At 36.5% G+C, this 72,089-nt stretch overlaps 5 protein-coding genes and 1 pseudogene across 6 annotated transcripts; 3 read left to right on the forward strand and 3 right to left on the reverse strand.

The window, feature by feature from the left end:
- Nucleotides 1–1,537: 1,537 nt before the first annotated feature.
- LOC110685654 (EPIDERMAL PATTERNING FACTOR-like protein 2) lies at nt 1,538–2,433 on the reverse strand. Its single transcript, XM_021862186.1, has 3 exons — nt 2,091–2,433; nt 1,954–2,009; nt 1,538–1,858 (listed from the first exon to the last, which is right to left on the reverse strand). The coding sequence occupies exons 1-3, from the start codon at nt 2,131–2,133 to the stop codon at nt 1,661–1,663; spliced, it is 297 nt and encodes a 98-aa protein (XP_021717878.1). The 5' UTR covers nt 2,134–2,433; the 3' UTR covers nt 1,538–1,660.
- A 7,641-nt stretch (nt 2,434–10,074) lies between these two features.
- LOC110686163 (ubiquitin-conjugating enzyme E2 2-like) lies at nt 10,075–12,556 on the forward strand. The gene is made up of 6 exons (XM_021862753.1): nt 10,075–10,517; nt 10,601–10,685; nt 10,879–10,971; nt 11,814–11,902; nt 12,037–12,122; nt 12,233–12,556. Exons 1-6 carry the CDS (start codon nt 10,446–10,448, stop codon nt 12,273–12,275), a joined length of 468 nt encoding a protein of 155 aa, XP_021718445.1. The 5' UTR covers nt 10,075–10,445; the 3' UTR covers nt 12,276–12,556.
- Nucleotides 12,557–13,100: 544 nt separating this feature from the next.
- On the reverse strand, nt 13,101–15,450 carry LOC110686162 (berberine bridge enzyme-like 7). The gene has a single exon (XM_021862752.1). It carries the CDS (start codon nt 15,210–15,212, stop codon nt 13,587–13,589), a length of 1,626 nt encoding a protein of 541 aa, XP_021718444.1. The 5' UTR covers nt 15,213–15,450; the 3' UTR covers nt 13,101–13,586.
- Nucleotides 15,451–20,225: 4,775 nt separating this feature from the next.
- Nucleotides 20,226–22,739, forward strand: LOC110686164 (probable xyloglucan endotransglucosylase/hydrolase protein 6). 2 transcript variants are annotated; one of them, XM_021862756.1, is made up of 5 exons: nt 20,226–20,520; nt 21,053–21,153; nt 21,317–21,513; nt 22,131–22,212; nt 22,616–22,739. In XM_021862756.1, exons 1-4 carry the CDS (start codon nt 20,340–20,342, stop codon nt 22,186–22,188), a joined length of 537 nt encoding a protein of 178 aa, XP_021718448.1. In that variant the 5' UTR covers nt 20,226–20,339; the 3' UTR covers nt 22,189–22,212; nt 22,616–22,739. The 2 variants fall into 2 exon arrangements, with proteins under 2 accessions (XP_021718448.1, XP_021718447.1); XM_021862755.1 differs by lacking the exons at nt 22,131–22,212; nt 22,616–22,739 and adding an exon at nt 21,610–22,075.
- Nucleotides 22,740–29,524: 6,785 nt separating this feature from the next.
- LOC110686165 lies at nt 29,525–42,919 on the forward strand (annotated as a pseudogene).
- A 23,305-nt stretch (nt 42,920–66,224) lies between these two features.
- Nucleotides 66,225–68,283, reverse strand: LOC110686166 (probable xyloglucan endotransglucosylase/hydrolase protein 6). The gene is made up of 4 exons (XM_021862757.1): nt 67,742–68,283; nt 67,473–67,573; nt 67,021–67,217; nt 66,225–66,843 (listed from the first exon to the last, which is right to left on the reverse strand). The coding sequence occupies exons 1-4, from the start codon at nt 67,920–67,922 to the stop codon at nt 66,450–66,452; spliced, it is 873 nt and encodes a 290-aa protein (XP_021718449.1). The 5' UTR covers nt 67,923–68,283; the 3' UTR covers nt 66,225–66,449.
- Nucleotides 68,284–72,089: the final 3,806 nt, after the last annotated feature.

Below are 72,089 nucleotides of genomic sequence, written 5' to 3' on the forward strand. Positions count from 1 at the left end.
AATATGGAGTATTTGAATAAGCATATTCGTAATACATACAATACGTTACAATTGAAGCTTGCTTGGCACTTTGATAAAAATATAACTCGCTTTGCATAAACTAAAAACTAGTTCAACTTAAAATTGAGATCAACTTATAGAAACTCATCTAAACATCTCCCTAAAAAATCCTAATTTACTCAAACCTCTAACCCTAATCAAATTATGAAAAAATTGTCCAGATTGATTGACTCGAATTTAACACGATCACCTATTTACCAGCATAATATTGTTGAGGTGATAATTATACATTGAATATCTAATTTTCTTTTTCTTTTTTTTTTTTTTTTTTTTTTATTAACCTCGCCGTTTGTTTCTCTCCGGGCACTTTTGTTAGTGATATTCTGAATTATACACAGTAGTTGCAGTAAATAATTAGATAGTGTGACTTGATTTTACAGAAAAAATGGAAGTATAGAAATAAGTAAAAGACGTTACATGTTAACTCAGGTGTTCTGTCATTTCATGAGCTTCTTGAATGATTGATCTTATTTCTCTCCTTTTTACCTTTTTTTTAAAAATATTTTTTTTCTACAATTAGTTCGTCAATCTAATAATTACTGTATTTTTCTCCAAAATAAGGAGAGAAGAGAGAACCTTCAAGCTTCAACCTAGTACAGGTAAGACTGTAATGCAGTCTATAGACCCTAGAAAACGCAAAAATGAATGAATGATTTATCAACTTTTCATGAAAATTTTCCTATGTAACATCAAAATCAATATTTTTGTGATTTTATTCAAATGATATCTCCTTTTTTATTGACATAATATTTGGTTTTCAATCTCAACTTCAATTCTATAATATCCCTGATTTATGAAATAAAATTTACAGTTTGACTGTTTGAGTATTGATAACAATAAATTACATTGTCCAAATTTTGATATTCTTGAAAAATTATAATACATCCAAATTACAAGTTTTGAGATTGAAGAATTACAAGTTTACAACCCGGGTTAAACTAGTGCGTGCGGCCAGCTTTTTTGATGAGCTAAGCAATTGATCGAATTGGACTAAGTATCCATATCACATAACCTTTGTGGAAAACTGGAAATTGATTTCCCTAAACTAAAATTTGACTGACACTCCTCTATATTACTTACTTCGTATTTGATACCCCTACATTATACATATTTGAATCGCCTATAGACATAATGTCAAGTACTCATATTACTTTAGATGGTCTACAAGTTATTACCCTCAGCAGTAGCATTAGTTTGACCTTCATAAACTAGTAGCCCACATTATCGGACTTAATTGGGACAATTAGTAGTCCCAAATTAATTAAAGAGAAGAGGGAATATTACTAAATTACTTCATACTTCAACATGTAAGTCTAATGAACTACTCTACCTATCATCAATTGTTGATCGAATGTAGCCTTACTAAAATTTTCAGGCATGAATTTGTATACAGACATGATACATTCCAAAATCCCCAATGAAGGCTGATCACAATAGTAACCAAAAGCTTTATAAATTATAATAGGATAATAGTTATAATGTTATCCATTTAATTACATACATATATACCATACTTTTATAAGTTTATACTTTTATGGTAACAAAAAATAAGACAGATAAAGCTACTAAAAAAATCAACAAAGTTACAACTAGTAAGTAATTAAGGATTGAAGACAGAGTTGCCACATTTGCATTTCCAAGTGATAGGTTTATACTCAATATTGGAGACCGAAATAGAAATGGTAGTTGGCACTTGAACTGCTTCACAATGCCCGCACGATTTGCACCTTCCTTCGCATCTTGGTGGCCTTGATCCTATCTCTCGCCCTCGTAATGCCGCCGCCTCTTCATTTGATCTCTACTAGTTTGTACAACATTGAAATTAACATCCAAACTAGTCTAATTTTTGAAATGAAGAGTATAATAATTGAAGCTTCCAAGTGTAATTCTTACCTGGGGAAGACTAGAGATTGAGTTGTCGTCATTTGTTACCGTGAGAAGCATTCTACCTGTACAATGGAAATACATTAGTCACGTTGATGATATAACTTGAACTAGTAACGTGACAATTATCCAGACGGGGTATGTACCTTCAATAGTCGTCGAGAAAATTATTGACAAACGGCCAACCATTCCTTAAGAGAGGAAGAAATAAAGAACGCTTGAAGAAGGCTAAAATTAAGGACAATTTTTGAGCACTTTTGGAAACTGGAAAAAAGAGGGATATTTATAGGAAGAAGTAAACATGTGAAATGTTGTTAATCAGTGCCAAAATTTGATGGTTTTTGGGGGAGGAGAGAGAAAGAAGAAGAAAATATGATGATAGTCTGAAAAATGTAGCCTAAGAGAAAGAGGATATAAGTAGAAACAAGTAATGTAAAAATGATCAAAAATAGGAATAGTACAAACTGATGCTAAAAACGACTACACAAAATAAAGATTTATTCTCAACTGCTAAAATCCACCTTACCAAAAGTTGGGAGAGATACTACACATCAGTACATCACACATTACACATCCTACTCACTAATCTTGCTAATGGTTTAATTATGGGAATGTAAATTTGTAAAATACTCCGTACTAATTTAATTTCCCAAATAGACAAGATTATTTTCCAATATATTCAAGAGGATTAAGATTGGAATTGGTTTTTTTGAATTAATAATGTTTTAGCATTAAAGAAGGAAAATATTCAAAACAATTGAGACTAGAGAGATAAAAAAGTAATTATTTCTATTTTTCTTTTAACTCCAACTAGACACATATGTAACATATGGACTATGGAGTATCATTTTAAAATTAAAGATCCATGTTCATTTTGAGTTAGTGTAATCGTCAAACCTGATTCTTATTAATTATATTTCAATGTTATGAGAATAGAAATGGTTCTTTCTCATTCAATATTGATACTGTAATGACATTGATTTTTAATTTGCAAATTGTAAATATTTATACTAATAATAACAATTTCATTTGTGAGAACAAGTTGACGGAGATCTCATCTTAATATATACTTCATTCATATGCCATATCTCTATATTTTTGTTAAGTATACTTCACTTTCAACCAATTTCAACACTTCACCCCTCATAAAGTCATTGAAAGCCTCTCAAAGACTTTTTTTTTTTTTTTTTGGACAACGGTCCAAAAAGAAGGCTAGCTCTCAACTGACTCAAAAGTGCAACGAGAAAATTTACACCTTTTAACCAAACTAGAACAAGGACTAAAAAGGGGATTGGGGTTACAGACGCTATGAACTGCTTGGCAATGCAAATAAGAGGGTTGAGGATATCCATCGCAAGTTGTTCCAAACTTGTTCCCTTGCGTTTCTTGATCCTGCTAAAACGACTAAAATACCTTTTACCTTTCTTATTTTTCACCTTTAACCTGATTGGCCTTCCATGTTTTCTTGACGTGGAAGAAATCATGAAGGTAGTGGGTGGTGGAGAGGATTGTACATGGTTGGGTTTAGCAGTCATGGGGTCTTCGTCATTAGAACCTACGAATTCCACTTCATCAATATCAGTGGTAGTTAAATCTCTCGCAGGTATCTCGTTCCCCTCCTCGATATTCGAACCCTCATTGTTGCTAGAAGTTAGGTTAGTAGGTAATGATCATCTAATTTCTCAACGGTAGTGCTGTTGGGCTTGGGAAGTCCAGCAACGTGGCTGACCTCGGCGGAGTCCAGGGATCGTTTGGCCTTTTTCTCTTGGCCCTTTTTGTTGCAACACCTCTTTTTTAGACCCACCATCCTAGTGAGCGTGATTAAGGTATCAGGAACTTTGGATTCCTTTGCCTTATGGGATTCAGAATGCCTATTGTAGGTGGTCTTTTCCTTCACGTTTACAGTCATCCATGATACAGCAGAATGTTTGAAAAAACTCAAGGTTTTCCCTTGACAATGATCCGAAAAAAAGACAACTCGGAAATCTTAAGGGACAGATTCCTTCTTGATCTGTTGTGGCACACATGGAATTTTCTCGGTCCCTTGTCCGTAGCATGTCTAGAATCCTGGTTGTTTGGAGAGCTAGTAGCATCATCATCCCATTTTTCCAAAGGGGTAAGATCATTGGGTGTAGTGATGAGGCTCACCATCATCTCATTAGCAACGTCCATTGGTGGGTAGGGCCGTAATATCACTCTAAGCATCGCTACTAGGCAACCTAATAGAGTGTAGACTGATAGAGGGATTGCTGATCTTCCCCTTTTTGTTGAAGATGGTGTGGGACAAGTTGGATTCCTCAGTGCCCCTCTTTCCCTCTTTCCCTTGAACTTCCTAGCTTTTCTTCTCAACCCCTCCACCTTCTCCATTTCGCGAAGGATGTCCTGATTTTTAGGCTCAGTCTTAGCTGCTTTGCCAAGATCTTCATGGGCCTCTTCGAGTTGATAAAGCCTGATTTCAGCTAAAGCCCTTCTGTCAAGGGCTTTAGTATTGTTACCATCAAACATAATGCCTAATGAGCATAACTCCTTAGTTTGTTCGAAATCACGGACTTTTAGGGCTCAAGCTGCAAGGTTTAAATCAAGGGATATGGCAAGGTTCCATAGAAAGACACAATCATCTTCATCTCTTAGCAGACAAAGGCACAAAAGTTTCAGTCCTCTATCATACTTAGCCCCAGAAAGAACTACTTCACTTTTCTTGAAGTAAGAATTGCCCTCTTCCTTCAATTCTTTTGCTTAATTAAAATGTTTTGGTGGCAATTATTTTTGGCAAAGTTGACAATGTTTTCGTCAAAATCATCGTTTTAGTGGGTAAGCATAAGGGCACTAAGTAATTTGCGACAGTCCATAATGAGACTTCTAAAGGCGAGAAAAGAGTTGATTAACAAAGCACAACGAAAAACATAAACACTTCCAAGTAAGAAACAAACCCTCGTAGGGCCAACAACAAAGGTCACAAAGTTCAGGTTGCGAGCAGGGCTAGCGCAACCCAGACACTACTGCAAACCCACACTAAAAACAATCAGTCGTCGCAAAAGCCGAGGATGAAATTTCCGTCAAGTGGTGACCGGAACCCGCCACTAAACACAGGGAAACTAGCGGAAAAACAAAAGGGCAGCCACCCACCTTGACCCCCAGCGTGAAGAAAGCCGGCAGGTCACGGCTGAAGGATGCGGAGCCAAGCAGGGCCGTCGTAGATCTGAGCACCCTCACTTACAGGTGCTCCTTCGAGCTACGGGGACAAGGGTTGCTTTGTTTAAGGCAGTGATTGAGGACCTCGCAATCTAGTATTGCCAGGGAGAAAGAGGCTCGTCGGCGATTGAGAGGGGAAGCCGCCTACATCGATTGCCGGCAGCCCGCCTGAGAAAGCAGAGGAGAAGCTAGTTTTATAAAATTAGGGGCTTGCAAATGGTATTGGGATTTTGGAGCTCGCACGTGGAGCGCGTTCTTTTGTCTGTGATATAAGACTCAAAATATGTGATATACAAAGTATTACTTATACAGTTATACTTGTATATTTTTTCCAAGTGAAGGAGTATCCATCATTCCATTCCATCCTAGTGTCTTAGTAGGAACCATAATTTTCAAGACTAGACTTTAGAATTTATCACACGAGCCACAAAATTCTATGGGCTACAAAAACCATGTGCTCAAAATTCAAAAATGCATTTCTTAGAATACATAAGTACATAACAAGGGAATGATACATTTGAATATTTGATATTGCACTAGTTATCATTGCATCAAGTAGACATGTAGTGGGAATTTAGAAATTCCATCCACATTCTATATATGTTGAATAAAAAAAGTTACATCTAAATTATAACTTGGCATAAAATTAAGATTTAGGTGAAGAGGATTTATAATTAAAAGAACTTTTTATGAGTCATGAATCTCATGATATATGTAGTTTTTTGGGGTACATATACAATTCTTATAAGTATTTTATCTTTTCTAATATGGTATTAATTTAAAAATGTATGACAATTTACTCGTAAATAAGTGTAACTAATGTTATATTGCATTTGTCTTTTTCATTTTAAACTCCTTATGTATAACCACTACTAGAAATAGGCCGATTTCCGACGGACCATTTCCGACGGACATGTTTTTCCGTCGTAAATTCCGACAGATTTGTATTCCGTCGGAAATTTACGACGGATTTCCTACGGAATATAAATCCGTTGGAATATATGGGCTTTCCGACGGAATATTCCGTCGGAAACTAAACGATTCGACGGAAATAAAATCCGTCGGAACTTTCCGGCGGATTATTACGTCGGAACATTAAGTTTCCAACGGAAATAAAATCCATCGGAAAGTAATTAAATAATAATAAAAAAAAACCAAACCTAAAAAACCCTAAAAAACCGGTTATTATACAAACTCATTTCCGCCTCTTTTTTCTTCTATTCCCTTTCTCTCTCCTCTCTTCTTCTTTCCTCTCAGATTCTCACTCTACTCCTCTGTTCCTCTTCATTCTCTTCTCCTCCCCTTTTCTCTCCTCTTCTCAATCTAAATTCCTCTCATTTCCTCTTCTCTTCTCCAACCTTTCACTCTCCTCTTCGATCTCTTCTCCTCTTTCACTCTCCTCTTCAATCTCCTAGCCACCATCAATGAATACCGAAGATCATCGTCAACACCGAGATCAACAACAACCACCAACACCGCACAACAACGGCGCAACAAAAGCCTCTGTCGCAACAACACGGTTTATTATCTTAGATTGTAGATCTAGCCTTTTTTTCCTTTTAAATTCTGATTTTAGTTAATTATTGATGTCATTGTAATGTTAATGTATAAATTTTGTTAAATAATTGTATAATTATATATTTCTTTTAATTAATTTGGATAATTTTCGTTGTTTTTTTTTATGTAATTTTCGTTTTTTTTTTTTGGAATTTTTTTCTTTTTTGTTAAATTCTAGTGGTGGTTTCGATTATTGCATGCTATTTTTCGGTTTTATTGTGTTAATTTCCGTATTTTTGGGCTCATTTGTTTTTTTTGGGGTTAATTTTTGATTTTTTTGTGGTTAAATTTTGGTGAGGTGGTGTCGGTGGTGGTGTGTGGGTGGTTTCGGTGGTGGTGCGTGGGTGGTTTCGGTGGTGGTGCGTGGGTGGTTTCGGTGGTTGTGCGTTGTTGGTTAATCTGGGTTAGGCTTCGGTGGTGGTGGGTGGTGGCTAAGGGTTAAGGAGGAGGGTAGTGGTGGATGAGTAAGGGTAAGGGGTAGGTGTGGCGGTGGGTGGATGAGGATGGTTAGGGCTGGTGGGGTGGGGCCTATTTTTTTTTATTTGTTTTTGCAGGGGTTTCTGACGGAATTTCCGTCGTCGGAAATTTCCTACGGACTTTCCGGTACCGGAAAACCTCATCCGATGACAAAAATCCGTCGGAAATTCCGTCGGAACAGCGTTTTCCGACGAAAATAGCCGTTTTTCCTACAAAGGGTCTTCCGACAACACGTTCCGACGGAAATTCCGTCAGAACAGTGTTTTTCGACGGAATTTAGGGTGTTTCCGACGGAATTTTTCCGTCGCAAATGACCTGTTTTCTAGTAGTGAACCCTAAGGACTATGAATATCATAACCCAAATTAGATTCATTACGTTCAACATGACGTCGTTCTTTAGGTTCACAATAATATTAAATGTCATACAAGTTTTAATAAAGGTTATTATGTTAAAATTAGAGTCACTATGTTCAAAATACAGTCAATTGCACGCATCTAGACCTTAGATCCACAATAAATTAATGCATTGTTTATGAGAGTTTTCGTGTATATACCCATATACTTCCTCCGTGTTTATATAAATAAAACGTTTTCCTTTTCCGACCGTGTTTAAATAAATGAAATGTTTTTTTTTTGTTTTTTAAGTATATTCTCTCTATTTTTTTTTAATAATATTCTCTCTAATTTTTAATAACATTCTACTAACTAATAGTCCCTACAAACTTTTTCTCAAAAAAAATAAAAAAATAGTCCCTACAAAACCCATTACTCTCTTCTCACCCTTCAACTTATACCCCATTATCTATTACTCCCTCCGTCCCTTTATTTTTGCCCCATTGCCATTTTTGGGTTCAAACTTTGAAAACTTTGACTATAAATTACCATCAATCTATAAAAGATAATTTAGTCATGAGTGGTCTTGTTAAATTCGTCTCATTATATATTCTATTAATATCACGTTTTTATAATTTTTACGGTTATGGAAATAAAGATATACTCCCTCCGTATTTTAATAAGTGTTGCACTTTGACTGACACATAGTTTTAGGCAATTTAATTGATTTAAATAAAATAAGAGGTAAGTGGGGTAGTTGAAGTATTAAAAAATTGTAAAAGAAAGATATGGGGTTAATAATTTACTCGTATAAAAAAGTAATGAATGTGAGAGGAAAAAAATAATAAAAATAGTAGTACTGGGGACCATGAGAGGAGAGATATATAATATTTAAATGTAGTTTTTTGCTAAAAAAAGAAGTGTAACGCTTATTAAAACACGGCCGCATTTGATAAGTGTAACACTTATTAAAACACCTAGGGAGTGTTTTAATACGCATTTTGGAGACTGTGCCTAGTCAAATGGGGCAAAAAAATAGGGACATAGGGATAATTTTAGGGGCCGTTTGGTTGGGGGTATTCATCAAAGGGAATGGGAATCAATTGTCTTGATTCCCTTTGTTGTTGTTTGTTTGGCATTTTTTCCCATTCCCTTTACCTTCTCCATTACCCCAAATCCTTCCAACTTCATTCCCCACCCCCCCAGGTTTTTCCATTCCCTTTCCTTCGCCACCACAACACCACCACATTCAAACCAGCCACCACCATCCTACCCTATCCCCACCACCCAGCCACCATCGTCGCACCTCCACCATCCCTCGCTGGAGCTCCCCCGTCCCTCGCCGGAGATCCCCTCCCCCGAAAAACTCCCCCACTCCCGCAAAAACCCTGCACTCCGTGAACTCCACCACCTAATCCCGCTCTCCTTGAACTCCACCACTGCCTCCAAGACATCGCCGTCGCTTCCTTGTCCAAGCCAACGCTCGTGAGCTCGGCGCTGCTCTCACGTGCACCACCTACTGGGTGTCGTCATCCGAACCAAAACCCTGACCACCATGAAATTTCGAAACCCCGGCCACTCTCAAACCCCAAAACAACCACCAAATCCCCGAACCACCAACAACCCCAAACCCCTCTTCTCCGTGAGCTCGCCGCTAGGTTGGGTGGCCAGATTTCAAAAGTTGGGTGGTTGGGTTGCTGGGGTAAGGGGGAAGGTTGGATTACTAAAATAAATTTGTGTAGTGGTGGTGGTGGTGATGTGGTGGATCTGATTCCCTTTACTTTTTAAAACAAACAACACACTAAATTTGAGGGAATTTCATTTCATTCTATTCCATTCCCTTTGTTCATTCCATTCCGTTTACCCCATGCAAACCAGACGACCCCTTAATAAATTCAACTAATCTTCCTAAAATTCTGTGAAAGTTAAAACATTTCATCCTATATACTCCCTCCGTCCCAATATATAGTTCATGTTTGTGTTTTATCACGGTATTTAAGAAATATGAGGAGAAAGTGGATAAAGTACATTAATATAAGTGAAAAGTATAATTATAGATAAAAGTTAAAAGAAAAAAGTGGAAAAAAAAGGTACAAAGCATGTGCATAATTCAAGGATAATTTAGGAAATACAATGAATAAAGTTAAAAAAAAATGAGGGTATAATAATCTTTACATACTATCTAAAAATAGAAACAGGAACAACATTTTAGGTCTCTAAAATAGGAAAACAGAAACTATAATATGGGACGGAGGGAGTATAAAGTGAAAGACGGTGTAGTTTTTTTATTTTTATTTTTTTATTAAAAAAAAACATGAGAGGGGTATTTTGGGAAAGTGAAATTTATCACCCAAAACCCCCAATATTTTTTTTTGAGGGAAGAAAATATTATTATTTAGCCTACATGATATCAACATATTTTTTTTATTATATTTTATTAACAATTATCAAATCCACTAATATTTTTATTTAATTAGAATTAAGGAGATTATGGTAAATAAAAAAAAAACAGAAAATCAAGTTTAATAAATTACTTATATTGCGCACGTTTGTCTCTTAGCTCGTAATAAAACAAACGTTACAAAACCACCTTTGACATTCGTCGCAGAAGAGAAGGTGGAATTTTGGAAGACGAGGAGAGAGAAAAAGAGGAACTTCAAAGAAAATCACTCTCTTTCTTTGATTCCTTCTCTTCTTCTTCTCCTTTTGAAACCCATCAATTCCATTGATTCTCTTCTTCCATTTTCAATCTTATCCTTTTTTTTTTTTTTTTTTTTTTTTTCAAAATTTCCATCTTTTCCCCTTTATTTCCTTGTCACATTCCCTCATTTTCTTCAAACAAATTGCATTAGATCTCAATCCAACAAACACCCAAATAAAGTCAAGTCAATTGAGAGAGACTGAAGTTGTTCATTCATTCTTTCACTAAAAAAAATCCATTAATGGCATCTTCTTCTTCATCTCAGCTTCGCCTCATGTCCGATCTCAAATCTATCATCAATGAACCTCCTGAAGTAATTCACTTAATTTCAATCAAAAAATCAATCAAATCTTAAGAATTGAATTCATGGGGTTAATTTTGAGTTGATTTTTACAGGGTTGTAGTGCAAGTCCTATGTCAGATGACAATCTGTTTGTTTGGAGTGCCACCATTTTTGGGCCTGATGAAACTCCATGGGAAGGTATTTTACATCTTCATTTTTGTTTTTTTATTTTATTTTATTTTATTTTACAGTATTTTATTTTATTTTATTTTGTTTATATATATCTAGATTCGAACCCCAGATCTGGGTTACATTTTTGTTAATTTTCTCATTGATTATGGGAAATTTCTGGTTTTTTGGTTGATCTTTGTTATACAAGTATAATTTGCAGGTGGAGTTTTTAGTTTAAGGTTGACATTTACTGATAATTACCCAGAAAAGCCTCCTCGAGTTCGTTTTACTTCTGATATATTTCATCCTAATGGTAATAATTTACTTCTCTTTTAATTTTCTTGTTTTTGGTTTGTAATTTGCAAGTTAATTTTTGATATTGCATTATTACGTTACTAACTTTTAACATTTCCTTCATCCCTGATATAAAAGTTTTCTTCATGTCAAGGATTTTATGTTTGTCTTCAATATCAATTATCAATGGACTATTGCTTGTACCTTTTAGATATTACTCTAATACGGAGTACTTGTATTATATAAGGTGGTATAGAGGAATAAGTGAATGCTACTCAATTACTCTTCCATAAAACTTTGATGATGAAAATAAATGGGTTCTGCAATGTGCATTGGTTTTTTAAAGTAACTTGTGATAAGTTAAAGATTAATTTAGGGTGAAAAAAAAGCAAGTGTAATGGACTTAAAGGGAATAGAAGCTTAAGATGTTAATTGTGCTTACTAATATCTAAAAAGGATAGCCATAGCTGAAAAATTATTTCTAATCTGGTCATGGCAACAAAATTCAGCTAATATGATTTTCCCTGAAGTATTGCTGCTGCTTTCATTTTGCTTAGGATTGTGTTCAAGTGAACATTATGTAGTGACGGATCATTCTTACAGGCAATGGGATTATATTCCGGGTTCTCAATGCTTGTTTGTCAATTAAGTCTTTAGACCTCAGCTCTTCATGCTATGCACTGCATTAGGCTCTTTTTGCTATCTAGCGGTTGATTTCTCATTGTAGCTATATTTGCAAGTCATGTCCACTGCTATGGGTGTATGAAGTAATTATGATTTTTTTTCTTATAAATCGCTTGTTGATGGACTTCTTCACTTAATAACCAACTGATTGTGCTGAAACAACTTTCTGGAATGCAGTTTATCATGACGGAACTTTGTGCATGGATATCATCCAAGAAGCTTGGTCGCCCTGCCATAATGTAGCTACAATCTTAACATCTATCCAGGTACACTAGCTATTGTCTTGATTTTTACTTAGTCTTGCTTCTATGATTTGCTGTTTATTGCTTGGAGAACGATGTAAATGTATTGTTGAATAACTAACTATAAAAATGGCAATTTATACCTATTTGTTCTACAGTCCCTTTTAACTGACCCCAATCCTTCAAGTCCTGCAAATCCTGAGGCTGCTCAACTCTTCCAGCACGACAGCCAGGCTTATAACAAGTTTGTAACCTCAATCATATTCCCTTCTCTCACTTGAAATCCCTCTGACAGTTATTAGCTGAATTTACATGGTTTAGTCAACTGACTCTAGATTATGGGATCTTAAACAGGAGGGTTCGTAGATGTGCTCGTAAATCCACTGAGTTTTCCTGAGGCAAAGGATATTTGTTAAACTACATTGTCTTTTGACGGAATCTTGACTAAAGCTCTGTGACCGTCATATCATGTGTATCTCAACGACATGCCTTGACATGTTTGTTCCTATCCAAGTTTCTGGAATAGTTGCACAATCCTGTCAATAACACACCATAATCTATTTTTCCTGCTTGTATCATCTGTTCAATTCATTTCAAAGATGCTAGTTGTAAAACAAGCATACTACTGTAAGTTGGTTATACTGAAATAGTGAAAATTCAACAGAACTTCAGAATTTATATTTGCGGTCTCTTTAAATATTATGGGTGGAAGGTTGTGTTTTTATTGTGGAGTTTTTAATCAATTGAATTTCAGCGGGTAAGCAGGACTGAGCACAATCAACCAGGCCTGGCAAGATTTTACCCAATTTGAAATTGGCCCCAAAACTTAAGGTTTCAAACCTTAAATAACAGCTTCTAACCAACCTCTGAAATGATGGGTCAAACCAAAGGTTAATTTTTAGTTGACTCTTTGAGTCAAAACATTAAAAAATCATTATTCTATAAAGTATAAACCAATTCTTATGGAGTTTAGTGTCCATCTAAGATACAAGTATTAGAAAATGTTTTTTTTTTTATTTTTTTTTTTTTATTTTTAATGTACTATTCTATAAACCAATTCTTAAGGAGTAATTGTATATACGTAGTACATGTTTTTGTAATTTGAAACACGCATCACGTTACAAACCCTGGAGTCTTGAAACTATTTCCCCTCATATTTACCTTTTGAGTCTTGAAACTATTTCCCCTCGTATTTACCTTTTGATTACGCTCACTTTTTTTTTTTTTTTTTTTCCCATAAGATTAATAAGTATTTCTGCTAATATTTTCTCATTTTAGCATACCTAATATTTTACATTTTTTTTCTTTTTTGTAATTTAATGAATTATATGCATTTAAAAATAAAAAAAAATAAAAAAAAAAAAAAAAAAAAAACCCAAAATAGAAGTAATTTGTGCTCTCATACTGTGGAATCAACCTGTTGCTGAAAGTTATGGGTGTTTAAAATCAAGATGACCATATACAAGTGTATTGTTTTCATGTTTACCAACAACTAACAAGCTTGGTAAAAAACATTACAATTTTATTGATAATGAGAACCAAACAAAAGAATACGAAAAATGGCATTTGTTACATGCAAGTATTGTGTACATATGTATAATTTGTGTTCAGTTAAGAACTAATTTAAACATGAATTGTTAGTTGGTTACACTATTATTAGTCAAACGGCTATTTGTAGCTGTTCCCCTTTGATCAGATCCATGTTTCTTCAAGTAAGGTTCAGAATGGGTGGAATACTTTGTTCATCCCTGAAGAAATTCAGAGGATCTACCTTAAGTTTCACCTTCAATAGCCTTTGAAAGTTGCCTCCATGGTACTTGCTTCCGAATTCAGCTCTAGTTTTCGCAAACCTACCAGTATTAGTCCCTAAATCGAGATCTCTATAGTTGTAGAATGCCTCCCTGGGAGAATTCGAAACATAAGGAGTCATGAACTTATACAGCCTTCTTGATAGTTCTATGTGGTGTTCCTCTGCTTCTTTCCCTTCTTCGTACCATTTAAAGTCATACTCGATCTTGAATAAGTTCCCTGCTCTATGATAAAACACGATTTCATTAGCTAGGATCTCACTCATTCTCCCACCATAAGGGTTCCATTCCATTACCAGTCCATCCATGTTTAGCAATTCTTTCCACATAAGCTCTAACCCTTCCTGCGGTATTGGTTTCGTGACATAGTCTGATTTTACTTTCCTAGATAGCCTTTCATATTCCCTACTAAGAAGGATTTCAGTGGAGGTTCCACTGGGAAATTCATCCCAAAAAAGAGTAGAGTTAATCCATGGCATTTCCTGGCAATCCTTAGCTGATATTCCTAACTCAGGAAAGCTCTTCGTTAACAGGTCTTGAAGTTCCTTGGATTCTCCAAGAAACAAGGCAATGAATGTAAATGCCAATCTGTTTGAGCCTTCTTTTTGATCCTTGATCACGGACACTCGAGCTCTTAAGAAGAGATCTTTGGGTAGATTTGGTGCCACCTCTTGCCACCGGTACATAGTTCTTGAGGCACCTTGCTCAAGAGACCGTGCCACTTGAAAGACAGTCACAACAGGAGGAACACGAACAAGTTGTACTTTGAATGCAAGGATTACCCCAAATGAAGCTGCACCACCTCCTCGAAGAGCCCAAAACATATCTTCCCCCATAGCCTCTCTATCAAGAACCATGCCATTGGCATTCACAACTGTTGCATCAATTACATGATCAGTAGAAAGCCCATATTTTCTCATCAAGTTTCCGTACCCTCCACCAGACAAGTGCCCTGCAACCCCAACTGTAGGACACACCCCTCCCGGGAAGGCATATATGGAACTCTTTTCGGCGATCTTGTAGTAGACTTCACCTAGCTGTGCCCCTGCCTCCACCCATGCAGTCTCCTCCTCTAAGTTTACATTAATAGCTCGTAAGTTAAACATGTCAAGGACGACAAAGGGAACATTTGAAGTGAAGGAGAGGCCTTCCATATCATGGCCACCACTCCGAATTCTCATTTCAAAGAAATGAGTTTTACAACACTGGATAGTTGCAACAATGTTAGACACATGCTTTGGTGTGACAATAAAGGATGGCTTTCGTATTTCAGGTTTCAGGAACCGGATGTTTCGAGCATATTCTTGAAGCACGGATGTAAATGACGAATTGTGTTGGCTGTATGTAACTTGTGATGTTGGATACCGAGGATTAGATTGGAGGTCAAGACACTCGGTAAAAAGGGCTTCGTTACCTAATGCAGCAAATGATGAAGTTGGTAACAACAATAATAAAAATGCTGATTGCACCAGGAAAAACATCAGTCTAGCAATTCTACCAGCTTGAAAGAGGCTGAAGTTGTTCATTGTTAGTTAATTAATCACAAATTTACAACAAATCAGCTTGTTTACTTCAAATATCATCATCTGCTGGCTTTATATACTGCTTCTATGGCAGTCATTCCAACATTTTGTGTGGTTAATTAATCTTGTTATAAACATGTAATGGTCAGACGGCGTAGTTATACCAAAAACGTATAACTGATTTGTCTTACATGCGTTATGTGATTTATATTACTTGCATTAGCAACTACTATATTAGTGACTATTTAACATCCCAAGAAAATTTTATGGCAGCTAGTAATATAAGACAGAACAACCTAAAATCTGTTGGTATTGAACGAAGGTTGATAACCTAATTAAACTGCTAGCTTAGATAAGTCCCTTCCAAACCTAAATTTAACTTGAGTTCACCCTCTAAAATCTCGGCCACAAGTACTTACAAGCTGCCTTTTTTTTTTTTTTATTATTATTATTATTTTTGAAGATAAGACACAGGGGAAATTAAGTACGTTTTCTCACAGACCGTAGCATGTTGCTTATTTGTGTATATGAAGTACATAGTAGTTTGTAGAAGAGAGAAAAAAGAAGGTAGATCTTGTGAGACACATGAAATATGAAAGGTATGAGAAAACGACTTATTAAGTATACAACCTACACTCATTGCATTAACACTGTAACACATTAACACACACTGCACTTGCGAACGTGTGAGGTACAAGTGCCTAAAAAGGACATAAACTAAATCCAGTTTGAGGATTACATGCAAACATTTTTTAAGTCTGTCATCATCTACGGTACATCACCCATTAGTGGCATGATTCGATAACCGGCCATAAAATATATATGCATGTAAAAATAAGGCCAAAGGGAAGAAAACACATCTTCTTGCCACAAAATCAAGCAAGACACCAACCCCCCCTTAAAACTACCGTCACAAATAATACTATGCTATGCTTATTTCATCTTTAAAAAAAATCACACAACACTTGCCATTGAAACAAGAAACCAATCCCCAATTCCCCAAGCAAATAAATTTATTTTTTGATAAGCTCAAATGATTCAAAGATATGTAAAAAATTAAATTAATTAATAAAAATAAGAGACATGATGTGACACATTCAGAAACTCTAATTTTAAATTATTTAGATATTACTGCTTTTTTACGGCTATTTCACCAAATGCCATTGAGTAATTTCGAAATTCACCAAATGCCATCGAACTTTTCAAAATTCATCAAATGCCACTGAGTTTTAGTATAATATCACCGAGTGCCATTAATGACTGACAGCCGTTAGTTGACCCCACCACTTGCCACGTGTCACCTTCTGATTGGTCCTTTTTTAAAAAAAAACCCAAAACCACCATTTGCTGCCACCAGCCCACCCTAACCTTCACCACCACTGCCCAGCCCGACGACCATCCCTCGCCGGACCGCTGCGTCCCCGTTTTCCCCACTACCTCACCCCTCTCTCCCCCACGCCGGTAAACAGCCGCAGCTCCTCTCCCATTCCCCAAACGCACATCCACCTCCCTGCACTCCCACCTCGCAACCACAATTCGCGCAACAAACAACAGCTCCACTCTACCCAACCCCACGCAACAGTAGCACAACCAACAACAGCTTCTCATTCGACGCGGGGAAGGGAAAATCTGCCGGAATTTGAACCCTCAACCCACTGCGCGTCGCAGTGGTCTGCTAAATCGATTTACTTTGAAATTGAAACCTAGACCCTTAAACCAATTTACTTCGAAATTGGAGCAGCCAAAACGAAGAAGGGGAAGGGAAGGGGGCGTTTTACGGGGCGAGGGAAAGGAGGGAGAGGGGTTTTAGAGGCAAGGAAGGAAGTTTTCAGAAATTGGTGGTTATTGGTGAGATGGGGAGCTAGGCAGTGGTGTTTAGAGGCGACAGGGCGGCTGGTTGCATTGGAAATTTCGGGGTGGTGGAGGAAGGGGGTGGGGTTTCGCAGGTTAGGGGTTTGGCTAGGGCCGGTGGCGCGACGGAGAAAGGGGAGGGGAAGGGTGGGGGTCCGCCGGCCACCGGCGAGCCTTCCGGTGCTGGCTTCGGGGGCAGGGGGATGGCTGGGCTGGTGGCAGCAAATGGTGGTTTTGGGTTTTCTTTTTTTCTTTTTTTTTTAAGTTTTTAAATATTTTTGGTTTTTTTTTTTAAAAAAAGGACCAATCAGAAGGTGACACGTGGCAAGTGGTGGGGTCAACTAACGGATGTCAGTCATTAATGACACTCGGTGATATTATACTAAAACTCAGTGGCATTTGATGAATTTTGAAAAGTTCGATGGCATTTGGTGAATTTCAAAATTACTCAGGGGCATTTGGTAAAATAGTCGTTTTTTATAAACTCACTCATTTTGTACTTTTACCTTGTTTACATATTCCATTTGTTCATCTTTAGTTTTGTGATTTATTTGATCGAAAGAGAAAACAATCATGTGAAATTTTGTTATGAGTAATTTGGGGTAGACTGTTGAGGGAGTACATCATGTTGTTTTGATTGGACGATGTGTTTGTGTTTCTTAAATTTAAATTTATTGAAATATTATAGTGGTCGATTGAAATATACTAACATAATGATTTAATAATTATTCGATTATAAAACCTTCCAATTATTATTGAGAAAATATGATATATCCTTTAGGCGTTAATCGAGGTTTTAGTATATATTGGATCATTGAAGGTGGAGGGGTTGCACCAAGCTAAGCATACGGAAAGCATGCATCTTTTTTCTTACAGAGTTTTCATACTTTGAGGCAGAAAATCCCTTGTGGTTGTAAAAAGGTCATGCCGAGAAGGTTGAGAGCATGGACGAAGCTTAGTTGAGGCCTAAGGGGCCATAGGCCATGACCCCTTTAGTGTTTAGCCTTACTAGTGCTTCGCCCTACTCACACTTAGCTTATTGAAGTAGCTAGCATGGATGCATATTAGACCGGCCCCTTCCTCAATCGCGCTTATTAGACTGGTCCCCCTCCTCAGTCAAGTCTAGCTTTGCCCATGGTCGAGAGTCACACCTGTTGTTTGTGAGAATTGAACATTGTGGCTTCTTATTATCCATTAAAATGTAATGTATTTATGCCTTTAATTATGTATATTAATTTATTGCATGTATTGAAATGTATTCACAAAAAAAGGGAGAAAATGTAGGGTTTGCAACACCATCCATTCATCATCAATACAAATATAGAATAGTGCAAAAGTCAAAACGTGTAAACTAAAAAAAACGAACGAAGTATAAGTTATACAACAATATACTTGTTTGAGTGGGCTTTATAGTCTTCAAGTGATATGCTTAAAGGATTTTTCTACCTCTCAACTTATGTACCTCCTATTTATTTTCTCCTTGACTTTCAAATTTCTCGATAATATTTGGTTTGGTCTTTCTAATCACTTTAATTATTATCAATTACTCTAACAATGTCATTGCATGCCATTAAAAGAATAGCCTTAATCTAAAGTCCTCACATTTCTAAAACTGCCGACACTCGTGCAATTTGCAAAATTGCAACCTTTATAATGTGTTACTATTCTACGAAGCCCACTAGAGTGACTACTATTATTATATATGATGTGCCCCATTGCATGTGTATCTGTCGCCTTGTAGAGCTGGTTCATGACTTTGGCCAGTTGCCATTTAATTTGAAAATTATCTTAAACTTTGCAACCTAATTATAATACTTAATTTTCATTTCTCATCCAATGACATATACTATGTATTATAAACCTCATTTTCATCTTTGAATCACATGAATGAATATGTATAAATGAAAAGTTACAAAAGAAAGCAACCAAAGCAAGAAAATAATGAAGTAGTAGTAATTTTTATCACAAAGTACGCAATTTGAATCGATCCATATTATAGTGGTTGAGAGTATGAGCTAAGAAGCGACATACTTTTCAAGCATCAACATCATACTTAGTTTTTCACATAATTAAATGAATGAAGAACTTGATAACTATTAAGAGGCTATTTGGTGTAATGTCAATGAGATAAGGATAATGAAATAAAGCAATAAAATATTGAGAAATTGAAGAAATTAAATCAGAATCAACATAAGAGGGATGTATGCAGGCCCATGATGGGTTGCCGTTAGCTGGATCAGCCTGGATGAAACGAAAGGCCGGGCTTATTAGTTCATTATTATAGTTTCCGTTCGTCTTAATTTGTTAGCCCCATATTAAATTTTAGATTGTCTTTTAAAAATTGTCTCATTTCTTTAGACAATAACGTATTCTCACCATTTAGCCCACTTGCATCCACTCGTAAAAAGTGAAAAAGACTATGATACCGACTTGCAAAATTTTGCTCCAAGCCTTAATAAAGTAACATTTTGTCCCTAATGCCTTAGTGCCCTATCTCCCTTTTGATAAGGTATGAATTGAAATTAATTGGGTGGGTTATAATAATTAAACATTTAAACAACTAACACAACCTATTTTAATAATGGGGACCAAGACCAAGGGCAAACATTTAAAGTCGCACTAAAAAAAAAAACCAAATAGAGACTAATGGAGTTTTGTGAATTTAAATCAAAGGTGAAACAACGATAAACTTCAAATTATTCATGTGTAAAAAGGTTTTATGGTAAGCTAAGGCAACCGACAGGGTACATTGCTTCGTCTTGTTAATTGAAATATTAAAGAAACGATTGTCAGCACTCCATACTTTTCCTTTCTAACAAGCCTTAATAGAAAGAATTTTAAACATGAGGCAAACATTCAAGGACGACAAAGGGAGTATTAGATTATCGAGTTTCGTTTCTTGACATGGAGTGTTACCTAAGAGAATCGCCATGACATTTTCTTTTTACTATCCTACTAGTACATACTATTGTACTAGCAAGGTTATTAGTTGGGGACATTTTCCCATATGTAGGACTCTATCTGAAAGTATTGGGACAATATTGATACTTATGTTAGATTTCATAATTAAGATAACTACAGTGTATGTAGTACATTAGTACAATAGTACTTCAAATTTCCCCTCTACTAATTTCCTATTGGTTGCAAGTGCACTAGCGATCCTCAATATATATAGAACATCACTTGTATAAATTAATATCCATGTTAAATTTGTGGTACTAGAATAACAATTTGTTTATTTTATCTATTTATTTTTCTTCTAATTTCATAAAGGTAATAATGAGCATGGTTTTTATAAGAAATGTTGCTCTAGTTTCTCTCATTTTATTGTTTCACGGTCTTGCAATATATGCAAGGCCAGCAACATTTCAACAAGACTTCAAAGTTACATGGGCTGACTCTCATTTGAAGCTTGTTGAAGGATGCAGGGCCATTCAGCTTATTCTTGATAGAAATTCAGGTAACGTAATCATATATACATAACAACTAAAGCTAATTTAATCCATCATATTAATTGATTTTGAAATGAGACGACCTACAGAGTTTAAGTTATGTTGTCTATATTCTCTCCCTTTATGCAAGCTTGACTTATTATCTCCAAGTCCGAAATGTGGCCTAATATTAAATTCGAGTATTGCTTATATATATGCATGCATGTATGAAGACATCTTTTGGTGTTAGGCTCTCTAAGATAGCATTGATAGATGGTGGATATGATACTTATAAGGTTAGTGTCTCTGTCTAGCTAGGACAAGCATACGCACCAAAAAATATAACCTATACTCCCTATAAATACTATGTATAATACCTTAGTGTCTGTGGACTACTTCCATATAAATATATACGAGTAATTGGTTTTAAGATGAAACTTTACAAAAAGATTATGTTACTTTACTTATGTACATGCGTCAGCCCCCCCCCCCCCCCCCAACTATCTTACGAACTCAGAATCTTAAAAACTTCTTATGTTGGCTTAAATCTTATAAATATAGGATGTGGATTTGCATCCAAGTACAAATACATGTATGGACGAATTAGCATGAAGATCAAGCTTGTAGCTGGTGACTCTGCAGGAACTGTGACTGCATTTTACGTGAGTTGCCTACACTACAACTCCAACTTATTTGAAAATGAAAAAAAAATGTTTAATATACTTTTCCTCAAAAAAATTAAAAAATGTACTTATACTTTAACTTATCTCATACATTGTATAATTTGTATATAATGGAAGATAAATTTTTTAAAACCATTGTTAGATGAATTCGGACACGGACACCATACGTGACGAGTTGGATTTCGAGTTCTTAGGAAATCGAACAGGACACCCTTACACGGTTCAAACAAACATATTTGCTCATGGTAAGGGAAACAGAGAACAAAGGGTTAATCTTTGGTTTGATCCTTCTGCTGATTATCATACTTACTCCATTCTATGGAACCATCACCAAATTGTGTAAGTCGCATAACTTATATGTTTTTTTCTTTTGTTAAATTCAAGTGAAAACGACTCGATTAGTAGATGGTAAATTATTAATTTTTAAATGTGTAGGTTTTCTGTGGATGAAGTACCCATTAGAGTATACAAAAACAATGAAGCAAAGGGAATTCCATACCCAAAATCCCAACCAATGGGATTGACACTTTATCTTTAATAAATACAAAAGATAAAGTGTCAATCTCAATTTTTTTTTTTTTTAATAGTATCTCAAATCTTTCTTAACCTTCTTGTATATCTCGTATATACAAAGATAAGTTTCAAATCCTTAAACTTTAACCAACTAAATTAGTTGACATTCACTTTTTTTTTTTTTTTTTTTTTTTTTGCGGAATAAAATAGTAAAGTTGACTGCAAATTGTACTCAGTAGAATACTAGTACTAGTAACAGATTGGTTAACTCAAATTGGGAGAGGTTTTCTTTTGTTTTACAAAAATGGTTAAATCAAATCACCATTAGATTTATCTTAACCTATATTTTCCCAAAAAAAAAAAAAAAAAAAAAAAAAAAAAAAAAAAACTGTTCAAAGTATAACAATCGCGCTTCTTTCTTCCTTTCTGTCTCTCTCCAAAAGGTGGTTTATTCCGGCGAGGCGGCGACCACCAATCTTTTCCGGTGAACAGTGGCCTTAATTTACTTCCTCCTCCTCTTCTACGGTATATATTACTTCCTTTTTTTTTTTTTTTTCAGAATTCACAATGTAAATCAATTATTAGTGATTTAGGGTTTGAATTGAAATCATATATATTGCAACTCTTTGTTAAATTTTGTTTTGAATCTAGATTTTCATTAAAAGTTTAAAACTTCCCCTTAACTTTCTATTTCATTGTTGTTTATTTTTCTTTATCATTTGCCCAGAAATTTGAGCTGACGTAAAAAAATCAAAAACATATTGCTTAAATTGGACTGATTGGTGGGTTGTGTTTGTATTGTTATAAGTTTATGAACAATTTATTATTTTGCTAATAATATGTGAAGGTGGATTCCTGCTTTAATATGTAGGAAATGTGTGAACTTGTGTATTGTCTTCTCTGATTTCCAATGCTATTTTTATTGCAGAAAAATGGGGTGCGTTTTAACTAAAGGATAGAGTCGATTTCGATGAGATTTCGTATTTGTTAGCTATTGTTTTGTGCTAAACCGCATGATGTTAGTCTTACTGAGAAGAACTGCTCCTCGAATTCGATAGTAAATCCTTGTAGTATTACCCTCTTCAATAGATATTTTTCAAGCCGGGTTTGTGTTGATGAGGGTGAAAGGAATTCTTATTCATCGACTTTGGTTGAGAATGGCAATGGTTTAAGGAATCGTCTTGGAGGAGGGATTTCTAATATGCCATTGCTTTGTCAGGATCAACCTCGGCTTGATAGCTGTGAAATTGAGGTTGTTGATTTAGATACTTGGTCTATTTCATCGGGTTTGTCTTGTGTTTCAAAGAGCAAACAAAAGGAATCACAGTTGAGGATGGTAGGTTTAGAGGAAGTAGATGATCATCTTGAACAAGTTGAGGATGATCTCGATATTGATGAGATTGAAGATATGAGACTCTATGGAAGCCTTTTTTACAAGATTGAGAAAAGTTCGATGGAGTTTGAAGAATACAAATTTGACTATCATGGAAAGAAGTTAAAATCCAGTACAAATGATGAAAAGGAAAGCAATAAGAAAGAAAGCCTGAAATGTGATTTGGCTCAAAACAGGCAAAAGTCTTTGAAGGGTCAGGACAGTCACCAGGCGAGTAGCAAAATGATAATACTTTTGTTGAATAAATCAATTTGTTTTTATAATTATAAATATTTACGTAATTTGTTAATTAATAAATAATTTTACGTAATTTGTTAATTTCTAGATGATGCCCGTGCGATGCACGGTTTTTTCATCTAAGATTTTTAATTATTTGATTTATTGTATTTAATAATTTCAGACAAAATTACAAAAGTTTAATATTTATGTTTTTTACTATAATTTATAATGAATTTATTAAATATAAATAAATTGTAAATATGATATTTTTTCATCTAATTCGTATATACAAAGATAAGTTTCAACTCCTAAAACTTTAACCAACTAAATTAGTTGACATTCACTTCTATTTTTTACGGAATAAAATAATAAAGTTGATTGTAAATTGTACTTCGTAGAATACTAATACTAGTAGCAGATTGGTTAACTCAAATTGTCAAATTGAGAGGGATTTTCTTTTGTTTTACAAAAATGGTTAAATCAAATCACCATTAGATTTATCTTAACCTATATTTTCCCAAAAAAAAAAAAAAAAAAAAAAAAACCCTGTACAAAGTATAATAATCGCGCTTCTTTCTTCCTTTCTGTCTCTCTCCAAGAGTGGTTTATTCCGGCGAGACGGCGACCACCAATCTTTTCCGGTAAACAGTGGCTTTAATTTACTTCCTCCTCCTCTTCTACGGTATATATTACTTCCTTTTTTTTTTTTTTTCAGAATTCACAATGTAAATCAATTATTAGTGATTTAGGGTTTGAATTGAAATCATATATATTGCAATTCTTTGTTAAATTTTTGTTTTGAATCTAGATTTTTATTAAAAGTTTAAAACTTTAAAATTTCCCCCTTAACTTTCTACATAGCCGTTTCTAATATTCTAGTGGCCCGGGGCAAAATGATATTACTTTTGTTGAATAAATCATTTGTTTTTATAATTATAAATATTTACGTAATTTGTTAATTAATAAATAATTTTACGTAATTTGTTAATTACTAGATGGAAGCCTATGTGATGCACGGTTTTTTTCATCTAAGATTTTTAATTATTTGATTTATTGTATTTAATAATTTCAGACAAAATTACAAATGTTTAATATTTTTTTTTACTATAATTTATAATGAATTTATTAAATATAAATAAATTGTAAATATGATATTTTTTCATCTAATTCGTTTTTACTGAATTCATAATATTTAAATATAAATATTATTAAATTGTAAATATAAATTTATTAAATATAAATAAATTGTAAATATGAGAAAGGAAATATTGATACTCATAATATTTTTTTATTTAAATAGAATATATTTAAATAATATGTAAAATAATTAGATGAAAGTCTGTGCGATGCACGGATTTTCATACGTATATCTCAAAAAAAGATATTTCTTATATACTCTAAGTTTCTTTTTTTAATATATATATATATATATATATATATATATATATATATATAATTATTTGACTTATTTTACAATTTAATAATTTCAGACAAAAAAAAATAAAAACAAATAATAATTTAATTAAAATGATATTGTCAATTACAAAAGTATTATTTTTTTAATGTAATTTATAATGCGACTTCATTTATTGTTGTTTTGTATTTTATTCGTTGTTCTTAGTTATATGACAATAATATGATATCTTTCAAAAAAAATAATTATAAATATGATATTTCATTGATTACATATTAGGATAAAATCTATAATGTGAAAGATAATAATTTTTTATTTTTAAAATAATTTAAATCTTAAATCATTATTCGTTACTTTTTACACTTGAAATTAACTCTCAAATATATATATCATTATGTATATTTTTTGTGATCTCTTGATCTCTAACAAATTATCTGTCTTTTAAAGTTTTTAGACATCAAATTTTTACAGAAGGTAAAGTTTTTTATTTGGTTAAAAGTTTTAAATTATTTTATGAAAAAAAATCTTATATATCGGGTATTTAGATAAAACCATTAAATTCATAAGATAATTTTTATTTTTTTTAATAATTTAAATCCTAATATCCTACGGATTTTTATACATAAAATCTCATACACATAATTTTTGTAATTAGATTATACTCATAATATTTTTTACATTAAGTTATTAGATGTAATATTTCGATGTAAAAAAAATTTGTATTAAAAAAAAATTCGATAGGATCACCAACTTAGTTCACATCGATATCTCTTCCATCTAATAAAAGTGAATAAATAGAATATGTTAGCAAAAATAAAATTTATATAAAATTAATCTTTATAGTCTTATAAAATAAATTAAAATATTTACCAGAAAGTGAATAATTGTTGTGAAATTAATCTAAAAATTGTAATTATACAAAATTAAATTTATGCATTGGAATTTTTTCATCTAAATGTCACAAATTTTAATTTAATTATAATTAAGGAATAATTTTTGTTTCTTATCATAAACACTATCAAAATTTATCTTATAATAGTACGTATATAAATCCTATATCTAAAGATGATTATTTTACAAGAAAATTTTTAGTTTTTTAAATAAATTTAATCCTAATAAATCAATATTCGTTGTTTTTACTTACGTGAAAAAATTCTTAAATCTCATTCGCCAATTTTGTTTAGGTGGCAAACGAAATTTTAATTCCAAAATATAATTGAAATCTAATTTTTAATTGGTCGAAAATATACTTTTGCTTATGTGGCGCTCCGAATGCTCTTGAAAAATGCCTACTTTATTTATATATATTAGATTTAATCAATTACTTTAATTGCAGTATTTACACTTTTTCACTATTCACACACCTCTTTTGAATTTCTTTTGTGATTCATTCGTTAGAATATTATATTTTTAAATAGTTATATGTGATAATTTATTTCGTAATTAATCAATTTATTACATGGTTATGACACATACAAAATGTGTGTAATTACACTTCTACTTGAAATCCTTCTTTAATTCATCTCATTCTATGAAAGAGTATTAATTTGACTTACTTGTTTCAATCTATAATTATGAGTGAGAAATCAATAATAATCATGTTTCATAAATGTATCATCTCATAATTAAATTATCATTTATTATCAAGCTTGTAAACATGTCATTAAATAGAATTTATCAAACAATCCAAGAATCATAATCTTCTTATAATTTAATTTTCAGAGTATATAAAATACCTATTAAGATACTATGCAAATATTAAAAAATCCATACATGTATACATACCAAATAAAATTATCAACCACTTAAAAATCATCTCACTCGATTCTGCTATATCTTAAAAATAATTATTGTCAAAACAAAATTGCATAATTAAAATATTTTAAGCCTAAAACAAGAAAAACCTTCTCATGTAAGAAATAAAAACTTGTAAGAAAACTTCTGAAACACAACTACTATCATCAGTAACACATACACATCTAAATCCCTTCCAATTCAAAGTGGAATCTTGATTTTGATAACTTTAATATAAACTATTACTATAAAAAAATAACATTCATTAAGATATCTTTATACAACTACAATTATAATAAATTCAAACATTTAATGCAAGAAAAATAATACCTCCATTTTTTAAAATGCGCATCACTTTAATCGGCATAATTTGTTAGGAGATTGACTTGAATTCTATAAATAATATGCACAAAAAAATTGATACATTGTATAAAATTTCATAGTATCAACTAATTATAATAAATATATGATCAAAATTATTGAAGGTAAAATAATGTTATGTATCAACAAAATGTATATTAAAGTGTTTCAATTACTTTAGGATGATTTTTTTTTATAAAAACTTTAGGATGATAAATTTTGTAGGGTACCCCTCCGTATTTTATTGGTTATTATCATATTTTAAATATTATTCATAATACTTCAACCGTTTCTTTTTATTGGTTATGTTTAGATTTTAAAAGTTATTCATAATACTCATTCCGTCCCAAAATATAGGAGACGTTGGACTTTTTTCACTATATATGTATTAGTTTTGATCATATTTTTTTATTAACATAATAAAAACTTATTTTATCATAAAATATGTTGTTAAATAGGTATATATATAAAGTTTCAAAATATAATTTTAAAATAATTTTCATAATAATTAATTATATACAAATAAATTCAAAGTAATGCATTGACATGCGTGCAATATTGACTGTGTCATGTATTCATGGATAGAGGGAATTAGATAATATTTAAATTTACTCACGAAAGTAAAAGAGTCGTGTGAGATCATGTTTGACTCATCTCAACGAATGCTCTATTAATATTCAATCGTTATAATTTTAAAAAGTATGTAATGAATAATAATCAAATACGTGTATTGACAAACGTGTAAAAGTCAAAACGTATCCAATAAAAAGTGAAGAAGGGAGTATTACACTTTAGATATAGGGTAATTTTGTGAAAATTTAAGATAATTTTACCAACAACTACCATTATAATGACTACTTTGAGAACAACTAACTACCATTTATTTATTTATTTTTTTGTAAAAAAAAAATCTACCACAAAAACCTTGAGTAACTCAAATACATTTAATTTCTAAGCAATAATCTCCAATTGAGGGAGCTAAAAAATCGGTCGTTTCAACAACAAGGGAAGGGAGGAGGGGCAGTTTCATCGACCTGAGAAGAAAGGGGCTATTTGGGGGATGGGGGAAGGGGGGTTTCGATGGTGTAGGTGGGTCGCCAGAGTGTTTTTAGGGGTAGAGAAGGGCCGACTGGCTATTATCGGTTGCTAGGGGAGGCGGGCGGTCGAATTTCGGTCGGGCCGGGGGTTGGGGCTAAGAGGAGGAAGGATGGTAGCTGGCTGGGAAGGGTTTTTATTTATTTTTTCTTTTTTTTTTACAAAAAAAATTTGGACCAATTATGTTGTGACACATCACACATTGCTTTTACAAAATGAAAATCACCCTTTCTTTAAGTCACTGGTTAATCGATCTAGTGGAAGAAAATCAACCCAAAAGTTCATAGTGCTCTCTAATTAACGTAATTTGGGATTATTGAGAGTAAATTGCTGAAAGTTCGGATTAATAAATTATAGTGAATTTTTCTAAATATTAAAACTTAGATTTTGGAAGCATCCAATATAATAGATCGAAAAGCGAAGACAAGTCGAATTCAGGGTAAATTGGAGGATGAAATGGAGTCGTTTGACTCTTGAAATTGTCGTTTTTAATCTCTTTAGTTTTTTTAAAAATGTATTCCTTTAATGGAAGTGGTGTTACTTATGTTTGTTGGGAGATGTAGCAAAATTTCAATTTCAGATTTACATAAACGCGTAGTAGGTGTTGTTAAACTCATTTGTATGTGATATCTGTAAAAGTCGTTACAACATCATGACCTTGTATGAGAATATATACTTCCTCTGTCTCACAATATAGTTTTTGTTTTCCTATTTTAGAGACCCAAAATATTGTTCCTGTTTCTATTTTTTAATAGATGTAAAGACCATTATACCCTTAATTTTTACTTTATTAATTGAACTTCCTTATTTACCCTTAACTTATCCACTTGCATTGTACTTTTTTCACTTTCTCTCTCTAACTTTTGTCTATAATTGAACTTTTTACCTTTTTTCCCTTATATTATCCACTTGTCTTGTAGTTTTGTCTAGTTCTTTTCCACTTCTCCTCCCATTTCTTAAATACCGTGAAAAAAACAAAATAGGAACTATATTATGGGACGGAGGGAGTATAACATATGGTTTTGTCAGATCACAAAGAAATGTGATTGACATGTATGAAGCATATATCTCAAGAGGATTTTATACATTTGAATTATTGGGGTCCCTTAATGTAAGACATACTGATTTTGGGTTGTTTCCGTCATTTCACCAATATTCATAGACTTTTAATTGTATGTTAGAAAATATCTTGCACAACACGAAACATTATCACTAACTTCCCTCGTTCTATCAATAGTCTCATCGCATGTTTAAATGTATATTGGTAAGCCTAATATGCATTGTCCTTACTCGTTGTAATAGCGAAATAGTAAATGTCGTTAATGACCTTAATTGATATTGCGTAAGGGCTTCTTATGCCAATAGTAACTTATGTTAATTACTGTCCTTTGCTTTGTTATAAACTCAGTTTAATTAATGTAATTTCAGCTGTTTTTTTATTAAAAAAACTCTTAAAAACTTTCAAAGAATTAATACAAACTTTGACATATGGAAATATCAAAAAATATTTTAAACATATTTACATAAAATCTTTATAAGTCCATCTGTCTCATATGGCGGGTCATGGCTTTTAAAGGCCTCCATTCCTATGTCCTAAGTCTCTGAGTTATTTCATTGCAGCGCACTCAAGTTCTCCATTGAAGCGCACTCAACGTTCTCCATCGAAGCGTTCTCCGTTGAATCTAATTCTTGTATCCCCCATTGAAGCAGCTTCTAAGGTAAGTTGTTTGTTGTTGTTATCATCACATTAATTTCACAATCTAGGGTTTATATTTGATCTAATCTAATTTAATTATCAGTGCTTTAAGTTTAGGGTTCGCAAATTCTTAGATTATGAAACATCATATCCAAAAGAAAAGAAGATTATGAGCGTAATTTGATTATTGAATCAAGTATCCCTAAAATTATGTATTTTTCGAGATAATTCAATATGAAATCAAATCTCTTTTCCCTGGGCCTAGGGCGGCCGCCCCTCCTGCCCTGCCTCAGGGACGGGCCTGACTTTCTATTTCATTGCTGTTTATTTTTCTTTATCATTTGCCCAGAAATTTGAGCTGACATAAAAAAAATTAAAAAAATCAAAAACATATTGCTTTAATTGAACTGATTGTTGGGTTGTGTTTGTATTGTTATAAGTTTATGAACAATTTATTATTTTGCTAATAATATGTGAAGGTGGATTCCTGCTTTAATATGTAGGAAATGTGTGAACTTGTGTATTGTCTTCTCTGATTTCCAATGCTATTTGTATTGCAGAAAAATGGGGTGTATTTTAACTAAAGGATAGAGTCGATTTCGATGAGATTTTGTATTTGTTAGCCATTGTTTTGTGCTAAACTGCATGATGTTAGTCTTACTGAGAAGATTTGCTTCCTCGAATTCGATAGTAAATCCTTGTAGTATTACCCTCTTCAATAGATATTTTTCAAGCCGGGTTTGTGTTGATGAGGGTGAAAGGAATTCTTATTCATCGACTTTGGTTGAGAATGGCAATGGTTTAAGGAATCATCTTGGAGGAGGGATTTCTAATATGCCATTGCTTTGTCAGGATCAACCTCGGCTTGATAGCCGTGAAATTGAGGTTGTTGATTTAGATACTTGGTCTATTTCATCGGGTTTTTCTAGTGTTTCAAAGAGCAAACAAAAGGAATCACAGTTGAGAATGGTAGGTTTAGAGGAAGTAGATGATCATCTTGAACAAGTTGAGGATGATCCCGATATTGATGAGATTGAAGATATGAGACTCTATGGAAGCCTTTTTTACAAGATTGAGAAAAGTTTGATGGAGTTTGAAGAATACAAATTTGATTATCATGGAAAGAAGTTAAAATCTAGTACAAATGATGAAAAGGAAAGCAAGAAGAAAGAAAGCCTGAAATGTGATTTGGCTCAAAACAGGCAAAAGTCTTTGAAGGGTCAGGACAGTCAGCAGGCGAGTATCAAGAAGCCAGATTTAAAAGATTGTTTCTTGGTGAACAAGGAGCGGCTTGTTAAAACAATCGAGGAGAACTATGTTTTTTGTAACTATGATCTTGATGGCTCATCTGCTGGGAAAAAGTTAAGAAGCCCAACTTTCAACCAACTCACAGGGCCTTTCCATGAACCCTTTTGTCTAGACATTCATGTGTCAAAAGGTTCAGTTCGTGCTTGTGTAGTCCACCGAGTAACAAGCAAGGTCGTCGTTGTTGCACATTCCATTTCTAAAGACATGAAATTTGGCCTTGGGTCTACCAAAAGTAGAGTTGCTGCTACCTCTGTGGGTACAGTTCTAGCACAGCGTGCTTTGGCTGATGATATTCATGATGTTATTTATACGCCCCGAAAAGGAGATAAGTTGGAGGGAAAGCTTCAGCTTGTCCTTCAATCAGTTATAGATAATGGGGTTAACGTTAAGGTAAAGCTTAAACAGAGAAATCCTGGTAAACCTATTAGAAGACATGCTGACTAAGTGTAATTTGTTTGGTTGTGGCTCAGTAGTTCCAAGTTCCAGCCATCTACTTTCTCAAACAACTTGCTTAGCCCTGCTGAAATCGGGATGTTTGGTAAAGCCAGTGACGTTCTGATGGTGTTAAAGGTAAACAAATCCTCGATGTGCCAATTGGCAAGTGATTCGGCTGGAATTTGGAATTTGGTGTTTTAATAGGTTCTAGAATTAAGTAAAGCATCAGGCAGTATGCCAGAATACCATAGTCCACAGGTACTGAGTGTGGCGCTGTGATGAACTATGTACAACTATCAAGTAGAATATGAGTGTGGAGGTGTACCATCCAAAATTGTGGTGGTGTACCATCCAATATCTAGTACTGCTTTTGAGTGTGGTGTGTACTATCTGTAATTTTGCTGCTACTGAGTTTGGTGGTGTTGTTTTGCAATATAATACAAGCAAAGAAAACTAAGTGTATGCAAAAGTGAATCATCCTGATCATTAAGAGCTGTATCTTTTGCTAGCCATTAACATTCGACAGTGGGACACCAAGTGACTTTTCTATTGCCGCTAGCAAGTATCTTGCAAGCCCAAAAAAATTTCTTCCTGCAAACTTGCCACTTTGCATCTTCATTTCAGAGGCTTTATTCTTCTCTGATAAACAGTAATGATAATGTTATCAGATTCCCAATTTGTAAACTCAGAGCTGCGTCCCTGAAGAAATAGGAAAGGGAGCATAAATGGAAGAACATAAGCATATGGATGAATTTTTGCTGTACACTCTTATTCATAGTTACGGTTAAATAGCCCAAAAGAGACAATGATTGAACCGTAACACGTTGAGTAACATAGTTACGGTTCAATCGTCGTCTCTCTCTCCTCTGTTTTCATATCGCTGCTGCCTTTCTCTCTCCTCCAACAATTCCCCCAACATCCACCCGACTACCACTGCCGTCACTGCCGCCTGTCCGCCTGAAGCCCCCTTCAATCACACACAGATTTAGTAACTGAACTCTTCTCTATTCATTCTTTAACTTTGATATCTACCCTATTATCGTTCCTTCCTTCTTTTGTTTCATTATCTTGGTTTTTTCAATTCTTTCTTTCTTTCGTTTGTTACTTACTTAATTCATGTTCTGTTTTCTGGGATTATTAATGTAATTTTTGGAGTACTACTTGTTTGTAAACTTAATGATTCCATCCAATTTTATATCTTGGATGCTATAAATTCACTTGTTTATTTATTAATTATTTATGTGATCTTTGTCATCGTTTGTTTCATGTAACTTGTTTTTCATGATGTTTTGTGGGATAGATAATTTACTACTTGTTGGTATTGAAGTCAATGATTCTTGGGTGTAACTCATTGATTCATGTATGTTTGTTTCATAGGAATTCAAGAAAATATCTTTATGGTTTACAGTTAGTTAATTTGTACATGTGCATTCATTCATATTTTTCTTTAAGCAATGGTTCATTTGTTCTCGTGTGTCTGATCATAAATTTGAACTGCCGTTAAATGGGGTTGCTTTCTATAATTTCAGAAAACCAAAGTAGAAGGTTGATTTGGCTAGTCTATTTGGTGGGGTTGATGATTTCGAGACTTAAACTTGCAGTGATTTGTGGGTGAGATCAAGCATTGAAAACCCAGTATAATTCTGCATTTAATAGCCCTATTAAACCCTTCTTCAAAGTGGGGAGAGATGAAGTTTCAAATAGAAGACATCACAGTTTACTTCCCATATGACCGCATTTACCCTGAACAATAATCCTATATGGTCGAACTCAAGCGAGCCCTCAACGTCAAGGGTCATTGCTTGCTCGAAATGCCCACTGGAACTGGGAAAACAATTGCCCTTTTGTCCCCTTATTACTAGTTATGCTCTTTCAAATCCTATCAACCTCATTTACTGCACCCGTACGGTTCATGAGATGGAGAAAACCCTAGCAGAGTTGAAATTGCTCTATGACTATCAAGTTCGTCACCTTGGCCCCTCAACTCCGCTCCGTGCAGTTGGGCTTTCTTCTCGTAAGAACTTGTGCATAAACCCAGCTGTTGTCTCTGCTGAAAATCGAGATTCTGTTGATGCTGGTTGTCGGAAGCTCACAGCCAGTTGGGTTAGAGATTTGGCAATCGAAAATCCGAATATCCCTACATGCTCCTTTTTTGAGAATTTTGAGAAAGCTGGTTTAGAGGAAATTTTGCCCCTAGGAGTTTATACTATGCAGGATTTGAGAGCATTTGGCTAGCAGAAAGGATGGTGTCCATATTTCTTGGCACGACATATGGTGCAATCTGCTCATGTTGTGGTGTGCGGTTACCAGTATCTACTTGATCCAAAAGTTGCCGGGATAATATCAAAAAAGATGCAATGTGAGTCTGTGGTTATTTTTGATGAGGCTCATAACATTGATAATGTCTGCATTGAGGCTCTTAGTGTCAGTGTGAGAAGACAAACGCTTGAAGGTGCTACCAGAAATATTTCTAAAGATGTATCAAGAGATTGATAGGTATTTAAATTTTTGTTTGCAAGCCTTATTACTTGTTTATGACCCTTGAGTTTGAATGAACCTTTCTTATCAGTTAGTCCATTGTGTTTATGCTGGGCCTGCATTTATATTTGTTTGATGAATTGTAGAGAGTGTAGCGAATATCCTATTGGACAAAAAAGTTTAAATGCTGAAGTTGCCTTTTGTTTGCAATTGGCAGAGATTTTTTCATCGTATTCTTCTCAAATCACTTATGAAAATTTGATCTTATACCAGCTCTTGATTGTCACGAGGTTCAAAATATACAACTTTGTAATTAAATTTATCCTTAAGCCATAGTAAGATTCTTTGCTGGACTTTATTTTAGTTAATACTTTTGGTTGCAACCCATCTGCTGTCCTTGTTGGTATATTAGCCAACCCCTGTGGTCATATGAGACACGGAGTAAAGCTAGTGAAGTTGTAAGTTTTTGCCTTTCGTACACAATTGAGACTCAAACAGTTAAAATCATGGTTGCATTCATCTCAATGATCCAATATTCTTAGGCCCATCTATGGCAGAAAGCATTCAGTACTACATTCATTTTGAATTTGGCTTAAGCCATAATATGAGCTTTGTTGCTGGTCTTTATTTGGTTGATAAATTTGGGGCTTGCTTGCAACCAATTGTTCTCCTTGTTGGGATATTAGCCAACATGAAGTAATAATGTTGGACTGTTTCTGTTGGTGTCAAAACATGATTCTTAGAGATGACTATATGAGGTTGATCTAGGGTGAGCTTTGCTAAGGAATTTGCCTTAGTGGTCTTATTAGCAGTCAACAAAGTGTAGCAAATAATATTGAAGAATAAAATTGTAAGATTTGCCTATATTGCTGAGGCTAAATCAATTGTGGTTAGGTTGCATTCATCAAAGTGACCCAATCTTCTTAAGGCCAACAATGGAGGAAGGATTTGGTACCAATTTTGTTGCCGGATACTTTTTAGGGTTGGATACTTTTTTAGGGCATGCTTGGATTGTGGGTAACATAGTTAGGAAGTAATAAAAAGTCAAAGTAATGAAAGTTAGGGTGGTGAGAGGTGGTGATGAAATGAAGTGATAGTGAAGAGGATGTAACTACCCCAATTTGTGGGGTAATTACTTATCTATATCTCCCTTCTTATCACAACACCACTACATCACCCCCTTGATGCCACCTTAACTCACAACCTTTTCTCAGTTTGATATTACTCCACTAATTCGTTACCCCAAATCAATTATGCGCTTACAATTATGTTATCTCAAACCTGTAGATATTTTTATATAGTTGCCTTGACATAAATTGTATATTCCCTCCGTCCCCAATTCTTTGCAACATTTTCTTTTACACGGTCTTCAAGACAAGTTTTTGATCATTAATATCTTAAAATTTGTGTTGATAAAATTTATGAAATTTACATATTTAGAAACTATACATCATGACGAATCAAATAAGATTTCAAATGATAGTCTTTTGACATATATATTAATCAGAATGAATGGTCAAAGTTGTCAAAGTTTGACTCTAAAAAGGAAATGGGGCAAACAATAAGAAACGGAGGGATTACTTGTATCTGATGGTGTCAGTTGAAAAAGTTAACAGTCTGTTGTTTTAGCTTACTAGTTTATGAGTATATATTAAGTGATTATGTAGTCCATTTTATGTGGAAGGTTAGTTTATGAAATAATATTAACAGATTATTGTTCTATCATTTGATGTGTTGGGAAGGTTCAAGGCCACAGATGCAGGTAAACTTCGTGCAGAATACAACTGCCTTGTTGAAGGGTTGGCCCAAGAGAGATATTTACCAAGTATGTCATTGTTGTATAGGAATTTTATTTTAAAATATCGATTATTTGTCCAGGTGATGGCATTCCCTTACGATTCACTGAATGCTTCTTGTGCTGTTTTTGTTGTTATTATTATTTATGTATTTACTTTTTTCTCCAGATCCAGATGGAGATACTTGGCTTTCCAACCCAGCTCTTCCTGATGATATTCTGAAAGAGGCTGTACCAGGGAATATCCGCCGAGCAGAGCATTTTTTATCTGTTTTGTGGAGATTGGTGTAATATCTCAAAGGCCAGCTGCAAACTGAGAATTTTGGAAAGGAATCGCCTGTTTCTTTCGTAGCATCCCTTAATTCTCAAGTTGGACTCACCAAAAAACCTTGAGATTTTGTTATGACCGCTTGCACTCTCTTATGTTGACACTAGAAATAACTGATACAAATGAGTACTTAAATGTTCAGACAATTTGTGACTTTGCAACACTAGCAGGCACATATGCGAGGGGTTTCTCAATCATCATTGAACCTTTCGATGAGAGAATGCCTGATATCCCTGATCCTATACTCCAGGTTGGTTTAAACGTTATTTATGTGTATATAAGTGCTAGCCTGTTATATACAGTTAATGGTCGTTCCTGCCCCTTCTCTTTGTTTCTATAACTGTTCTCTGTTGTATTGTTATTACTATCTACTGTCCTCATGTCGAATTTTCCTTAAGTCGTAGGTGTTCCATCTCTTTATTGCTTGCCTTTTCGTATCTTTCGTGCTTTTAGATTTCATTACTTGCAATTCTCTTTATAATCTCTTTTTTTCTTTGGAATTTTTCAGCTGAGCTGTCATGATGCTTCACTTGCTATAAAGCCTGTATTTGAAGGCTTCCGGACAGTTGTGATTACCTCAGGAACTCGGAGTCCTATAGATCTGTATCCTCGCCTTCTTAACTTCAATCCTGTAGTCAGTCGAAGTTTCACCATGTTCTTGACAAGGGAGTGCATATGTCCGATGGTTCTAACTCGTGGAAGGTAAAAGCTTTAGGCGTTATCTGCATTCTTATCTTTTGCATTGGAAATTTTACTCTATTTTGTGCGAAGTTTTGAGTGAGAATATATATCTTTGATTAACAGGTAAATATTTTTATCTCTTAGCTGGTGACTAATTAAGTTTGTATGTTTGTTTCAGTGATCAACTACCTGTTAGTACAAAGTATGATATGAGAAGTGATCCAGGTGTTGCAAGGAACTCTGGAAGGCTACTACTAGAAATGATTTCTGTAGTTCCTGATGGAATAGTATGCTTTTTTGTCAGCTATTTCATATATGGATGCCATTCTTAATACTTGGAATGAAACTGGAATTCTGAAGGTATAGATGATGTTTAAGCATCATGTTTCTTTACTTTCTACATTGCCTGTTTTCTTTCTTATTTTTTAATCAGGCTGTTTGCTTTGTGAATTAATGTGTTGATGCTTTATACAAGATAGTCTTTTATTGAAATGTCATCATGTTTATCAGTGCGTGTTTCGTGTTTAAACTGGATCTTACTTCATATATTTTCTTTATCTTTCTTCTGGATGAAGATTTTTAATTACTTGAGGGATGGGCTTCCTTAATAACAACTCAACTGTTTTTAATTTTTGTAGGATATAATGCAGCATAAGCTTGTTTTCATTGAAACTCAAGATGTCGTGGAAACAACATTGGCTCTAGACAACTACCGCAGGGCTAATGATTGCGGGAGAGGTGCTGTCTTTTTCTCTGTCAAGGTACTTTAGCTATGTGCTATATATATGTCATCTTCTGTCAGTAATTTCAACTTTTGGAAAAGTAACTACTCGTACATTTGAAGTTGGTTTCTTTGGGCTTGGCACTTAACTATTTATATCCTTATAGCTTATAAATTGACAGCTAGAGGTGAGTAGTGGGTCAGCTTAGCTTGAGCCTATTCACCCATGGATCAGCTTGGACTTGTCAGGTTGGAGGTGTAATTGGCCAACTGGAGACTTAGCCTGATTAGCTTTGTTTTTTATATTATTTATCTTTATATTTTATATACTTTTATTTATCTTTTTATTTTAAAAAAAGAGAGTTGACAAACACTAGGCTGATTTGGACTAGTCTATTTACAACCCAGCCTGATCGCTTAATTGGTCTGAGTATAGGCCTTATCACTGCAACTTGGCCTGGTAATGGACCGGCACACTGACCAACTCCAAGGACACCCCTCAATTAATAACTATGTGGCTTCATGTTGGCTACCAAGTGTAGTAACCATCACCATTTCCGCTAAAGACACGCCTAATTAATAACCACGTGGCTTCAAGTTGGCTACCGAGGGTAGTAACCATCACCATTTCTCCTTTGACAATATGGTGATCAGTTAAACGTCACATGGTGTTTTTTTTGGTTTAAGCGGTGGTGATTAATAACAAAGAAGGTGTTATAGAGGTAGTTATCTTAATCCTTAAGAAACTGGACCTTATTGTTCTCTTCTTGTTATTTGATTATTGGTTACTGGTTAAATTTTGAGATGTTTACATACTTCACTTCTATTGTAGGGGAAAGGTAGCTGAAGGTATAGATTTTGATCGGCATTATGGCAGGCTAGTGATAATGTTCGGGGTTCCTTTCCAATACACATTAAGCAAGTGAGTGCCTACTTTCCCATCTGAGTGCCTACAGGCTGATTTGCAATAATTTCTTCTTCTGAAAACCAAGAATATGTATGAAAAATGCTTTGAAGTGATCATATGGCCTTAGAAAGAGGAAGAGTGAGAGAGGGAGGAAGGAGAAAAAGTGTGCGTGTGTGTTTTTTTTTTTTTTTTTTTTTTTTTGGTGGGTGGGTGTGTGGGGGGGGGGGTACTTTACATAAATTAAAGGTAAGGTTGATTCTCTCCCAAGTACAAGCATACTCTGTGGCTTGAACACTCCAAAAACCAACTAAAGAAACACTCCATAATATTCTTCTCTCTAATGTGCTTTGTCTACAGAATTTTCCCCTCTTTCTTGACTCCCTTGCGAATAACAAAACCTCCACCACTTTAATAGCATTGTGTACGAGTGTATGACCCTTGTTACAGCCCAAACCTGACACCATACCCAAATTCCATTCATTGTGTCGTAACCCGTGGCAGAACACTGCCATAAATTGCTTGGTTTCAGCCTCTTATGGCCAAAGTACTTCTATGACCAAGGTGGCCAATGCTTTCTCATAATCTTACATTGTTTTACTGTTGTGATGTGCGATCTGTGTCTTCTTTTTAACATCTTTACTCATCAGTTGAGATCAAATAAACTGAGCTTGTTGGATCTTTACATTGCAGGATATTGCTTGCCCGACTGGAATATTTGCGAGACACTTTTCAGATTAAAGAAGGAGATCTTTTGACTTTTGATGCTTTGGTATGGTTGTTACCACAATATTGTTGTCCATTACTGACATAGTTACCTTGACTCGGCTAAAAGGATCATATACAGGTACAGATCTGAGTGACCGGTATGGCAATTCTTAAAATCAGGACACGGGGACTCTGTCTGAGATTTGGACACGGGTGTGGGGACACGGCATAAATAACTAATAAAATAATACTTTGTAATTATCTATATATACTACACTATAAGACAAGCGAATCAATGTGGAGCTAACAAGTGTCACTCCTTGATTCGCTTCTCTTATAGTGTATAGGTATAATATATTAAATAATTAATTCAATGAAAAAAAAATATATACTCTGTACAATTTATTTTTAGCAAATAAAATTGTTATGTTATGCATGACTAATAATAAGATTTCCTTCATTACAATATCACTTAAGATTATTCTACAACATCTTTGATATGATCACGAAGGATAATCACAAAAGTTTATTTTACACTAATAAGGAAAAAATTCTTAGTATTTGCATGGGTGATATTCTCTTTATTTGCATGCATGATATACTCTTTATTATTTGCATAGAAGAAAAATCTTATTATTTGCATGGGTGATATTATATGCATGCAATCTAATTCTATTTATTTGCACGTGTGAATAATTTGCATGGGTGATATTCTACAATGATATTATTTGGTGCATCGGTAATATTATTTGAACATTATATAATATTATTGTAATATTACTTGCATCAAGTAATATTACGGTGTATAATTGTACAGTATATGACACTTATATCTCATGCATCATACACAAATTATTCTTGGTTAGTTGTTTCCTAAAAGTATAATCTTCGTTACCCATTATAATATTGGAGATCTCAATAATAATCTTTTTAGAGATCTTAGTTGTTCTTTTTATTATCATGAATCGAGTACATTATATTATGCTTCATATCACATAATAAGTTGTTTTGTGTGTGGGGTAGGGGAAAAAGTAGAGAGAAACTGTTGGGACCACTTACTTAAAATGGAAATGTAGCAAAAATATAGGTAGGATATAAAAGGAAATTGTAGCAAAAAAAAAGGGGACAGAGGGAGTACTAATTTACAATGTCTGTTTTTGCTTTGAGCTGCCGGACTAATTCAAATGTTCTGAATCAGAGACAAGCTGCTCAATGTGTAGGCAGAGGTATACAATCAAAGGCTGATTATGGGATTATGATTTTCGCTGACAAAAGGTCTGTTAGTGTACTTCAAATTGTTTTTGTCTTGGTGTGCATGCTAGTCTCTTTGAAGAAATATAAATCCTACTAATACAAGAAGCACAAGATTGCTTAGTTTTTTGTGTAGATACTTCATATCGGTTGGCTTTTTAATAATTACACTCCGTATTTGATATAGTGGCTAATTGGATTTAAAATGTCTGCATCAAATATGTTGATTTTTCTTTAAAAGCAAACTTAGCAAGTCACTCCTTAGGAATGTCTTTCATGCATTTGCAGATTTGAATTTCATTAAGAAGCTGTTGGCAACAGTGTTTAGTGATTAGGAGTTTATTAGTTGTGCTGTTGTTGTAGTTGCTGTGTTAACTAGAATGGGCAAAAATGAAAATCAGATGGATTAATTAACTTGCTCGATTGGACAACTTTGTCCTATTCATCCCCAAAATGCTTCATCCTTTGTTACTTGTTTCTGCAGATACAGCAGGCATGATAAGCGCTCCAAGCTTCCTGGATGGATTTTGTCTCATCTTCGTGATGCTTACCTTAATATGAGCACTGATATGGCTCTACACATAGCAAGAGGCCAAGAGAGGTATGCCACACTCTACGTTTTATATTGTCTACTGAGATAATTTTCTTTCTAAATCTAGTACCACCTGTCCACCTGCCAACATTATTTTCACTCTTAACAATTCTTTTAGTTTCTATTTTTTCAAATGTTTTTCTTTTCTTTTTATATTTTCTTGGCTACAGTTTCTCCCAAAGATGGCTCAACCATATGATAAGACTGGTGCCAGTGGTAGGAAAACCCTGTTGTCTCAGGAAGACATTGAACAGATGAGCAATGGCAGTGCAGACGTGCCAATGTTCTGAGTTTTCAACAATAATCCCGTCCTGCTCTATCCGACCCGAATACCCGCTTTGCATCTGCATTTCAGAGGCTTTATTCTTCTCTGATAAACAGTAATGATAATGTTATCAGATTCCCAAGTTGTAAACTCAGAAATAGGAAAGGGAACATAAATGGAAGAACATAAGCATATGGATGAATAAGAGGTCATTTAAGCAAAGCTGGATATGGTTTGAGGTTGGAGACTGGAAGAATTCTAATTGAAATTAAGTGACAAAGAGTCCTCACTGAATATATATTTACCCTTCTTGAGGTAAAATCTTTCTCTGTCTTCACCTTCCTGAGTAAATTATTGATTAAATTGACATCTACTTCCTATGGTTTGGTAAAATCTTGCTGCATTGTTTGAACCATGATGTTAAAGTCTAAAAAGAGTGGCTTATTGTAAATGTTAATTTGAACCTCAGCTGGTTTCTAGGGACATAAAAATATTGTTGTATAAAGCAGGGGAAGCTTCTGAATTGGGTTGGAAAATTAAAACTTCTGACTGCTGAATTTAGTATTTGTTGTATGGTGCTTTTTGATATTGCCTGCATGTGTATATGGTATAGGCACCCCCCAAAAAGCTTCTGAATTGGGTTAGAAACTAGATGCATTCCCCTTTGATTTTGCCCGGTATTAGGCACCTTTATGCAGCTATGGTATCGGCTCGGAGATCCTACACGGAATAATCACTTTTGGTTCATGTAGCCGACTCTACTTATGGGATTAAGGCTTTGATTGATTGATTGATTAAACTCTCTTCTTACTTACCTGTTTGTAGTAGTATTCTTTTTGGGTCTAGGTGATAATTGGTTCATCAATAACGAATCTACTAGGAGCAATAAAGCTATGTGCTTGTACTAAGGGACACCAGCGATACCATCCTGCTAGTAAGAGATCACAGATGGACTCTGTGTAAATTACTTCTCAACTTCTTCCCTGGGATACTTGCCAGTGCTACTGGAGGCATGCTTGGTATAGGCGATGATGGAACCATTTTTTACACCCCTGTTTCTTGAACTAGGAGCTCCTCCTCAGGTTATTGATGTCATTATATTTCTTAACAGGACACATTTGATTGGGGGTCATTATTAAAGAATTGTGTTAAATACAGAAACTATCTTTAGATACATTAAATGGGGATTATTTTCCAAGTACATCTTCCTAAATGCATAGAATGACCTGTTATTTTGAAACAACTTATGATTAAAACATGACCTATATATATTTTAGTGACGGAGTGAGTTTTTACTTCTTTTTTCATCTTCTGCATTTTTTCTGTACACTCTGTATGTTAGTAGTATCATTATAATTTTATAACGAAGCATCTAAAGACATTTGGATATTTGATGCTACTTTAGCTTGTGCTTCAGATTAATACCCTTTAGAAGCGCGTATGATTCAGTATACACTACAGATGGCTAGAGCAACTTCGGCTTTCTCTATTATCTATTTCTGCTGTACTGCAATACATTGTAATTTGTAAAGCAGTTTCCAGCCCCATACGGTACGCAGCAGCAGTTGACAGCATACATGTTAAAGTCTAACAATTACAGTTACTTTGAGAGGTTGTAATCAAGGTTTAAATTAACGAGTTCTTGAAAAATGTTTTCGCTGTAGGATGCAGCTGTAGATTACGTAGTATACAGGTTATGTTGCTGTAATTGCTGCTTTCACTGGGCAACACATAGGATAATAACTATATGTACTAGGAAGAACATTTATAATCAATTTTATCCTTGCTTTCACTATTTTTGTTAGTACTCTTTGTCTTACTATGTTGCTAAGCTTCTTAAATTTGATCAGAGTTTTTGATGATTTGCTCCCTTCAACTATAGTGAAAGAATTTGCTAATAGTAGGTAGGCTGTTAGATTGAGGATTCACTTAATACAGAAGCTGCATAATCAATTAATCGTGAGCATATGGGTTTTGACTTTTGAGAGTTATCGTCATCTAGAGCTGTCAATTTGAGTATTCAAGTCGGGTTTGGGTTGGGTCAAATCAAGTCTCGGGTCAAATCAAGATCAGGTTATGTCGGGTCAATCTAGCCTCAGATCAGGTTCGGGTCGGATCAATTTCGATTCAGGTTATTCCGGGTCGTTCACTCTTTCGGGTGTAGGTCGGGTTCGATTCGAGTCAAATTCAAATCGGGTTCAATTTAAGGTTCGGGTTGCGTTGAGTCGGGTTTGGGCGGGTTAATAGATGATACATTTGGGTTAGGGTTGGGTCAGATAATTATTTGGTCGGATAATCTTAAAGTTGGATCATTTTTGGTTTTGGTTCAAGTTCAATTCGAATAAATATCGATGTGGTCAAGTTGAACCTATATAATTACGCCTTCCATAATTTGATCAAACATTATCAAGATTTTAGTAAACTTATATACGAAGTAATAAAGAACAAATGGTATATAAGGTGAATAAATTGTACCAATATGTTGTTAGGAATGAGGGTTTACTAAATTGTACCAATATATAAGCTGAACAAAAGGTATATAAAAAATTTATTAAGCCTTCCATGACTCGGGTCAATAACAAGTTGTGTTGGGCTATAATCGATTTCAGGTTCTGACTGGGTCGGGTTTTAGTTCGGGTTCGGATTGTCGTCGGGTCAGATTAAATCGGTTGACGGTTACTATCAGGTCGAGTGCAGGTTCGAGTTCTGGTCATAAAGTATTGGATCAAATCAATTGTCGATTAACATCAGCTTGGGTTCAGGTTGGGTTACAGGTCACTAGTTTCATCCCATTGTTCGGGTACAGGTCAGGTTCAGATCATTGCCAGTTCAGGTCGGGTTCTCGGATCGGGTTAGTTTTTAACAGCTCTATCGTCATCCATGAATTTAGTAGAGTACTGCCTCTTTGAATTTTTAGTCACTTTATCGCAACCTTTCATAATAATATTTTACTATTTTACCATGTATGACGTATAACAGATGCTTTAAATTTCTATTTTCCCTCCTTTCTCCACCTTGAGGATAAGTTTGTAACTCTTTGTTACGATTGATATAAATAGATAATGAAGAGTTTTAGGTTTAACTATCAGTTCAATCTTCTATTTTTTGGGTCATTCTAGTACATGTTCTATCAAAAAGAAATTCCGCCCAAGCCTAAACCTTGTTCCTTCATTACAAAAGACCGAGGTTCTTACATTGAGATTTTCTGATGTGTGTTCATGGATAACACTTAAAAATTAAAAATAACCCATTGCAAACTATCAATTGCTAAGTTTGAAATCTTCGAATGGAAGTTTAATCTTTGATAAAAATAAAAAATTAAATAAAGATAAACTCGTTCCTTAAAAATGTTTTCAAAAATTACTTCTACTGTCACTGCTCACTGCCTTCAGATCTGTACTATACGAAAAGTATAGGTTCATTATGTCCACAGATGAATTGATGGTTAAAACTTAGCAGACATTTTCTTAAGAAGTGAGAGCTACTTAACAGCTCATTTACAGGATTGACAAATGTATTTATGAGCAGTAACAATGTAACAATGCCCACTCATACAGTAATTCTACTTCAATGTTGTTTAATTGGAGCTTGGTAGGGAAGAATTCTAACTTGTGTTCGTGTGGTTTTCTTTCGGAAAAAATCTTGTGCTTATTATTTTAAATACCAATACAATAACGTGCTCACAATATTTTAATCTTATAAATCCCACAATTAGATGTATCAAGTTCAAGTGAATGTTCTTAATCTTTTTTTTTTTTTTTTTGCATTACAGTTTAAATTTAATCACATAAATGACCATCTTTTAATGTGTTCCAAATCAACATATTTTCTTTGTCACCTAATAAAAAACAGTCAAGTTTGTCATACATATACACCCATCTAATTGGCTAGCTCCTTCCTAAAGAATTTGTTTCTCATATTAAAAGAGAAAACATGATCAAGTGAGTTTTTTTTTTTTTTTTTTTTACAGGAAAGATCTTATTAATTTGACTTATTATATTATTTCATAAAAATTATTTATTATGAGTAAAGAATTGGTTTATTATATACTCAATTGCTATAGTAAAAAAAAAGTGCAATATAGATAATGATTAAAAAAAAAAAAAAAAAAAAAAAATAGAAACGGGGACATCTTATGAAATGGACCATTAACAATTGTCTATATGAACAAGGATACAAGTAACATTATTGACTCAACATTTCATTAATAGTGGTTTATTTTTGTGTCCCTTGTATAGTGTTTCTACTTTTACATTCATCTCCCCATAAAATTGCCTGAATGCTACATTTGCGGCAAATGTGCATGTGTATTTTACTATTGGACCCTTTGCTGGTGCAAAATTGTAAATTGCCAAATACTTCTGTAAATTCCTCATTTATTAACAAGACACTGAGACAGCAACCATACAAGTCATTATTTCACCAATCATCGTCTCCCATTATGATGAATGATCATTTTTAGCTACTAGAAATGTTCATACTAAGGTGGTTGAAACTTCAAACTCTGTCATTCGATCTCAAAATTATACTCAATTATCAAAGTATGACATATAATTGGCACAGTGTTTTCAAGGACCATGTTTATTTGGAATTCACAAAAGATTTCAAAATTCAAGGCTTTATTTATTTTAATGGATTTACATTTTCTAGGAAATTGATTTTTCCATTTTTCAATTGTTTTCTTTGTAATTTTGTAAATGGTATTGTAGAAAACAATTTTCTCAAATGCATGCAATAAACTGTTTTCCTAAGAGTGGAATACATTTTCCTCATTCTTATATTACGTAGTAGATTTTTTCCATCAAATGTTTTCCGCCAAAATAATTGAAACCCAAATATGTCAATTTTCCTCAATATTATATTATTTTGGGTGAACATGTGAAAGTACTTATATGAAAGTACATTCTCTAACAAATCTAACAATAATAATTTCACAACATGGTCCTTTGTAATTTTGAGCATGTGTACAATAAAACAAAATGAAAAGCCAATCAATATGATAGAAAAATGAACCAAAGGACTACGAACAATAAAAATATTTAATTCAAGTTGTGTTATTCTTTTCGTCTAAACTATGATTCTTTGAATTTATTGACCCAAACACTTATATGGAGTAGTTTTTGAAAATAAGATTATTTCATTAATAAAAGTCATATATACCATATCTTAGCTACATAGAGATCAAAATTTAATAAATACGGAGTACAAAGACTATAATAATTGAATAAAATAAAATCTTCCTTACATCAAAGCTACAATAGTGTATATATAACTTTTTCATACCCTTTTTAAAATCGTTGTATTATACCGCCCTATTCAACTAGAGGCCTATCGATTTGTTGTAGTTGTGAAAATGATTCTCGTTCGATTTATCTTATTGTAGTAATCAAAGGATTAACCTATTTTCTTATCGCGCATAAATCTTTATCTAAGAAACAACTTTTATAATATTGAGCTTGAATATATCCCACCTTTAAATATTAAAGATATTTAAGCGCATTGGTAGGTAGATGTGAACTAATTAAACTGATTTAAAGGTGAAAAAATACAGACAAATGGTTTGATAAAAAAAAAAAAAAATGGTGTATTTTATAATTTATTATTATTATTGGTGACGAGATGGCTCATCCTAATTAAAAAGGAGGATTTAGGAAAATCCCTCAGGGAGAATCCCTCCAAGAATGAGGCCTTGGTCTGCTTCTGTTCAACTTTTTTTACTCATTTTAGAAAACATAAGTTCAAATAAGGGTTATTAATGTGTAGATAAGGGAATAAAGGAAAATTGTTCAAAAAAAAAAAAAAAAAAAAGGAATAAAGGAAAAACCAAGTTCAATATATAACTAAAATTAGTTCTAATAATTGTGTCTAATAAATTCAAGTACGTTGAGATAAATTAGTTTAGAAAAAATTGAGATAAACTCAAATTTGTAAAAATTAAGTGAATAGGATGCACCTTTAAACTAAATGGGTCACACATCTGAAAGGCGCACAGCTAGTTGTTTTATCCTTTGATCTTATACTATGCTCATAAGCTTATATTGAGCTGGATATATTGATTATTATAGCTTACAATTGAAAAACTTCATTAGTGTGGTTATAACTACAAGAACAAATATTGTCAATTAAACAGTATACAAATATACAATCACTTCAACAGTAGTAGATAAGGCCAAAAGTGGTTAATTATAAATGTTACTATCATAGAAAGTTGGTATACGTAGCTTAATCAATGAAAGGCTGGCTAAAATGACTAATTTCTTCCAATTAATAAGAATTATTGAATACTTGTATGTTATAGTCATTAATTAGTACTATTGAATACTTGTATGTTATAGTCATTAATTAGTACCTATTGTTGTCTTGTCTAATCTGTACAACCCTTTTGTGAGCCACAACTCCTTTTAAATGTTAGTTCAGTTCACTTCTTGCTTATATGTTAAAAGTTATACAGTATTACAGTTGAAAAGATATTGTTTTAATTAACTTGCTTAATGGCGGCCATTAATTATATTATATTTGATTTCTTAGGAATTAAATTCTCCACTAATTCATGTACTCTCCCGAATTGTCTTAAATTAGTTGATACGTTAATGTCACATTTCCTCAATAAGGAATCTAACATAATTGTATTTTTATATATAAATATAAAAAATTATAAACAAAAAATAAACAAGCATTATTCAAAAAAAAATATGTGACATTAACAGGCACACCAATCGTAGTGGATAATGGATACTGGATATAAGTAGTGGATTTAAAATCATACATACCCCATATTCACTCACCTGTGCTCCAAATTCAAACCATTCGACACTTTTAGAGTTTAAGCGAGTATAGGTGGGCAGTAGACATCCAGTTAGGCAATGGAGATACGTATAGATCATTTATATTTATATCTATATCTGTAATTTGATCGAATATGTTGCCGCAATGAGCTGTGGTTAGGTGGTGGGTATAAGTACTTTAATCGGATATGAGTATGAAAGGAGGACTATCCTAGTGATAGACTGATTTGATACGAGTCTAGTAAAGTTTGAATTTAGAGTTACTCGACTTGGCTCATAACACTTATAGTTATAGCTGGGCAAATATTTTCATTATGTGTTGTTTTTTTTTCGAGGCGATGCTATATATGTACATTGATAAAATTAACGTTTAATTTTTGGTTCAAAATCATAGAAAAATAAACATGAATTAGTACCGTAAAACAGTTTAAAAAATACAGTACAGTAGGAATTAATCATGTAGGAATAACTGTTAGTCAATTACTAGCTGATTCAAAGATTAAACCCTACCATGGATAACAAGTTAAGTACGTACGTACTCGTACATGCTTGACTAATTCTGGCTCAATGATAAGTTTTAAGCTTGCAATTTTTCATTAATCGAGTTAGATCATGTTGTTCTTGAGTCAAAGCTAAGGATATATATATGTTACTTGACATCATTATTATTATTATTTTTTTATTAAATCCATCATTTTTATTTTATATATATATATATATTTTTATTTATTTTTTTTTTTTTTATTTTTTTTGACAAAGGTTAAATCCATCATTTTCAGTTACTTATAGGATTTCAATTGAAGGAGTGTTTTATTTTTTTTTATCTTTTTTTGGGTATAGTACTATAGTAAGAAGGATGTGATCCCATAATCATGTGTTTATATCTAATATTAGACCTGGTAATCGTGTCGTGTTGTGTCGTATTTGTTTTTGTGTCGGAAATTAAACGGGTTATATTGGGGAAGATCAACACTAACCCGACCCAATTAATAAATGTGTCGTGTCGTGTTGACCCAATTAATTAGTCATGTTGAAAACCCTTAATACTAACCCGCTTTTTTCATGTTCAGTTCGTATCGTGTTGTCGTGTTGAATTGAAAAATATTGGTATTGTTCAATATATTTATAGATAATTCCATAAATTATTGGGTTTTTTTATATTAGGTTGATTGGGTCGTGTTAATTTCGTGTTGAGAATCTCAACACTAACCCAACCTGTTTAATTAAACGTGTCGTATCGTGTTGACCCGTTTAATTAAACATGTTGTAAACCCTTTACACTAACCCGTTTTTTTTCGTATTCAGTTCGTATCGTATATCGTATCGCGTCGGTTTTTACCAGCTATATCTAATATTATACATCCAAAAGCATGCACAGAGATAGTGGTTCACTATTACGGAGTATAATTCATGGGTTCTCATTCTCTCGTTGGATTTTTAACTCTATCGTCCTATGTTGTTTTAAAAAAAATTTAATCGTCGTCATTTTTATATATATGTAGTACTACGTATATATTATAACTTTAGTACAGATATACGTACAATAATGTCGAAGTTTTGTGGAAAAGAAAGAATAATTTGCATTTATATAGTTATTTTATTAGAACTTTACTACTTTCTCACAAAATTTGAAGCTAAGTTACAAAATTATATGACTCCAACTGTTTGGGTAAAAATACCCTATGCCACGTGGTCCAGTAGAACCGTGACACGTGGCAGCCCACCAAAGGCCCAATGGGATCCAATCGGATGCTGCAACGTGGCATCAAAACCCTAATCAGGGAACATGTCTCCCCCACTATAAATAGAGAAATCCTCCTCATTTGTTGGGTATTCAAAAATTTATACACGAAACCCGAGCAATATTAATTGCGGAATCTCTCTGAATTAGAGAGAAAAACCTATTTACCTTCCGCACTATTACTCATCCGTAAATCATACTAACTTGATCGTCGGAGGCGGAACTCCACCCAACCAGAGTTTCGTGGTTTTGCAGGTACAGAAGCCAGGCGCGCATACTCCGTATTGTAACTCTCCCGAGGGGCTAAAAACACCCGAAGCATTTGGCGCCGTCTGTGGGGAGAGTACTACTGAGATGGCATCCGATCCTGTACCGAATGCAGAGGGCAGCCGGCCTCCGGCTGACCCCAAGGTCCATACGGACCATGAGAATGGCAGTGGGGACGACTACGACGTCGAAACCTACATGGCCCCAGACGGATCATTCCGTTCTAGGCGCACTCGCTCCAAGGAAACAAGGGAACGGAGCCAAGACAAACCTTGTCCCAGCAACCCAGGCGGCAAGCCTGTTGGACAACCCCAGGCGGCGGAGGGTGCTGCCCCCGTCACCAGAGCCGAACTCATGAACCTCATGACTAGTTTTAAGGGGGAAATCAAAGATATAATCAGGAAGTCAGCTGGCTCCAGCAAGGGTTAGTCGGCAAAGAAGCCTTCTCCCTCCGGGAAGAAGCAAATCAAAGATCGAGTGCCTACTCCGCATCCCAAACACAAGGGGACGGATGGGCCCCTGATCGACCTTTCGAAACTTCGTTTCCCCGAAACGGGGCAACGGAAGGCCATCCGGCATACACAGCCGGATGGGTCAAAGAAGATGTTCTCTGACGCTCGGTTATTCATCCGGGAGAAGAAAAGTCAGAGCATGTCCCAGTCGGCCTCAACGTCGACCTATTCAGACAGTTTCCGAAATGCTTCAATGAAGCATTCGGAGACACAACAGGGGAGTCAGTCAGTCAGTATATCTGCACGTACTGGCCCTCATGTGATCCAGCAGCAAGCCCCGTATGTGCCCCAACAGCCATACGCCCAGTATGGATCTCCATTCATGCAGTCGGCACCCTTCGGGGGTCAGGCGACCTACCAGGTCCAGCCTATGGACTGGCAGCTCCGACTGCAAAACCTTGGGGAACAGCCTACTGTTTTCTCCCGGGAGATAACCGAGGTGCCTACGACGGTACCACCAACCCGGAAGACCACCTAATGGCATACACCAACCTCATGTACCTACAGGGGTTGGATGACGCCGCCTGGTGTAGATGCTTCCCGGCTACATTGAAGGGCATAGCCCAGCGATGGTTCGGCAACTTGCCGGTTGGGTGCATCAACAATTTTAAGACGCTTGCATACCTGTTTGCGTCCAATTTTTCCATGAATATCCCTGCTAAAAAGACAAGTCTCGACCTAGGGGCTATCCAGCAGGGTGACAAGGAGGGACTTCGGTCCTATGTCAGGCGGTTCAATCTGATGAGAATTCAGATTCAGGGGTTGTCTGACAAAGTGGCATATATAGACTTCTTCAAGGGTCTGAAGGATGGGTCAGCTTTTAAATTTGACCTAGTCCGCAAGAGGGTAGCCACCCTCCAAGAAGCGCTGAGGGAGGCGGAGGCCTATATACATGCAACTGAGCTCTGCTCTATCAGGCATCCGTCGGAGCCCAAGCGGTCCGACAGGAGGGACAGTCGGTCTAACAAGCCGACCAAAAAAGAAGAAAACAAAAGAAAAGAAGTCTGGGCAGCTGACCGCCCAGGTCAGCCGTCCCAGAAGAAACAAAGGAAGTTGGAACCGTACGTCCCAAAGTACGAGTTCAACAAAGACTGCTCCTCTATCCTCATGGAGATAAAGGACCGGGTGACAATCGAAAAACCGGCTGCAATGAAAAGTTCTGTCAAGAACAGAGACAAAAGCAAGTATTGTCAGTTCCATGAGGACGTCGGCCATGACACCAATGGTTGCTATAGCCTCAGGCGGCTATTGGACCGTCTGGCTGATGAAGGGGTCCTGGAGTCCTATCTGGTGAGAACCAAGGGCAAACTCAAATCAAGTGGGGGACAGCCGTCTAAGAAGCCTATTGCTAGCTCTGAAACGGATGAAGAACATATCTTCACCATTGCAGGCGGCTTCGCAAGCGGAGGTCCCACTATCCGGGGTGCCAAGGATAACATCCGGAAACTATCCAACCCAAAAGATGAGGGCCAGGCGTCGAAAGACACCTTCCCTGAGGTCTTCATCTTTGAGAAGGATAGGGGCATGGTCAGGCGGCCTCACGATGACCCCCTGGTCATCGAATGCAAAGTTCCCAATCAACGAGTTGGCCGGATCTTAATCGATACCGGGAACTCGTCTGTCCTAATCAGTTACCAGTGCTTGACAAAACTCAAGTACAAGCCTAGCAGCATGCACAAGGCTCCCCATCCCCTAGTCGGCTTTGGGGGAGGAGTAGTGCATCCGGTGGGAATGATTGACCTACCCATCCGGCTAGGCGGTAAAGGAGAAGGGCGGCACATGGTCGTCAAGTTTTTGGTGGTCGAGGAATTGATCGCCTACAACCTTATTGTGGGTCGCCCCACCCTCAACGAATCCAAGGCTGTCATCATCCCATCTCTTATGATGATCATGTTTCAGAGGGATGATGGATCAGTTGGTGCCCTAAGCAGGGATCAGAAGACGGCCAGGGAGTGTTACCTCTCAGACGTCAGGCCGACTGTAACAGCAGCCGGTCATAACGAGGAACCTGCTGACCTCAAAGAAGTGCCTGCCCCCAAGGCAGCCAACACAAAGAGAAAAGCGGACCATTTGGCCCCCGCCAGAAAAACAAAATAGTAATCACTAGCTGGGGAAAGACCGGATGATTCCCAACCCCAGCCGGCTGGTGAGAGCATTGATGTCGTCCTGGACGACAGCCGCCCTGACAGGACAGTCAAAGTTGGGACGGTTGCTCATGAAAAGTTGGGGGCAAACTTGCTCCAACTTCTGAGAGAATTCAAAGACATCTTTGCCTTTGAAGTGGAAAAGATGCCAGGCGTCAGCCCGAATCTAGCTGTCCACAAGTTAGCTGTTGATCCCAAAATAAAGCCGGTTAGGCAAAAGAAGAGGGATCATGGAGAGGAAAGGTCTCAGGCGGCAGCCGCCGAGGTCAAAAAGCTTCTGGATGCCGGGTTCATTCGACAATGCTACTACTCGGATTGGGTAGCAAATGTTGTCCTTGTCAAAAAGCCGAATGGTACCAGGCGGATGTGTGTAGATTACACAGATCTGAACAAGGCATGCCCGAAGGATAGTTATCCCCTACCAAAGATCGACAGCCTGGTTGACTCTACAGCCGGCCATGCCTTGATGAGTTTCATGGACGCTTATTCAGGCTTCCATCAGATCCCCCTATGGAAGAAGGATCAGGAGAAGACGGCTTTCGTCACTGATTAGGGGTTGTACTGTAACACGGTGATGTCGTTTGGCTTGAAAGATGCGCCTGCTACCTTCCAACGAATGACAAACACGGTTTTCATAAATCAAATCGGAAGGAATGTGGAGGCGTACATTGATGACATGATAGTCAAATCCAAGCAACAGGAGGGTCACATATCTGACCTCCGAGAAACCTTCACCACCCTCAGGCGGCATAAGGTCATGCTTAGTCCCAAAAAGTGTGTCTTTGGTGTTGAGTCTGGGAAGTTTCTCGGATTTCTGATTGATCAAAGAGGCATAGAGGCCAATCCGGATAAGGTGCAGGCGGTGATTGACATGCAGTCACCCCGCACTGTCAAGGAGGCCCAGAAGCTAACCGATTGCCTGGCGGCACTAGGAAGATTCCTCAGCCGGTCAGGTGACAAGTGCCTTTACTTCTTCCAAGCAATCAGGAAGAGGTCTAGATTTGAGTGGGGCGAAGAGGCTGAGGCGGCATTTCAGAGGTTAAAGCAACACTTGCATTCTTTGCCAAGGCTAGTGAGCCCCTTGCCTAAGGAGGTTCTCTACATGTACCTAGCCGTCTCAGATCACTCCCTTAGTGCCGTCCTCCTTGCCGAGAGAGACGGCAAGCAGCTCCCGGTGTATTTCATCAGCCATATACTCAGGAATGCTGAGCTCCGGTACCTAATGATCGAAAATTTTGGGCTGGCTCTTTACAAAGCTGTCAAGCGGTTGAAGCCCTACTTCTTGGCTCACCCGGTGACCGTCTATACTGATCAACCACTCAAGCGTCCAATGACTACCATAGAGTCATCCGACAGAATGATCAAGTGGGCTGTTGAAATGCAAAGCTTGGAGATAACTTTTGAACCAAGGCGGGCAGTGAAAGGTCAGGCGTTTGCCGACTTCATTGTTGAAATGACTAGGCTGGCACAGCCGGAGAATACCGATCAGGTTTGGAAGTTATTCGTAGACGGAAGCTCTACCTCGAACGGTTGTGGTGCAGGCGTGATTTGTAAATCTCCGGAAGGAGATACTTATGAATATGCACTACGGTTCAAGTTTCAAGCTTCAAACAATGAAGTTGAGTATGAAGCCCTGCTGGCCGGAATACGTATATGTAAGGCAGCAGGGGCAAGAAAAGTTGACGCCTGTTCTGATTCTCATTTGATTGTTAGCCAATTCAATGGTGACTATGAGGCCACCCATCTGGCAATGATCAGATACCTTCAGGCGGTCAAAGATGAGGCGGGAACCCTTGACGAATTCCATCTGAGTCAGGTGCCCTGGTAAGAAAATAATCAGGCGGATGCTCTATCCAAATTGGCCTCATCCGCCACTTGTGATGCGCCTAGGTCAGTCTTCTGGGAGGTCATGGAAAAAAGAAGTATTGAGCATGACCCCATTGGAATTCTCGACCGAAGCTCTACCTGGATGGACCCCATCCGGGATTATTTGGTACACAGCACCTTGCCGGATGCCTCTTCAGAAGCGGCAGCACTTAAGAAACGAGCTTTAAGCTTTGAAATGTACAAGGGAGAACTCTTCAGAAAGGGTTACCTCCAGCCGTTACTGAAGTATGTTACCCCCGAAAGGGGAAAAGAAGTGCTAGAGGATCTGCATGCGGGCTTTTGTGCTTCACATATAGGCGGCAGGTCTCTTGCAAAGAAAGCCAGGCGGCAGGGTTACTTTTGGCCCACCCTTGAGGCAGATGCCATGGATTTGGTGAAGAAATGTGACAAGTGCCAAAGATTTGGCCGGCTCATACACCGTCCGGCAACTAATCTTACGACTATCTACAGCCCGGTTCCATTTGCAAAATGGGTCATGGACATCTTGGGTCCCTATACGCCTGCCACAGGCGGCAGAAGATACATTCTGGTGGCTATAGACTACTTCACTAAATGGGTTAGGCAGAGGCGGTTAAAGGCATCAAGACAAAGGATGTCATCTCCTTCGTTTGGAGGAACATCATCACCCGATTTGGGGTCCCTATGTCTATGGTGTTTGACAACGGTCCTCAATTTGAAACGCCTACCCTCAAGAATTGGTTGGGAGATCAGGGGATCTCACATTGTTTTGCATCTGTTGGCCGGCCCCAAGAAAACGGTCAAGTTGAAGCCTTCAACAAGCTCATCTCAGACGGCATAAAAAAGAAGATTGAAAGAGCCGGTGGACTTTGGGCGGATGAATTACCTCACGTCCTATGGGCCATTAGAACAACTGAAAATGGGGAAACCGGTGAAACCCCGTTTCTCATGACATACGGCACTAAAGTCGTCTTGCCAATTGAGCTTTATGAGCCAACACTCCGAGTCATGCTCTATGACGAAGAGGCTAATTGGGAGGCCATGCGTCTTGCATTGGATTCTCTCCCGAAACGCAGGGGCAATGCTGCCTTGCGTCATGAGATATACCGTCTGAGAATGACGAGGGCTTACAACAGAAGAGTACACAAGCGGCCCCTCAAAGTGGGGGACTTTGTGCTATGAAAAATGGAGTCAACCGGTAGGGCAAATGAACAAGGAAAACTAACCCCAAATTTGGAGGAGGGCCCCTACCGGATTTTTGAAAAAATTAGAGACGGCACCTACCGCATGGAAACCCCAGACGGCAGGCCTTTAGCCAGAACCTGGAATGTAGACAATTTGAAAAAGTACTACTTCTAAGGAAATTGTAATTATTTTTTGTAAATAGAGTAAATGAACAAAGGATACTTTATTTCAATTTTTGTTTAAAGTCCCGTGTGCAATACACACCCGGGCACCTTTTAAAGTCCCGTGTGCAATGCACACCCGGACACCTTTTAAAGTCCCGTGTGCAATGCACACCCGGGTACCTTTTAAAGTCCCGTGTGCAATGCACACCCGGGCACCTTTCAAAGTCCCGTGTGCAATGCACACCCGGGCACCTTTTAAACTCCCGTGTGCAGAGCACAACCGAGCACCTTTTAAAGTCCCATGTGCAGAGCACAACCGGGCACCATTCAAAGTCCCTATGCAAGGCACAACCGGACACCTCTAAAAATCCCCTGTGCAATGCACAGCCGGGCATCCTAAGTACCTAACTTAGCTGAATAAAGGCACAAAGCCAATATATCCTAAACCGTCTGCTTTAAATACAAAACAGGCAACCGGCGACACCCATCCTGGTGAATTCGTTGAAGAGAACATCTCCCTTCCGGGTGGCACATTATTCTATGCGTCATATTCTCAAACGGCTTCAACCGCCTAGGTTGAAGATAACCCATGTACGTTTGAATGATCTATCGCAAACAAGATAAAACCGGCTATTGCCCCAATGCAATACAAACGGTAACTTAAATCTTGCTAAGCAGTCGGCTTTGCCCAAAAGCACTACAGCCGGACCCTGCCTCAATCCCGATTTTCGCTAAATCATCTTCAAATTGACATTGGCTATCGCCCCAAGGCCATACAACCAATATAAATGTCTTATATTGCAACCGACTATTGCCCCTAGGTAATACAGCCGGCAATTGACAACAATGTCAACTACATTTGTGCTTGGTTATTGCTCAAAAGCAATACAGGCGGTAATCCACATATTTATATATATCCGGATACCATTCAAGACGCATACGTCCGGTACGATTCCGTCCACATGGACGTTGAACTGAGCCAGCGTAGCCACCGAATTCAACTAACCCACCCTGTTGTACAACGGTCAAGGACCGCCTAATCGTTTGTCCGGGTGTATATGGACGGCTGCCTGCTTAGAGTTGGTAACTATAAGCAAACAACCATCCAGGGGCAAGCAGGGTTCACACACCCGGCATATAGCATGATTTAATGATTTGATGCAAAAAAAAAAAAAAAAAAAAAAAAAAGAAAAGCGAGAATTGCAAATATGCAAAGCAAACCGACACAGTCGACACAAATATATTAAAAATACTTCAAATATTAACCAGACCCCTGTCCGGGAAAAGTGATACAGCAATTCACGGCTCGCAGGCCGGTTAGAGGAAAGAAAGAAAAATCCTACTGCTGCTGTTGCTGGGTGTGTTGTTGCTGCTGCTCCGGCTGCTGGCCTTGACCGGCGTTAGGGGCATCTTGGGTCTGCTGGGTTTGAGTTCCCTTACCCGGCACCTCTCCTTCCGTCTGCTCCTCCCCTACGCCGGCGCACTCATTAAACGGCGCGGGTTGCTGAAGCCCGAGAGCTTGAGCATCAAATACTTCAGTTGCGTATTTGTACCTCAAGTCAAAGAAAGTGTAGTCGATCTCCGGATGGATCATGGACCACGCCATCTTCATGCGTGCTTCGCAGTCACGCTCGTTCTCGTTCACCAGCCGGGTTTGCTCAGCCGCCAGCTGGTCCAGAGCATCTTTCTTGGACTTGACCAAATCATTTTTGGCCTTGTCCAGCTTCCCTTGCAGTCGGGTGACCTCCTCCTTCAACCCAGTCTTCTCCTTCTCCGCATCCTTCAGAGCTTGGATGTCGGTTTTGAGCTGGTCGATCTGGAGTTGACGGTCAACAGTCGTCTTGTTGGCAGTGTCAGCAGCAGCCGTCAGCTGCTGGATGAGTTCCTCCTGTTTCAGATCCCGGGCTTTAGTGTGGATTTCAAGCATTAGGGAGTTATATTGACATACATCAATTAAATCGGCTGCCCGTTTCTGGGCATCCCTTACCTCCTCTTGTTTCTTTCGCAAGGGGGTTTTTAACCCATCCACCCTTAGCATCGCCTGCAAGAGCAATCGGTAATTGAGTTAGCAAAATTGAACTTAAAAACATCAGCCACCAAATCTTGCACAAAAGTACCCCATCCGGAAAAGGAGCAGATTGTGCAAAGCTACTACATCCGGCCACTTACCTCAGCCAACAATGAGGTGATCCGGTCAAGGTTGACCTGGCTGACACCCGGCACAGCCTCCCTCTCGGACCTGGTCAAGGTACTTATCATTCTCCTGGCATAGTTTTGCATATCCGGCCAGCGAGAAGCGGTATCTGCATCATGAGACATATCGGTTAAGTGTTGGGAATAAACGGCTCCTACATTCAGCCGGTTCCTGACCGAGTCTCCCGACTAAGAAGTATGAGACTTGACTCGAACTGGCCCAAGAGGCCAAGGGGGGGGGGTCAAAAGCGAAGTCCATAACTTGATCATCCGGCTGAGGGGTGCCACCACCCCCAGCCGCATTGGAGTCGGATGCAACAGCAGGCACCCGACTAGAAGGAGCAGGCTCCCTAGATCCGGTCTCAGCCGGCTCAGAACTCAGGCCAAGACTTTGCAGACTTTTGCCTGCAGTAGTGGGCCTCACATGAGCCGGAGTCCTGCCGGCTGACAGCGGAGAAGGGCCTTCTGAGACCCTGCGCCTTTGTGGAGGCGGTTGAGGAAGTTCCCCACCCGGTCTCACCATCTGGCGGATTGAGCGGGGAACATTCTGGCTTCCCATCTGTAAAAAAACAATCCATAAGTCAGAATCAAGGTTATTGACAAAATAAGCAAACGGTTTTATGACAGCCGGTGCTTACCCCACTGGCCCGGGCAGCAAGTTGGGCCCGTTTCTGCTCCAACTGCTCTTTCCTGATCTCAGCGGCTGACTTAGCCGGTGTTATTTCAGGCGGAGTCATTTCTAAACCTTCCTCTGCAAAATAACAAGAAAAAGTTAGCATCATTTGCATATCATACAAACGGCATAAATTGCCGGTTAAGCAGTAGACCTTTGTTATACAAGGTGCTGAGACCACAGGCGGAGAGGAACGCCTGGTTCTTGAACCAGTCCGGATGAGGGACCCAGAATAGAGGAACAATGATTTGTGTCCCATCATCCAAAGGCTCGGTAGTCTTCTTAAACAACCCCGGCTCCATTATGGCATCCCAAGCCTCACTCGGTACCCTTGGTAGGGCGCACTTCTTTCCTAGAAGAGCCGGGTTCTTATTGTAACGGCGCATCCGGTGATTGACAGTCGTTGAAAGGGAAGAGACGTAATAAAATTTGCTCTTCCAGCTTGTCCACTTGGAGGGCTTCTCCAAGGTCATCATGTATTCCGGATGCGTGGTAAAAGTGTACCATGCATTCCAGCCGCCTGGGGCACAGCTTAAGTAATGCATATGCGCGAACGCCTCCCAGCTAGGCGTCACTTCCTGCATCTCGCAGGCGACAATATAGCCGATGATGTTCACCCAAGAGTTGGGTGTAAGCTGCCAGACCCCCAAGTCGTAGCCTCTCAAAATGGCTTTAATGCATCTGTGAAGGGGGAACCGGAGGCCGGCTTTGAATGCCGCCTCATAACAGCCAAAATAGTTGTCGGCATGATTCAAGTCATCCTCCCAGACAACTGACAAGCTTCCAGGCGGGACACCCAACTCCCAGCCGTCATCACCAGGCGTACTTGGAATGCCTGGTTGATCGAAAGGAGCGTCTTCAACCGATGTACCGGCTGAATCATCAGACTTGTACTCGGGATCAACAGTCGTTCCCCTAATCCAAGCCATTCTGTCCTGCACAAGAACAGAGACGGTCAGATTCTCAAAAATGTAAGGGTGTTCCATGCACCCCCAGACGGCATCCCCAGTCCTAGATTCAGCCGTATCCGGAGAACGGTTGACAACTGCCCTAGGCCGTGCCGTGTGTGTATTGGGAGAGTCCATTATTCTCTAACCTATACAACCGGTAAACTCAAGAAGTTACTAAAAGGGAAAGGATGATACCTTGTATTTATGAAGACGGTTGAAGAAGACTAGTGTTGAAAAATTCCAAGATATGGCTTGAAGATACCACAGGCGGAGACGACCGTTTTTGATGAAAACATGAAGCACAAATACAAACAGTCAGGCACTTTGGAAGAAATTCACACAAAGATACCCCAGGCGGTATCAATAAAGTGTGTTTAAAGATACTACAAGCGGTATCATGCAGTTTAATACAAAGATACCCCAAGCGGTATCATAATAGCTTGCTCAGAGATACCCCAGGCGGTATCAAGGAGACTTGCTCAAAGATACCACAAACGGTATCACAAAGTTTTATTCAAATACACCCTAAGCGGGATCAATAAAGCTCACTCAAAAATACCCCAGACGGGACACCTCCGTTTGAGGCTCCATTGAATGGTTATCAGAAACCAAGGATCCCTCAAGTGTTAATATTTGAAGGTTGCTTAAAGACCCCCCCCCCCAGACGGCATGAGAGCCGGATGAGGGTGTTTGAAGGGCAGGCCATGAACAAGCTATGAAGATCATTGTTCAAGCGCCCCCCAGGCGGTACAAGCCCGGCTAAGGGTGCGAAATATCTAAGTCTTGAAGCATAGATTGCATATACCCCAGACGGTCCATTACCGTCTGTGGGTCCAGTTCTGGAGCTATTATTTGAAGACAACCCAGACAGTCCAGAACTGTCTGTGGGTCTGATTTTGAAGAATCTTGTTTGAAGACCCCCCAGGCGGCTCCTTGCCATCTGAGGGTCTATGAAATGAGTTTTTTGATAGGCATTTGTTTGAAGGTGGTCCAGGCGGAATCTTTCCGGTTGAGGGTCTACTGGGTGCAAAATGTTAGTCTGAAGATACCCCAAACGGCATGTATCCGTCTGTGGGTCCTTTGAATGCAAATTCTTTAAAACCATTGATTGCAGATATCACAGGCGGTGTATCCCCGCCTGTGGTCTTATGGAATGCATTATCAAAGGCCAAGGTTTTGAAGGATGCCCCATCCGGCATGTAACCGACTGTGGGTCTTTTAAGTGCAACTACACGAAAACCAGTGTAAAGGTGCACATGCGGTATTCACCGTCTGTGGGGCTATGATATGCATTCAGAGTATAGTCCATTGTTTAAGGATACCCCAGACGGTCCACCACCGTCTGAGGGTCTATCTTTGAGGATCATGATTTAAAGTTTCTCCATACGGTCTACACCGTCCGCGGGTCTACCAAATGCAAGGCATAAAAAGGGCTTATGGAATCTCAGACGGTGTATGACCGTCTGTGGTTCTACTCAAGTTAAGAAAGAGAATCAAGTCAGACGGTACCTGGGGGAATTAAGTGAAGAAGTCCTCAACCGGTATCCGTATGCGTTTCAATGAAGCAACTGGTTGCACAAACTAGCAGCCGGAGTCAGAGCTCTCAAGAAAATTCTGAAAAAATTTGTAAAGTAAAGAGGAGAGAGGGTGTGCGCCTCAATTTATAAACAAAGACCAAAAGGCGAATCGCCACCTTCTGCCTCAAACCTTTCGAATTTCGAATCTAGGAGAGAGAGAGGCGGGAAACAACTCAATCGTCGCCTCCTCATTGCTTGACACCTGTGAGGGGCAAATGTTTAGGGTAAAAATACCCTATGCCACGTGGCCCGGTAGAATCGTGACACGTGGCAGCCCACCAAAGGCCCAACGGGATCCGATCGGATGCTGCCACGTGGCATCAAAACCCTAATCAGGGAACATGTCTCCCCCACTATAAATAAAGAAATCCTCCTCATTTATTGGGTATTCAAAAATTTATACACGAAACCCGAGCAATATTAATTGCGGAATCTCTCTGAATCAGAGAGAAAAACCTATTTACCTTCCGCACTATTACCCTTCCGTAAATCATACTAACTTGATCGTCGGAGGCGGAACTCCACCCAACCGGAGTTTCGTGGTTTTGCAGGTACAGAAGTCAGGCGCGCATACTCCGTATTGTAACTCTCCCGAGGGACTAAAAACACCCGAAACACCAACTATAGAAATTCAAAACAAATCTTGCATATATCGAATTTCATATGTACATATATAGAAACCTCTAATTCAAATTGTTTCGGGTGAACAATAGGTCCTTCGTTTGGACCTTTTTGGTGGGCTGAACACTGGACTAGGCCCAACTGATGACTGGGACAAGGGTTTCCTGCACAACAAACACACGTAAGCTGGCCTCGGGGGTTATGCCGAGAAAGGCCCCTCCGATGCCCTCTGAACCACCACCGCACCCCTTCCCCAAACAATCCCTCAAATCCTTAATCAATCTCTCCTCAAACGAAATCTGCTGAATTTGGCTTATAATCTCCCCAATTTGACACTCCAAAGGCTTAATTTCTTCTACAATTTTGAATGATTTGTTGGTTAACTTCTGCAATTTCTCCTTCAAATAGTGATAATGGTGAAAATGGCGTCAAGCTCTAACCCTAATTGGAGGAGATGAAGGGAAATTGAAGGACAAAGATAATGGAGGGAGGGGCTGGACCGTCGAGTAAGAAGACAAAAATAGACGGTCGAGGTGGGAGTTAGTTGTTGCTATGGCGGTGTTCTCCGGCTTCATCATTGGATTGTTCTTCATTTTCATGAAAATGCTTGCTACGAGGTTTTGGGGAAGGGGGGTAGTGGAGAAGGCACGGCGAGAACGGGGGAGGCCGGCACGCCGACGAGGAAAAGGGTTGCGCGTCGGCGTGGGTTGGGGCGGGGGAGTGGTGGCAGATTGGTGGGGGAAGGTGGTGACCTTTTTTTTAAAAAAAAAAAAAAAAAAAAAAAAAAAAAAAACCACCTAACTATGGTTAAATATTTCATTTAAATTTATCATTAATGTTATAGTTTGCTTAATATAAATAATTCAAGTTTACCAAAGGTAATAAGTTTTTTTTTGTAATTTATCACTGAGAAAAATAAAAAGCATAGTGTTACCCAAGATAATTTCCCCTTTTTTATAATTATTATTTACATTTACTCAATATATAAAACTCCATTTGTCCATTATATAATAATATATGGTTCTTATTTTTAATTCAAATATGTTTAATCAATCAAATTTCATTACCCAGATTTTATATACATACTCTTATACTAATACAAACCTCAGTTTCTTCTTTTGTAAGTTCATGATAATATGATATGGAAAGGTTAGGATCGATTATATTCAATTCTAGTTTGTCATGCACTAATTTACAAAATTATAGCCTAGTGTAGTTTTGTAAAAGAATCAAGTGCAAGCTTTACGAGATTTACAACCTATTCAAATTGTATTATATCGGTGATAATTGTAATTCTGTAAGAGAATCAAGTGCAAGCTCAATGGTAAAGCGAACTTCATTGTTGGAATATTGTGCATGGTGGTTTCTTTTGAGTAAAATGAGCTACCATTGATTTACCAGTCATCTATCTCCACTAGACCTGGCAAATGGGTCGGGTACGAGTCGGGTCAATTTTGAGTCGGGTCATTTCGAGTCAGTTAACATTCGGGTCGGGTATGGGTCAGGTTGGGTCATGTTCGGGTCATATTCGAGTCAGGTCAAAATCAGGTCGGGTCATGTTCGGGTTGTTCAATTTTAATTTGTGGATCTAGTTCAAATCAATAATTTTATATTTTATTATTGTTATAATAAGAACTATCAATTCGGTATATAAGTGTGGCTACAGTTGAAAATGAACAATTTAAACGGGTCAAACTTGAGTATCGGGTTTGTTCGGGTCAATTTCGGGTCGGGTCAATTCGGGTGTCGGGTCAGGATCGGGTCAACTCTATTTAGGGTCGGGTCAATTTCGGATTTCGGGTCATTTTCAGATCATTAGATTTGGGTCATTTTCGGGTCATTCGGGTCGAGTCATCGGGAATGAGTCAGGATTGCCAGGTCTAATCTTCACTAGATAACAAGGGATTATTGGTCATGTCATGCCATATTATGGGGCATATTATAAGCTAGATTGCTCTAACTTCTATTTACCTTACCTTCTTAAAAAGATTAAAAAATAAATAAATAAATTAAAAAAAAAAAAAAAAAGTGACATGCATCTTATCTTTCGAGTAAAGAAATGACAAGTATTTTTGTAACTTGTAAGAAAAGTCTTAGTCACAAATCCGTGCAATTGTTATGCTAAAGAAATACTATCACTTACAATGTAGGCCTTGTTTGTTTCAACTTATTTAAAAAAAAATAAGTTCAGATCAAATCATAAAAAATAATTTCTGATCAGATTATCGTTTATTAATTTCATAATGAAAAAATTATGAAAATTACATATTAATAAAATACATATTATTATGATTTTTTTTAGGAAAAATTATTATGAATCTAACAAGACCCCACTTCATATATATTTTTTTCGGGATTTTTAACATAAACAGACAAATCTTTGACCGGTTCTCCCATATTAGACAAACCTATAAATCTGCCCATATTGGACAAAAGTTTGCATTTTTTCTCCCAAAATGGATCAAGCAGGTCACCCTACCTATTATACCAGATAAAAATCCACTTGCCATTAAATCATTAGTCAAGTATTTTTTTTTTTAATTTTAAAATTTTGATAATTTTTACAAAAAAAAAAAAAAAAAAAAAAAAAAAAAAAAAAAAAACCAAAACCACCCCACTGCCAGCCCCTCTCCCCTCACCCCACTGCCAGACACCCCCCACAACAAAGAACAACCACGACATCACCACCAAATGCCAGCAACACCTCCAAGCACCGCACCGCAACGCAACAATCAACAATACAATCACCTCCTTTGCACCCGCTAACTAATTTCTGCATCAACAATTCAGACAACCACCACTGCAATCACAGCAGCCGCAACCCACACCCCTGCTCACCCACGCTCCCGAATCAACCACCCACAAATCAACACAACAACAGCCAACACTGCAAAAAAAAAAAAAAAAAAAAAAAAAAAAAAAAAAAAAAAAAAAAAAAACATAATTATTGCTATTGTTAGTACTCCAATTTAATTGATAAAAATAAAAATCAAACCAAATCTAAAGGTGTAAATTAGAAATTTGAGATTTAAAATTAATAATTGAGAATTAAAACGAAATGATAAAATGAAATTCAGAAATTTGAATTAGAATAAAATCTATAACATCGATCGAAAATTGATAAAATCAGAGATTATAACATGAAAACCAAACACCCACAGAGCAACCACACCAAAAACCTACAGATCTAAAATAATTGAGAAGTAAAACGAAAATTTAAAATGAAAATCAGATATTTGAATCAAAATGAAATCATGAACTTTAGATCGAAAAAAAAAAGCCAAAAAAAAAAAATCATATTAATCACTTTAAAACAACCAAAACACGAATTTGAACATTGAAATTCGAACACAAATGAGATTAATCTTCATCGAGGGGTGAATTGTGGTGTAGGAGGGTGGTTTCGAGAAGGTGGTTTAGGGTTCAAGGGTGGGGTCGCCGGCGCCGGGGGTTGGGGTGGGTTGGGCGCTGGCCGCCGTAAGACGGAGGGAGGAGGGGTGGCTGGCAGTGGGGTCAGGGAAGGAGGGGCTGGCAGTGGATTGGGGGTTTGAGTTTTTTTTTAATTTATTTAATTTTATTTTATTAACTTCCCAACCGGTTGCCTGTAAACTCAGTCCATTATGGGCGAAAAATGGTAAACTTCTGCCCAATATGGGCAAATTTATAAGTTTGTCCAATATGGGAGAACCGGCCAAAGGTTTGTCTATTTATGTTAAAAAAAATCCTTTTTTTTCTTATAAATTATCGTAAACTTATGGTCAAAGTTTGATCAAATTAGACGACCAGATTAGACTAGAACAGATAAGTAAGTTCAGATAAGCAAAAATAAGGTGAATTAAACAAGCCCATAATAAAGAGATTATATGCACTAGATGAGCTATGTGAAGGTACACACGAACAATAGAACATGTAATTGGCCTAACGTTAGACTATTCTTTCAATTATTCATATAAATTTATTATCATTATTACCATTTATTATTACAAAAGAGCCGCAAAAAGACTTTGCAATCAACATGAAAGTAGAGAACTTAATAAATTTAGTATTTCAACGTAAAACATCTTGTTTTGATTGGTACGAGTAATTTAAAATTTAAAATTTCCATGCATTCACGTGTGTTCAAGTATCAGTAGTAATGTTGTCTAGTTTTCATCCTCTAAATTCTTTGGTGAAAAAAATATACAGCAAGCTTTGGTCAGTTTGGTGGGGGTAAAGTATGAACATACATTAACTATTTAAGTGGTAGTGTGGTACCCAATTATATGGTACTATGACTATCGAGTATCGACCCCTCAAAATAATGTTTTGAATTTGATATTCAAGTACTACTCTTGATAAATTGCATGGGCTAAATTCGTTGCATGTAGACCTTGTAATTCAATAGACAATGATACTTGAAGTTACACTATTTGTCCTTTCACATAAATAAATTTTCACACGATTGGACATCAATTTGAATAATAAAATCATATTCATTACTCCACAGTAATTTGCTTACACATAAGTATACAATCGATATCTCGCATATTTTTCCATGTACTACACGATACGTAGTACGAACATAAATTGAATACAAATATGTGGTACCTAAACGTCTCTCTTATAAGAGAGTATTCAAACTTTGAGATGTGAAAATCACTATTTTTGCGATTTACATATGCATTCTGATTAATAAATTCCAGCCGAACACTCCGGGGGAGGAACAGGGAAACGCGATTTGTCATTGCAATAGTCGTAAACCATGTGGTTTTGGCGAACCCAACGATACAATCGTGCTTGCATAGGGGTTAGCTCTTGATAAGCTGCACCTTCCCACCAGTTACGAAGATTTGAGGCACAAGTCATTGGTCCTGGCACAGGACAACCATCAATTTCAAAGTCCCTATAGTAAGCATAGAATGGGGCTTTGCTCCAATCAATTTTTTCCAATCCACCTCGTGTCGCCCAATCATCAGCTTCCCATAGAGTGGAAAACACTCCCATTGGTTGTGACTTAGGATATGGGATTCCTTTTGCTTCATTATTCTTGTACACTCTTATTGGAACTTCATCCACATAAAATCTACACAAGTACAAATTCAACAATGTACAAATTAAAACGACAATATACACCACATTATAAATGAATACAACAACCAAAACAAAGCCTTGTTTTCAAAAAATTGGGGTCAGCTGCATGAACCAAGAATGTCACACACATTATTAAGAGTGGATAAACGGTGTATTTTTAATGACTTACACAGTGTGTTTGTGGTTCCAAAGAATGGTATATGTGTGATAATCTGCGGAAGGATCGAACCAAAGGTTAACTCTTTGCTCCCTGTCTCCCTTTCCATGAGCAAAAACATTTGTTTGGACCGTATAAGGTTGGCCCGTCCTATTTCCCAAGAACTCAAAATCCAATTCATCACGTATAGTGTCTGTGTCTGAATTCATCTGCATGAAATAATCACATTTTATTTCCCTAATTAGCAACTTAATAAGGTTTTATTTTTTTGTCTCAACATGAGTTGTACAACAGTACAAGTATATAGCTATATTATTCTATATATGTCACATACACACATCACATCCTAATAATAAAACTCTTTAGGAATAAACTAAATAAATTAAGCCTATTAATTAAGAGACAAAATACATTTATTAATTTCTTTCTTGCTTCATTAAACTTTTCTTCGATTATAAACTCACATAAAATGCAGTAACAGTTCCAGCTGAATCTCCTGGAACAAGCTTGATTTTCATGCTCACACGTCCATATAGATACTTATACTTCGAGGCGAATCCGCATCCTACATCATGCTCAAATTTATGAAAACATTAACATGTATGTTTTTAAACAAAACCAGTAGATATAGTGGTGTATTAAAGTTTTAGTTACAATAAAATTACATACATTAAGATTAATAATAAGAGATTTGGAATTAAAATGTGTATTAGTTGTATTAATTATTACATACCTGAAGATTGGTCAAGCTTAAGTTGAATTGCTCTTCCTCCTTCAACAGGCCTAATATGAGTGTCAGCCCAAGTGACCTTAAAATCTTGCTGAAATGTTGCTGGTTTAGCTGAGACCGAAAGAGAAAGTAACAACAATACATAAACGTAAAGAAAAACAAGCATATTTCTAAGGAAGTTCATGGTGTGGTCTTCGTAACATAAAAATAATACTCCGTACTTCGTATAATATATAGTTTCCACTATGACATAACAAGCAATGTAGTGTAATCTTATGTGTTAGAAAGGGGAGAAATAGAGTGTTGGATGATTAAGAAAAGGGGAATTGTAGGGCTTTATATATACATGTACATTTGTATTACAGGTTAAAAAATACTTGAGTTATAGTGATTTGACCCGGTCGGCCCGATTTAATTAAAGGGCCTTCATTTTCCATCCAGCTAATTGCAACCCATTATGAGGACCCGTATGTTTCCTCTAGCTACTCGTAGTATGTATTGAGTAGTACCTTTTTTTTTGTTTTTTTATTAAACCAAATGTATTGAGTAGTACTTTATTAGACTATTAGCTACTTGATTGATAGTTTCCCATTTGGTGTAATTATTATTTTCTAATATTAGTCATGAAATTAGTATGTTACTTTTCCTATTCACCTCTTATTCATCTTTATCCCCTACCATTATTATTCATTTCCATATTCCAATTATGGTTTGTACTATCTAAAATAATTATGTAGAGTATAAATCTTTAACATGTCATTATTTAACGTAACCTATAATATATTGATTGATAAACCAATATGGAAAGATAATACTTAACGCCTTTTTTTTTTATGTATTATTACAACAAATCTAATTTAACAATATGTGTATTTAAAACTATAATTCATGTACTGAGTATTTTTAACGGGACGTTTTACTTTGATATTGTGATTTGTGAGGGTAAAAAAATGACACGTGAGATAGATAGCTATGAGTCCAGGTAACATGATGGAAATGAATCGTATTGCAGATTGTGGAATAAGTGTGGTGTTCTTTCAAATGAGGAAATATACATACAGCTTAATAATCGAGAATGACATTCAAGCAAAAGTTATAATTCTCTTAAATTTAGAGTGAAAATGTAGGAAACCTATCAAATTGCTTTAGAACTTGAGAGTAAATAATTATTAGTATTAGTTAAAACTTCAACACGCAAATTTTAATACAATTTGTAAGAAGTGTATTTTTGCTTGGATTAATTTTTCATGAATGGATATAGAAAAAATATAAAATGATTGGCCTATAGCTATATTTAGAGTGAAAATGATAAAGGAGACCTTTCAAATTGTTTTAGAACTTGAGAGAAATGTTATTATTAGTATTAATACTACAACATGCAAATTTTGATACAACTAGGGTGGCTAATGCGCGCGCCATATCTAGCCAAGGCTGGAGAGCAATTTCAGTTATTGATGATGTTAATGAGGGAAAATATGTAAACAAATTTTTTTAGGGATATAAATGTTCGAACACTATCTTTAAAACTTCAACAAAAAAAATTTACATTTATGAGGGCAAATAAGTAAATAAACATTTTAGAGCGTATAATTGTCCAATCACTATTTATAAGAGTATTATCATTAAATCACACAAGGTTAAGCTTTGAAACAATTAACATCATATGAATAGAGGCATATAGGTAAACAAATATTTTAGAGATAACACTATTCGTAAGGGATAAAATTGTCCTCACACTATTTATAAGTGTTTTCTCATACTTTTTAAAAGGTAGGGATTAATAAGAAGCGTATTTTTGCTTGGATTATTTTTCATGAATGGATATAGAAAAAATATTAAATGATTGGCCTACAGCTATATTTATTGACTTAGATTATTTGTCTCATATTTCCTTCTTGGAAATTTTAATACGTAGGACAAATCGATCTGCTAAACATCAATTTATATACTTTGTATATATTTCTTTTTCGTGAATTAAAAAAAGAAGTGAATTATGAAAAGATGATGGAGATAAGGACTCTTTTCATTTGAATGTTTTTCACAAGCTTATAGCTTTAAAATAATTTAAAATTTAAGTTAATTCTCCTTCATATATCTTACACATTAAATAGCTTATTATTCCGGTTACACTTTACATCAAAATTCACAAAAGTTCTTCAAAACATAATATTTGATGGATAAAAAATCGTTATATCTAATACTCGTAGCATAATGTAGTGTGAAGTAATTTCTTATAAAATTTGAATTTTTCATATATAGCATATATAGTCTTCACATATTCTTCTGTACGATCAAAGAGTAGAAAAATAGGGATCACACATTTTTAGATTATGAAAATGATGAAATTATTAGAATCACATCAAAAAAAAGAAGGAATCTATAGAAATGGTAGAACAGTAAAGAGTCAAATTGGAGCTTTTGGACGGACTCGTGGCAAGTTTTGGACCAATCAAACAACGTTTTTAGGACCAATTTGGCTCAATCCATTTGTTCTATATGAAGTTGGAATTATGGACTGTCGGCCAGCCCATTAGGCCCACTCTCCTGGCCCAGTACTGCAGTAAATAGGAATATCACTGTCAGAATAATTGAAGCCAAATGCAAGCTATGGCCGGGTCATTCGCTCAAAATGATCCCAAGTGATCGGTTACTTGTTAAAGTGGTTTTTTTTTTTTCAATTTTGAGTGACACGTATCAGCACATTATAGGTTGAAAAAATAAATAAAGAAAAAAAACTTTAAAAAAAAAATAAAGAAAGAAAAGCTTAAAAATTTAAAAAAAAAATAAATAAATAAATAAAAAAAAATAACTTTAAAAAATTAAAAAACAAACCTAGCCCCACCCACGACCACCCTCTCCACCGCCAGACAGCCACGACCCCCTTTCGGAACCCCCCATCACCGCCGGCGCACTCCCCTACCCCCTGAACAGTCGAACCTGTACGCCAACCATTGAGCCACACCACATCACACCACAACAATCATTTCTATAAATTCCACACACCACTACGAAACCAGCACTCTGCCGCGACCAGCACCTACCAGCCCACAAACCACCACGAAATCGCCTTGCAACCCCCAACCCCGCCCGCCCCTAACCCTGCCGACACCCAGGCATTCCTCCTTGGTGCCGACACACTCCTTACCCTAACCGAATAAACCACCACCCAAAACACCCATATGGCAACCCAAAACCTCCAAAAAAATCCTCCCCCACCGCATTAAACCCCCAAATCGGTCCTCTCCCACCCTCGAAACCCTTGCGAAGGGTTTCGAGGGTGGGAGAAGGCCGATTTAGGGGTTTAATGCGGTGGGGGAGGGTTTTTTTTGGGATTTCAGGTTGCGATTTTTGGGTGGTTTGGTCTTTGATGGTTCAGGGGAGGGGCGTCATCGGTGCCTATGTAAGGGAGGAATGTTTAGGCGCCGGTGGGGATGGGGTTCCAGGAGGGGGTCATCAGGTCATGGCTAAGTGTTGGAGAAGGTGGTTGTGGTCCGACAACTAGATTTTTTTTTGTTTTTTTTTTTATTTTATTATCAGCCAATTAAATAGCAACACGTGTCACATTAACATGTTATAACAGGTTAAGTGATCGGTTGCGATCAGTTTGAGCGAATGACCCCCAAAGTTGGGATTATTTTGAACGAACCGGCGAAAGTAAGGATTATTTTTGTCAATTTTTCCTTATTATTATTGTTTTTATTCCTTTCTATTTTGACATTTCTTTACTCGTATAAAGATTATAGAAAAAAATAAAGACGAATGAAGTGTCAAATAAAAAGGCCTGGCGGTCCATGTGATAAACCGAACTCGCTACGTTTTTGGGTTGTGTCAAGATGATGCTCAATGGGCCAGTTTGGAAATTATATGAGCTTTGCTTGTTTATAATGATGAAAAATTCGGAGGCCCAGAGAAATAGGCCTGCTATTTTGGGTATTATCATGAGCCTTTCTTGGAGAGTACCGTAACAGAATTTGGAGGCCCAGATAATTAGGTCTGCTGTTATTAGATGCAAATTTTCACACTCAACTACATGTCCTTAACTACCTTGTCTACTTATATTTAAGTTAGTTAAGTACACTACGGTGTAGTCCGTAATATAGACGTGTTATACATTAACAAATTACTCTGTACTGAATAATACTTTTGTGTTTCATCGATCTTTATTTATTAGTTGTGATGTTTTGACTTTATCATTTTTCATATATATATACTTGTGTTTTGATCTGCTTTTGTGATTTATAAGTATTGAAAATTATATTTATGTGCGATCTAAATAGATTTGTCTCAATTAATAACTTCGCATTAAGTTTTATGATTTTCACTTTTACCTGCTTATTAAAGATACTAGCTA

This window comes from Chenopodium quinoa, unplaced genomic scaffold, assembly GCF_001683475.1.
Source record: "Chenopodium quinoa cultivar QQ74 unplaced genomic scaffold, ASM168347v1, whole genome shotgun sequence".
In the NCBI taxonomy this organism is placed as follows: Eukaryota; Viridiplantae; Streptophyta; class Magnoliopsida; order Caryophyllales; family Amaranthaceae; genus Chenopodium; species Chenopodium quinoa.

Coding starts and splice junctions, on each gene's coding strand:
- LOC110686163 (XM_021862753.1), top strand. CDS start 10,446: ATGGCATCTTCTTCTTCATCTCAGCTTCGCCTCATGTCCGATCTCAAA. Junction 10,518..10,600: donor TCATCAATGAACCTCCTGAA/GTAATTCACTTA, acceptor TGATTTTTACAG/GGTTGTAGTGCAAGTCCTAT. Junction 10,972..11,813: donor TGATATATTTCATCCTAATG/GTAATAATTTAC, acceptor TCTGGAATGCAG/TTTATCATGACGGAACTTTG.
- LOC110686164 (XM_021862755.1), top strand. CDS start 20,340: ATGAGCATGGTTTTTATAAGAAATGTTGCTCTAGTTTCTCTCATTTTA. Junction 21,154..21,316: donor GAACTGTGACTGCATTTTAC/GTGAGTTGCCTA, acceptor AACCATTGTTAG/ATGAATTCGGACACGGACAC. Junction 21,514..21,609: donor TGGAACCATCACCAAATTGT/GTAAGTCGCATA, acceptor TTAAATGTGTAG/GTTTTCTGTGGATGAAGTAC.
- LOC110685654 (XM_021862186.1), bottom strand. CDS start 2,133: ATGGTTGGCCGTTTGTCAATAATTTTCTCGACGACTATTGAAG. Junction 2,010..2,090: donor TTTCTCGACGACTATTGAAG/GTACATACCCCG, acceptor TCCATTGTACAG/GTAGAATGCTTCTCACGGTA. Junction 1,859..1,953: donor CAATCTCTAGTCTTCCCCAG/GTAAGAATTACA, acceptor ACAAACTAGTAG/AGATCAAATGAAGAGGCGGC.
- LOC110686166 (XM_021862757.1), bottom strand. CDS start 67,922: ATGAACTTCCTTAGAAATATGCTTGTTTTTCTTTACGTTTATGTATTG. Junction 67,574..67,741: donor TAAGCTTGACCAATCTTCAG/GTATGTAATAAT, acceptor AGCATGATGTAG/GATGCGGATTCGCCTCGAAG. Junction 67,218..67,472: donor GAACTGTTACTGCATTTTAT/GTGAGTTTATAA, acceptor TATTTCATGCAG/ATGAATTCAGACACAGACAC.
- LOC110686162 (XM_021862752.1), bottom strand. CDS start 15,212: ATGAACAACTTCAGCCTCTTTCAAGCTGGTAGAATTGCTAGACTGATG.